We start from the raw sequence: 51587 nt of genomic DNA, 5'->3' as shown, positions 1-51587 counted from the left end.
GCCCCCTTAAGAAAATTTCTGGATCCGTCAATGGCACAATCTTTAGTTTTTATGTAATGTTAAGCCCAACGGGTTACTGGGAATTTCTGTACAGTATTTCATACCAAGGTTGTTTGGGTATCACAGTTTTAAAATGTTATCACCGTTGATCCAATAAACAAATCCTTGGTTGATCTATTCTTAAACAACTTCTTTCCAGTAGTACCCTCACAATGGTATTAATGACATTAATGCCTCCAACCTGGGACTATTATGGAGACTATTATACAATAGTCCCAGCTCCAACACTGATCATTGATATTTATGTTCCCCTTATAAATAGAATAGAGAAATTGAGGACATTTGTTCCACATTTTATGAACTTTGAAAAAACACAAGCACATGTAACTTTTGACACCACCTGCGGGCAAGTGCCTGCAGGACACTGATGTGGTGGCACGTGGGTGGTGGTAAGTCAGTGGCGGATCCAGAACTTTTCATAAGGGGGGCCCGCTGACTGACCTAAGGGGGGGCCGCTCCAGTCATGCTTCAGTGATTCCCTATATAATCAACCAAATTTTTCCCACGAAAGGGGGGCCCGGGCCCCCCAGGCCCCCCACCCTGGATCCGCCTATGTAAGTTTATAACCGCCGTTACAGTAAACCCCTCTCAACCCACCAAATGCTTGCTTGAAACACAAGTAAAATATAAGCAGGTAATTATATCCTTTGCTTTTATTCCACACCAAAGATGAAGAAATGTATGATAAGTTATAATGGTATATTATTCTGTACATTGTATAAGCCTAAAAATTAAAGGGACGAAAGTATGTAGTGACTATTGTTTGTCGTGATTTAAACACGATAATAGTGTTGCTTTCCCCTTTATCTTATGAGCCGCATTGAACAGGACAGACTACCCCAAACACTCTGAAGCTTTTCAAGTACTTTCCATATGCTCATGTGTATTATATTGTTAGCATAGTTTTGTACTTGGACAGATAATCAGAATGGTCAACAATCAAGCATTGACAATGTTAATTGGTCACGTTTGTTTGAACTACCAAACCAGGTAATTTTTAAATTTACACTTGTACAATCCAATGTCAATGTAACATACAATCAGTCATTTTTGTAACACAAGGGTTACAAATAAGAAAATACTAAATAAAATATGCAAATGTATAATTTAGTTCCAGAACTGTATGAAGCACCTAAGACTTAAATATATCTACTGGGTGTATCTGTCTGTCTTTTGTCCAAGATAGTTGGCAGATATATAGGAATAAAAAGAGATGTAAGGTTATTGTAACACACCTTTGAGAAAGTTATTCAAACAATAATAACAAAAACACAACACAACACATCTAGATATTCCAAGTTCTAAATCATTTTTTTTCAAAGTGGTGAAGATCAAAAGATCTGCAATTAACACCAAATTCTCCCAATATAAATACATACTTCATTTACCTGTGTATATGTATTAAAAGAAATACCAATGAAAATCTTAATTAAAATAAATGTTTAAAGATTAAACTTTTAATTGTTCAAATAAGAAGAACATTTTATGGGGGAAGGGGGATGATTCACAGAATCCCCTGGCCTACTCCCTTTAGGAATTATATATAGAGAGAGACTTTTTACAAGTCTAGTCTCACTTTTTTTTAAGGATCCTGGACCCATATCTGACAATTATTGCAATTTTATATACTTTGCCTTTTTTTACTGCGATTATTTTCCTAAGCTGATTGGATAAAATACCATTTATTATGGTGACAATTAAGGATAATCAGGGGCTGATCCAGCCATTTTTAAAAGGGGGAGGGTCCCAACACAGGATAAAAGGGGGGTTCCAATTATGTTTCCCCATTTAAATGCATTGATCATTCAAAAAAAGGGGGGTTTCATGTGAAAATAATTTTTTTAAAAGTAAAATAAGATTTTCAATGGAATATATGTCTTACAAGGTATTAGATGTTAATAAACAAGTTTTAATTTTGATGTTAATTTTTTTCAACTTGGACACAATTAACTTTTTTTTCATGTGAATTTCACATGAAAAATTTAATGTAAAATTCATGTGAAAAATTTAACTTAAATTCACATCAACAAAATTTTCCTGTGTAACACCTGCGTTACACATGCGTTACACATGCGTTTGACTATACATGTGTTACACATGCAAATATCGCATGTGTCACATGCGTTTTCCAACACATGCGTGACACAGGTATTTTTCTGACACATGCGATTCACATGCGTGTATTACTCATGTGAACGCATGATTCACATGCGTGGCAAGAAACATGTGTATTACGCATGTGACACACCTGTGACACATGCGTTTTTAGGTACATGCGTGACACATGCGTGGCATTTTTGCCCTAGTACAGACCTATGTTATTGTATACATATACAAACCTATTTTATTGTTTGCATATACAGACCTGTTTTATTGCATGCATAAACAGACCTTTTAAAATGTATGCATATACAGACTTATTTTATTGTATGCATACACAAACATATTTAGTATGCATATACAGACCTATTTTATTGCATGCATGAACAGACCTATTTTATTGCATGTATATACAGACCTATTTCATTGTATACATATACAGACCTATTTCATTGTGTACAAATACAGACCTATTTTATTGTATGCATACACAAACATATTTAGTATGCATATACAGACCTATTTTATTGCATGCATGAACAGACCTATTTTATTGTATGCATATACAGACCTTTTTAATTGTTTGCATATACAGACCTATTTAATTGTACATGCATATACAGACCTATGTTATTGTATGCATACACGGACATATTTCATTGAATGCATAAACAGACCCTTTTGTATTGTACGCATATACATACCTATTTTATTGTATGCATACACAGACCTATTTTACTGTATATGCGTATATAGACCTATTGCATTGTATGCATATACAGATCTATTTTAGTGTATGCATAAACATACCTATTTCATTGTATACATATAAGACTTATTTTATTATATGCATAAACATACCCTTTTCATTGTATGCATATGCAGACCTATTTAATTGTGTGCATATATAGACCTATTTCATCATATATGTAGATACAGACCTATTTCAGTATATGCATATACAGACCAATTTATTGTATGCATATACAGATCTATTTCATTGTATATGCATATACAGACCGATTTCCATCATAAGAAACGTACTTTGTTTAAGGAAGTGAACATCATATCATGTTGATGATGAATATACAGCAGGCCTGGGGTAATGGTAATTTGTAATTGTAATGCATTGTAATATTACATTTTTTTGATGTAATGCAAACTATATTATACAGACCTATTTTCTTTAATGCATATACAGACTTATATTATTGTATGCATATACAGACCTATGTTATTGTATGCACGTATATACCTATTTTATTTTATGCATATGCAAACCTATTTCATTGTATATGCATATGCAGAACTATTTCATTCATAAGAGACATACTTTGTTAAAGGAAGTGAACATGGTAGCATGTTGATGAAGCACATACAGACCTATTTCATTGTACGCATATACAGACCTATTTTATTGTATACATATACAGACTTATTTCATTGTGTACAAATACAGACCTATTTTATTTTGCATATACAGACCGATTTCCATCATAAGAAACGTACTTTGTTTAAGGAAGTGAACATCATATCATGTTCATGTTGAATATACAGACCTATTTTCTTTAATGCATATACAGACCAATTTTTGGTATGCATATACAGACCTATTACTGCATGCATGAACAGACCTATTTTATTGTATGCATATACAGACCAATTTTTGGTATGCATATACAGACCTATTACTGCATGCATGAACAGACCTATTTTATTGTATGCATATACAGACCTTTTCAATTGTATGCATATACAGACCTATTTAATTGTATTTGCATATACAGACCTATGTTATTGTATGCATACTCGGACATATTTCATTGAATGCATAAACAGACCCTTTTGTATTGTACGCATATACATACCTATTTTATTGTATGCATATACAGACCTATTTTATTGTATTCTACAGTTATAGCCTTTGTATGAGGTCGATACGAGGTTATATCGACCTAAGAGAAGCATATTGACTGAGGACGAAGTCCGAGGTCGATATGCTTCTCTGGGTCGATATAACATGGTATTGACCTCAACCAAAGGCTACAATTGTTATATTATTAATCAACAACTATTGCATGAACAATGTAAAATTGGTGATTTCTAAAATCTATTTTTAGTAACATGCTGTATGCCCTGTACAATATGCTGTTTTTACCTACGAAAAGCTAAACACAACAGTATTGGCGTGCAAACTGAGCAAATACAAATGTACATGTGATCAAGTTTTAACGAATCACAAATCCTTAAAAATATTCGATTAATAATATATGCATATATAGACCTATTGCATTGTATGCATATACAGATCTAATTTATTGTATGCATAAACAGACCTATTTGATAGTATGCATATACAGACCTATTTTATTTTATTTTATACATATACAGACCTATTTCATTGTATGTGTATACAGACTTATTTTATTGTTTGCATATACAGACCTTTTTCTGCATATACAGACCTACATGTATTTTATTGTATGCGGATATGTAGATTAACAACACTTTTCCGTTTTTGGTCGGAAGAGTTGCTTGTAAATCTAGCTTATAATAATGCTGTATTTGTTAAATTAACGTGTCTACAACAATTGCTATTTATCCAACTTTTTGTCTGGTAAGTTTTTTCATCATAAGTATACGTTAAAAATGACATTTAGCACACGTTTGTATTAAGATCTTTTAAGAAACAAACAGTAAATTTTATTTGAAGATCGATCTTTCATTTTAATTTTACAAGAGCCAAGATATTATTGTAGAATGGAATTTTATATACCAAAATCTCTTTTAAGTGGAAGATAAAGAACCAATCATAATTATTTATTCTTCTCGCGTGTAAAGAGCGTGCGTTCTTCTCAGTAAATATTTTATATTGGTATGATTGATATAAAAATTGGAAGTGTTGAAATCTCACATACTTATTTTTACTTCGCCTTTCTAATTACAGGAACCAGGTCAGCAGTTGCCTTTGTTTATATGTAACAATTTATTTATAATCATGAATTTTATCTTAATAGAAAGTTGTATTTCTGCTTCATTTATTTTCAACTTGTCTAGTCTCGGAACCGCATCCTATTTGATATAGATGTTTGCTTATTGTTTGTTGACCTCAATGTGTCATTTTTTAAAATTGTTTCTTTGGATGGCTACATTTCATTTACATAGGTCTCAGTATAAGTGGTACATGTAGTAAGCAATTATAGGCAATCGTACGGCCTTCGACAACGTGAAAACTAACGGCCTGATTTTTAACAAAATAATTTACAAAAATAACTACGACAACCAATGAACTACAGGCTCCTAAACTTGGGACAGGCACACACAGAATGTGGCGAGATTAAACATGTTTGTAAGCGGCAACCCCTCCTTCTAATCTGGGACAGTGGTGTAACAGCACAACATAAGAACAAACTGTGAAAATCAGTCGCAATTGGCTTGACTCAAAAGATCGGTGCAAGACACACAAAAAAAAACAACAAAAAAAAAAAGTAGACACAAAGCAACGCAATAAGAGTACTCGCAGTTACTGAGAGCTAGTTCAAAGCCAATTCCAGCAAATAAATACACCGCGTTCTTCAAACTAAATATCAATCTGTACACATCGAACGGATTTAGTGTAAAGGCAGTCTGAGAATCTCATGACCATGTGCAAGGCCAAAATATAAGTAACAGTATCGACAGGGTGAAGGATAATGAGTTCTCATAACTGTACACATATAGCAATATATATCTAGTTATGTTTTCATTTTTCAAAAACAAAGTCAATGTTAGTACCGATAAAACAATATTTAAAGCTTTTACAACTGTGTTAAATTGATAACCTTGAAGAACAAGTCTTTTCCAATGATCAAATCTTTGTATCTATGAAAAAAAATAGTAAAGGTTTTAATTAATTTGTGGGAACAAAATACCTGACTTAATAATTAATCAGTTAAACATTAACTACGTTTTATATTGCGTTTTCTTTCAATTGAATATATAACTTTATGGAATGGCCATATGTTTCCACTTAGAATTCGGTCGGTGATGGACATATATGTCCTAATTATGCTATGCAGTCAGGATTCTACTTCGTCAAAATCATCTCCCCATTACGCCACCTAATGTTTACAATCGTAAAAATGGAAGCCAATGTAGGGATGACACGCTGTCAATTTAGCTCTTGAAAACCGATAAATGTATCTACATATCATCATTACGGTCCTTATATGCCAGTTGTATTTTAAAAGACAAATGTATCTACTAGTTATTGAGCATCATTTAATGTACTTTTATGCATTTAGTCAACTAAAAACTATTGTCTGATCGGTTGTCATGCAGGGGGAATTTTCGAAAGTTCAAAAACATTTAAAAAAAATCTAATTAAATATTTCGTGGAAGGGCAGACTTTCAGAGGTTGAAGACTAATATTCCTAGAATACACACACAAAGAATGAAGTTTTTTTGAAGTAATGCATTTTAAAGATCCACTTGTAAAGTCTGTCGTCAGGCACTTTTAGAAAAAAATTTGTTATGCGAACACACCTAATCTGTTGTTATGACTCAATAGAAAGGTATTTCACTTGACCCATATTATTTTATTTTTTAGTACTGTGAATTTGTTATGTTATTATATCAACCTGTAGCCTAAATCTATAAAAATAATAGAATGTGAAGAGAGATGATGTATCAAATACTTTTTCTTAATACGTTTTCAAGACAGAATACTCAACTCAAATACGCCTGAACATAAAAAGGTGTACTCGACTTTCTCTTTTCGATGAAATTATCACCCATTTTAGATTTTTTTTCTCAAAAACTGTCGCCGGGGGCAGAGATGCAAATTAATGCTTTAAAAGGATCAATCTATTATCTTTCTGGGGAATTTATTTCGGCGGAATTTATGCTTATGCACAAAAAAGATCCCCATGTATTTGCACCTACCACAATCGACTGTTTTGTGAAAATGTGTCTATAATTTAAAAGTTTACAAATATCTCGAAGCTCCGTATTATAATTTTAAGATGCATAAAATCCTAAATTATGCACCTTCATTAAACTTTTAAAGCCCATAGACACAGATGTAAACAATTCAAATATACCAACTTGGCTTTTTTACCTTCTGTTGTATACATAATTTTCGTTATTAATTAAGGGTTGCTAGTTCACAGTCTGGTATCTGTATCATTCCGGAATTGGGACGGGTTATTCCGTATCCGGTTTTATAATAACTCTCTCTCTCTCTCTCTCTCTCTCTCTCTCTCTCTCTCTCTCATTTCTTGTCAATGCGGGTAGCAGACGTTATTTTTATTGAGAGCAAAATATTACAACAAAAACTATTTTATTCGTGTTTATTTGTGTCCTTAACATATAAAAGTCCCCCAAGGATACAGAACTTCTCCAATAAAGAGTTTCATGTATTTTGTTTAATTTCAACTGGATATCCGCCTGCGCATTAAAATTAAAATTTTATAAAAATAATTTAGAAAATTTCTAAATCATTCCTAAGACAAAGTCCGCTAACGAAGAGTCGGCAAGTAAGTTTTATTAGTTACAATACAAAAACCGGCGATCCGATCTGTTTTGTCCTTTCCGCAAGGTCCTTTGGTATAACCAGTTCTTTCCGCGTCAATGTCTAAATCTTCTGCACCGGTTTCACGTGCGTAGAAAATAAAGAAATTACTGTTGTCTACCATAGACGACAGTTTTCGGAGAAATATAATTTAATTTAATTGTTTCCGTGAATATAAATATACATATAACGTCATTACCTCAACATAACTTAAATGACCGATGGTCAAGATACAAGCTATATAGATTCAACTTTTTAGTATCAAGTTGCAATCTTTTGACGTTTTACTGTATATAATAAGTAGACTAATTTCAATTATTGTGACGCCATACATGTATGTTTCACATCTGGCATTAAACCCCTGCACGACATATATGTCGCCTGGCATTACCACTAAACGAAATATATTTAACCTTGGCATTGAGAGGGTTTATTTGTATTACGTTCAAGACTTTTATGAAAGTCAGCATAGATTAAAAGGCACCACTGAACATGATACTGATAAAAAATATATGTTATCCGGAATGTTTATTGTTATTTGTGTTTATTTACTTTTTTCCATTTTTTAAAAAATTTGATGTGTTTGAGATTTTGATTTTGCCATTTGATAAGGGACTTTCCGTTTTGAATTTTCCTTTGACTTCGGTATTTTTGTTATTTTACTTTTTATTGTACACTTTTTATACGTATATCTTATTTATTTATTGTGTATTTTATCGTTTTTCATAACAATCCGACGCCCTCGAAACAAAGATCATTTATCAATTAATATTAAGGATAACAGAATATTCGTCATTATTATGATGTAAATAAACTCAGGATTAAATTTTTGTACGCCAGACGCGCGTCTCATCTACAAAGGACACTCACAAGTGACGCTCGATTGTTAAAGTTAAAAAGGACAAATAAAGTTCAACGTTGAAGAGCAGTGATGACACAAAATTCCGAAAGGTTTTGCCAAATATAGCTACGGTAATGTATTCCTTGGGAAGAAAATTCTTAGTATTTGAAAAATTAAAAGTTTCCTCAAGAATCTAGAAAGTAAAACAAGCTAAAGACGAAAAACGCTAAAATCTGGGAGTCCATGCAAACCAAGTTCCCACTATAGAAGAGACCGCACATGTATTCATTCCAAACGAAACAACATGGCCTACAGACGTGGATAGCACTGAATTTTTTGAATCACACCTTTCTATCGTTCGCATCTGGTACAAACGTTTTTAATTTTCTTATCCAAAATCTTTCCCTGGTTATTCTCTCCTCCATACACCAAGCAGCGTCATGGTCAGTGGTAATAACAGATAGTCGATTGAGATCTGACTGGGTGTGGTCATAGGATTTAAAATGACGACTGAGAGGAAGATTCGGCTTACATTCATAGTCACTACGATATACGTGGAACTTCATACGTTTGTGAAATGGCTGTTCTGGCTCACTAACATGCTGTTTACCACATTTACATTGCAATAGATAGATGAAAGATATCTGGTGTCCGAAATATTTATTGATATTTGTATTTGTTTACCTTTTCAACATAAGGAAATGCCAGTTCCAAGTCAGGAATATGACAGTTGTTTTCCATTCGTTTGATGTGTTTGAGCTTTTGATTTTGCCATTTGATAAGGGACTTTCCAATTTGAGTTTTCCTTGGAGTTCGGTATTTTACTTTTTTCCTTCTTTTTAATTTTGGTGCTCTTGTATACTCTATATACGTATATTTATTTATTTATTGTGTAAAGTATCGTTTTTCATAACGTTCGAAGCCCCTGTAAAATGTGTAAAGAAGATAGTTTATCAATAAATATTTCGATAACAGATTTTCTTCATTAGTATGATGTAAATAAACTCATCATAGATACCAGGATTAAAAGGTTATATACCATACGCACGTTTCGTCTATATAAAGACTCATCAGTGACTCTCGAATCATAAAAGCCCTCGGATGAAAGATCGTTGACTTTTATCTCGACATTTTGTGGATGTGTGAGGTATTTGTATAAATGTGCTACTTGTCCCAAGTCAGGAGTCGGTAGTACAGTGGTTGGCGTTGGTTAAAATCTGTCATTTTTTTCGTACATTGTTTTGTTATAAATTAGGCCGTTCGATTTTTTCTTGTTTGAATTTAATTTTCCCTAGTTCCAAATCTTTGTCCATTTAATTTTTTAGTCACTGAGTTGGGACAAAACATATGACAAATTGACAATGTTGATCAATTTTAGGCATACTTGATATACTATACTATACAATCAGAAGACACAGCAAGCACATTCATGTTCATATATAGAATCAATTGGTTATACAATGTATGTCCCATTTTCTCTTATATATTTCAATAAACAAAATTACTTTTTCAGGTTTCTTTGCATGCTAAAAAAGTCAAATGGACAAATATGCTGCACTTCTCTAGACAAATTCAAATGAACAGGACCTAATGTAAAACAATTGGATAATCTGGAATCATGGTTTTTATCTCATTGCTATTTATGATAGAAACCGTTATTATCATTGAATTAAGATGTATTTATTCAAAACCAGTGTATAGAAATAATGATGAGAAATTTCGGAATATAGCTGTTACATCAGACTATGTATACATTGGAGGCAACAGTAAAATATTACAGTTAAATTCATCTTTGATTCAATCAGACCAGAAGTATGTTTCCGTTGATGGTGTAACTTCAATTTACTCTGAAAATTGGTTACTGGCTACTCATAACAATGACTCTTTAATTGTTTGTAACTTTAACTCGAATAACGATATATTGTGTTTGAAATTCGAAAAAGATCTTAGTGTTGTTACATATGATAGAAGTCTGAAAAGTAATAAACCAGCTCCTAAATATTTAACCACAACAGCAAAACAAACAAATATTTTGATCATAGGATCGTCAACGTGCTTATGGCATGACATAAAATATAGCAAATGCAATGCTATATCTAGTTATTCGTTAGATAATTTTCTCGTAAGATTTCAACCAGGACGTCGAGAGTATGATGTCGAGTATTTACAAAATGCGAAGCATGTTACTTTCAGGGCTATTTTGAAAATAGAAAAATTTATTTATTTTCTCTTCAATACAGAAGAACGACATTCAAAATTAGGGAAAATGTGTACAAGTAATACTGAAAGTGAATTCACAGTGAGTAACGTTAACTCATTTGAAGACACGCCCATCGTATGTTCACGTGATGGCAAAATCTACACTATGGCACAAGATGCGGTGCACTGGAAAGAATACTTGTTTGTTGTTTTTAGTGATGATTCATCAAATGTGATCTGTAAATATAAACTTCGAAATATTGCAAAAACCTTCATGGAATCCAGACAAAAACGATTAGAATGTCCATATTATAATACTGCAAATACATACTTCGTAAAGCAAGCCCTTACAGACTGGTGTTTTAATAGAACAACAGGACAATGTCAAGGAAATTCTTTAAATGTAAGAAAACCCAGTACAAAATAGATGCCCTCTTGACTTTGTTAATAATAAACCGTAACAAATGAATTGTATTTTACTATTGTCAAATTGTTAATATACTTGTATGTAAAAAAAATATGATCTATCATTTTAGATAAAAATGAAAAATAATTATGTTTCAGTTCAACAACATTATTACTTTATTACAAATATACATATTACATTTATGAATATACAATAAAACAGAAAGTTAGAAAATACAAATGCTGACCATTGGAATTTGGTTAACCGATGATAGTTATCATCAGCACAGTTTGTATCTTTCAGATTTCCTGCCCAGAAACGACTGACAAAACCGACGGATTCTGTAAAACACAATTCTTTGGATCAGTAGAAGGTGCATTACCTTCAACAGAAGACGAGATAGTTTATAGCGAAGAAATTTTACAAGTCGGTGCCATAGTTAAACTTGGTGTTTTAGGTTTTAATACCCACTCACTTATTTTTGCTGGGACGACAACAGGAAAAATTGGTAAAGTATGTACATATATTTCTCTAGTCGATTTATATATAACGTGAATGGTTGCTTATTTTTTGTAATCAGGATGTGGTTACTTGATTTTATTTCATCATTGGTCAAAATTGAGTAATGATGTCAACTTTTCTAGCTTTCTTCTGAGTTCACTATAGTTACGTTACTAAAAAGACGACCATGTTTTTTAACGTTACATAGAAAAAACATGATCTCTATGCAGATACCCAAAGTTTGCCTCCATAGAACGTATAAAAAAATCATTAGAGAGACCGATTCCTGCACCGTATCTCGTGTAATAAAGGTCTCCCGATTTGCTACGGTACCAACCGTAGTACGAAACGGGAGCCGTCATTTAAATTTGGAAAATAATTGATATATACACTTAATATCAACGTATGTGTAATGAATCATAATCAGAAGTATTTGGAGGATTTTTAACTGCAACTTGTTATTAATTTCACTTTGATATTTTTATTATATATAGCAAACAGTATTGTATGTACTCGATTATGCTTTCAAGCAACCGTTGCAAGTAACCGTTGCACGAACGGTTTATAACTTAGATTTATTTTCTTTAAATTAAAAAGGCAAAAAGAAGCTAAAACATACGACACATTTATTTTTTATTTGCTTTTTTATTGTTATATTGTTATAACAGTATAGAATGAATAGGTTCAAATTTTATGGGTAGGCTTTTATGAAGCATGAAAAAATTAGAGAAACTTTAACATATAATATTAACCTCCTTAATAAAGTATTAAATGATGAAATAAGTACAAAAGGATTCTCAATCGCATTGGGGCTAAAACCAAAATAAGAATATCATAAATATGAAAAACTAAAAACAAATAATCTTTTTATCAAATATACATCAACATTAGAACGAGTTCAGTGTCAATTCTTCGCATTCTTTAATTCAATTAAATATTGTCACTTATTTACGTATCTGAAATTTTAAAATATCTATGTTCTTTACCATTCTTATATTTTTCTGCGTTTTTACAAAAATCGTCTTACACATGTATGAGAAATATTACTAATGAAAAAAGTACGAAGAAAGTATCAAATGTGACCTACCGAATTAGACTTATTACCGGATTTGTTCTAACATGAGCAACCGACGGGTGCCACATGTGGAACAGGATCTGCTTACCCTTCCGGAGCATATGAGATCACCCCCAGTTTTTTGTGGGGTTCATGTTGCTCAGTCTTTAGTTTTCTATGTTGTGTTTTGTGTACTATATATTGTTCGTGGCGTTGTCAGTTTGTTTACGACTTGTGAGTTTGAGTGTCCCTCTGGTATCTTTCTCCTCTCTTTTACATGCAATTATATAAAATGTAGCATATTGAACATCATTTTAAAAACACATTAATTTAACTCATATATTTGTTTGACATATTTGGCTGACAGAGGTCAAATTTAGTTGTAATCTATATGCATTTATATAACGTGCAATAGTAGGAGAGCTAGAATGATAAGAACTTTTAAAATACACTTGTAAATATATATTACTCTAAATCTATCGGATTTTCTGTAAAATTGATATGGAAAAGGTGTTTAAATAAAAACGAGTCCTTAACCAATCCAAATATCTCAATACAATTCCTAAGACACAATTCTCTTTTTCTTGTAACAGCATAAATCTTCAGAAATGTTGAAATAAGAGCGAGTCCTTAAGCAATCCAAACATCTCACTATTATCTCTATGACAAAATCTTCTATTTTTGTAACAGTATATATCTTCAGAGAATCAATGTAAGATCTCATCCTGATTACAAGAAAAAAGTTTTTGGTATATGTTGCCGTCACGATGTTACTCTTTTCGATGTTTTTCTCACACTCAAAGGAAACAATTATTTACTAAAAACGACCGAGGTGACCATCTATTAAATGAAAATAACACTTTATCAATTTGATGTGTTTTAAGCGCTTTTCTAGATTTACCTTCATCACGGATACTCTCACCCAAACATCTCAAAGATACAGATCTATACGACCAAACGGGGATATAACAGAATACCCAAATCCATCTACGGTCAACTTTGCCTGAGGGAGTTAATTTTAAACTAAGTTTTTTTTACCAATTTGTAAATTTATCGACAGAACCAATATCATTTTTAAATGCAATCGGTAGGCATGGTTTCATCAAATGACACTTTAAATCTAGTCACCGAACATTTGTCAAGATATTTAATTTATCTTATACATTTCAGCTTCCCAATTGTGAACTTTTCATTTCTAAGTAGCAACAATTCAGCAGAACCTTTTTATAGTTAATTCAATATTTCAAAGCTTGTCTTTCCTATTATGATTTCTTTGCTAGGGAGTTGCTGTTTACAAGGAAGCTTTTTAACCAAGGGTTTCAAGTGGTGAAGTTGAAATTGTCAGTTCGAAAATTTTACGGACGCCATCACGAGTTGGTTGACCTTTATTAATTATCTGTTTTACAGTTGACGACGCATGTGTTCGAATTGATGTAACTACGATGCCATCCTCGTTTCCTTGAATTTTACATACCGAATTAGACTTATCACCGGGTTTGTACTTGCATGAGCAACACGACAGGTGTCACATGCAGAGAGGGTCTGCCTACCCTTCCTCAGATCACCCCCGATTTTTCGGTGGGGTTTCTGCTGCTCATTCTTTAGTGTATTTTGTGTGTTTGTGTTTTGTATACTGTTGTTTGTCTTTTTGTCGTTTTTCCTTTTTTGACATAGCATTGTCATTTCGATTTAGACCATTCGAGTTTGATTATCCCTTTGGTATCTGTTACCATTTCTTAGATATAATTGTAAAAAATGTTGAAAAGAAAATAAGTGTCGAATATTTTTATTTTTTTATTGTCAGATATATGTGGATGAAAGAAAGAATGAACAATTAGGAATATTTCAAATCGTTCAGCATTCGTTTCCAGTTTTAGATATAAAAGTCCACAACCAGAATGTCTATGTGATGACTGAAAATACTGTAAGTACAAAAATGTACTTTATACAACATGTACAATGTATGAACATCACATAGAAATATCATATGTGTTGAAGAATGTAACCTTAAATAAGCGTTCAATATTTCTTGAATTGCACAAGCTACAATATCGCTTATAAATGATGAAGTCTTCAAAAAAAGATAAAGCAAAGCAAACGAGAAAAGTAACTGAAATATACTAAGCACGATTATTTCGAATCACGTTCACGAAGCATTACAATGTCTTAGTTAATATTTTCAGAGTGAATGGTTTACGCAAAAGAAATCGACTCATTCTGATATTTTCTCTATTTTTGATACAATATTTCGTCACCCAACATATTTGAGGTGTCCTTCCATATAAAACATGACATGCAGTAAGGCAGAATAGCTTTGTGAAAAAATTATTATTTATTAATTTTTTTTTTATTTTATTTTTTGTACTTTATTTTTCAATTCTCTTTTCTTTTTTTGCTAATTGTGTTCATAAGATAGATCTACTGAACTGTGCATTCTCTGTAAAATTGTAACTGTTATATATAATGTAAAGGAGAAGACTTTAGAAGTTGGTTAAACTTGTAGCCGATCCTATTTGTCTCTTTGAGCTGATAAAATCGTTATAAACTAATTCTGTCAAAATTGTTAATAAGTTGTTAGATGCTGCAAATAGCATTCCCTTGAATATTGAGAGACTATGGGTGGCATTTAAGAGAGCAACGCTGTTTGAAAAATATACTTTAGACCATTTACCATAATTGCTCAAACAACCCCACTCTATATCTACTATTTCAGATCAACACAATACAATTTATGTAATTGGCGTTCAAATTTTGATTACTACTCTTTGAGAATACTACAGATTAAGGCACATTTACAAACTCGATGGATATCACAAGACAAAGAAGGTAGCATTATAAAGGAACTTCATTCAAGAGTACCGGACTGGCTTTAAGTCACTTTCAGAACACAGAGCGTATGCTGTGTGTGATAATTATACCACAATGTGAAAACGATGTCAACGCTATCTGTAATAAAAACGTTATGTGTATTTAATTACTTATACCATAGGCACTGGCTACGATTCCCCGCAAAAAGTAACAATTATTGTTACTTCCGAGACAAATTGGCAAAATTTATTTCCGGACAGGGAACCCAATTTCAAACGTAAATTGCAGGTAACAATAACATCATTTTTTATTGTAACCTAGCGGTCATTGTCAGTACCCACAAAAAATATTCAGACAGGCACTGATCTAAACAAAATTTGTTGCTATGTACAATAAATAATTTTCTATTCATATGAATTCGTGTAAATATGTACACGGGACAATGACACGGATACAGTCCAAAGTATCCCGATGCTACAAACAAAAAAGACATAATTTGCAAATGTAAAATTTTGCAGGTAACGATATAAAATGATATTATTGTTACCTGGAATTTCTGAATGAAATCGGGTCCATGTCCGGATATACATTTCGTAAATTAGTTTAGGAAGTAAAAATGATATTTGTTATTGTTACTTTTGCGGTTATCGTAGCCAGTGCTTATAACATGACATAACAATTGCAATGCATTCTGTTGAGACTTAACATGCGTTTATAATTTAAATGCTTAATATTTTACGATAGGTTGTAATCACTTTTAATGCCATCGTAAAAAAAGAGGAACTATACAAATTTAGCAAGATCTATGTATTTATTTACTTTTACGCCTAAGGTGACAGAAACCAGTTATATCTAAATTATGATTTTATTCAGTCATCATGAAGCAATGATATATTCCATTAGTTCATTTCATTATCTTAGCTGAAATTGTTCTGCTTGCTACACATGAACTTATACACCAAACTATAGACGCCTAAAAGAAATGGCAAATTAACTCATCATAGATACCAGGATTAACATTTTGTACGCCAGACACGGGTTTCGTCTACATAAGACTCATCAGTGACGCTCGAATCCAAAAAGTTAAGAAGGCCAAATAAAGTACGAAGATGAAGAGCATTGATGAGCCAAAATTCCGAAAGGGTTTGCCAGATACAGCTGAGGTTATCTATTCCTGGTGTAGAAAATCCTCAGTATTTTAAAAATTCTTAGTTTTGTAAACAGTTAATTTATAATTATGACCATATCAATATTCTTTCATGTCACCCTAAACATTTACTAAACTCTTTTATTCACTGGCGAATTACCTGATTGTGCTTCTAAGTTTGAGCACAATTTATTTCCCATCAAAATTATGTCACATGCCACTGTAAATACAATAGCAACAGCCAGGTGTTTGGAATTCATCTATTGCCAAGGAAGATTTTACAGGGCTACCAATATATATTTTTAAAAAGAGTTTTCAATTGTTTTACATAAAGGCCAAACAAAAAGGAAATACTTATTTCATTTTTATGTTACATTTTTTTCTCATTGGCTAAAACTTACCGTCAAATCAACAATTGCATGTGTTTAACTGCCATATTGAATTGTTGAAAACCACAAATGTTCAATTAGTTATAGAATAACTATTCGAAGAATTCAAGAATAGAAAAAAATAGTCAACGAGTGACCGAACAACAAATTACTTCACGAATGCGCTTAGCGCATGAGTTAATCATGTTAATTGTCTGTGTTGTTCGGTCACGAGTTGAATAGTTTTCGATATATGAATTCTTCGATTAGTTATTTTTTTTATCTTAAAATACTCAGAACTGTTTTGTTCTACGCATTCCCAACTTGCTTTTAATGCAACACTACGGCAATTTCTTTACAACACCAATTGTTGTATGACGTCAGTTTAGTGAAATTATCGGATGCATTTCACATGGAAATCACGGTATTTCATTGGAATTAATATAATAATTATAGAATAAATAATAAAAAAATTCTAATTTAGAAAAATATTCAACGAGTGACCGAAAAACCCATTCATTCACAAATGCTTGCAGCGCATGAGTTAATTATCAGTGTTGTTCGGTAACGAGTTGAATATTTTCGATATTTTAATTCTTGGATTAGTTATTCTATAATAATTACATTGATTGCAATGAAATGCCGTATTTTTTTTATTACATTGACAGTAGAATTTTTGAATGGAAATAGAGTAAAAAAATGAAAGAAACTATATTTTTTTCTCTTTTTACGTATTCTCTATTGTATTGATTCACCGTCATCGACAACGTCTTGACAACACCCATTTTTGTATGACATCAAAGGAGTGAAACTATCAGGTCTATTTATCGGTTTTTATTTCACTGGAAAATTACGGTAATTCATTGCAACTAGTGTAATAATGTTATTAAATCGATATTTTTCGATATCTGAATTATTCGATTAGTTATTATTTTTATTACATTGACCATGGGCTTTTTTTATGGAAATAAAGTATGAAATATAAGGAACTTTATATTTCTACGCATCCACAATTTGTTTTGATGCAACGTCATTGACAATTTTTTGACAACACCATAGTTGTATGACGTCAGAGGAGTGAAATTATCGGTTTTTATCTCACTTGGAAATCACGGTATTTCATTGCAATGGATGTAATAATAATATAAAATAATCAAAATAAAACAACATCTACCTCATAAACCCCGTTGAGATATTATCCAAAACTGAATCGTACAAGTAACGAAATAACGTTAGATTTGAGAGTTTTTATTTGTATGACGTCATGTTTTGCCATGACGTTCAAGGGCCAAAATCATTTACTAAGTTTCTCAGAATTTTTTTTCATCTTAAATTTATACATTTTTACTATTTATTTTGTGAGGCATTATTATAGGATAAGCAGTACTGCAGTTGAAGAGTTGTCGCCGTCTATTCCTATTGGACGGTCGCAAATATCCGTTTTTACAGTTTCCGCTACACGTCACCAGTAAAACTTCATTTGCGATCGCCAACTCGCCATTGACGACGACAACTCTTCAACCACACTTTTATTCCTTAAATAGAAGGACAATCCTATAAATGAACAAACATCAATTAAAAATGTCAGGAAGACTATCCTTAAAAAAATCTAAACTGAAATTTGTCAAAACAGAACAATTGACAAAAAGTAGAAGGCACTACTTTAAGACACATGTATGTCTATTTAGGCATGTTATTCTTTAACATACATCCTTAATAGTCCGAAGGGTACTTTTCAATTGTTTGTTTTGTATGATGAAACAATTGTTGTCCTTAGAAGCACTCTCAGGGAATAATCCTTTTAGATTGACAATTATGGATATCTACGTGCCATAATTGTTTAAAGTACAACAAAACACACATTTATATAAATGATCATCCAATGGACCTTATGTGTAAATTTTGTTTTTATAGGTTGCGCGCAGTTTCAGGGAATATGGTTAAAAAATTTAAAGGCAACGGAACAAAAGCCGTTGTGTTTCACATAGGTTTTGATATAAGTATTCTTGATTACTGCTAGGTATGCAGTTGAAATCTTTATTTTGTTATCTTTATGGAGATGCACAATTGAGAAAGGGCCAAATTAAGTTGTAAAAAGGGTGTTATTGAACACAATTTTGGATAATGGTTAAACTAACAATATTTATTTTTCGAGGAAAGAGTAAGAAGACTCAATTGCGGGTTTTGTATGGATTTATATTATCAAATTAAACATAAAAGCAACATTTTCTATACATGTATTCTAAACGGTTTTTAACATCACTAACCATATATGAAAGCTCTTCAACATTTGTAACAGATTGCGAATTTCCAATATATTGACATTTGACATCAATAAATAAACTCGTCATAGATACCAAGATTATAATGTTGTACGCTAGACGTTCATGTTGTCTACTAAAGACTCACCAGTGACGCTCGAATCAAAAAGGTAAAAGGACATTGTCTAAAGATGCAACTTGTGCAGAAAATAATGGCAACGCTTAATGGCATCATTCTCACTGGGTGGATTCCACCGCGGAATCTTAAACATTGTGTAGTCCTCGAGTTTATCACAAGCCCAAAGGCTAAGTACTTTGGTATTCGAAGAAAAATATAAATATTATAAAAGTACTAATTAGTATGAATTTAAAGAATGCATCTCTTTACTGCATAGCTTTAATTCATTGGCTTAGTTTCGTAATAGTTTTAGCCCTTTTCAAGTATATATGGTCTACAACGTCAATATTAGGTTTTAACTCGAAATATTTTGGCCTCGAGCATCACTAAGATTTATTAAAATGTGCAGCATAAGCAGGCAAATTTAAACTGTTAAATATCATACATTTAATTCAAGCTATAAACATTGTGCTTAAAAGACTGCATTTGTTGTAAAAAGAAAATGCGATCGTATTTCAGGTCATAAATATTGCTGATAATGAGCCATGTCCCTCCAATGTACTTTGCTTTGAATGTATGAAATCAGAAAATCCTACCTGTGGATGGGATATTGTATCAGCCAGGTAATTATCAACATTTTTCCTTTGGAGCGTTGCTTTTGACATACATTCTTAGGCAACATTTTATCAATAACATTTATATTTAATTGTGTACATGAATGTTTATCTTAACCTGCATCAGTATGATATCAACAGCGTCGAACATATTGTATGGTCATATACCTATTAGTACGATGATGGCAAGAAATATTTAACATTGTATCTACTTCAGTATTAACTACAAACGCAATCTATTTGAAAAAGAGAATTTTATTTTATTCTCTTTTTTCAATGTTTTCTATTTGTGTGAACAAAATATTCCAACAAACATTTAACTGGCATGATTGTAACACATATATTTGATAATGGTATCAAATAACACTACACAACAAAACTAGGAGAACAATCTCAAGAAATAAACACGTTTTACTTTACATATACAAGAAACGTAGAAATTATTTGTTAACAAGTATTGGGGAAATTTCCCAATAAAGTTGATAACCAATCAGATATCAATAATTTGGGAAATTTCCTCAAAAAGATGATGACCAACAACAAAACAATAGAATGGGGAAATTTCCCTGAAACGATGTTAACGAAAAAGAAATCAATAGAATGACAAAATCTCCCCATAATGATGAAACTAAAAAGAAATCAATAGAATGATAAAATTTCCCCAAAAAAGACGATAACCAACAAGAAGTCAATAGAATGGGGAAATCTCCCCAAAAAGATGATAACCAACAAGAAATCAATAGAATGGGGAAATTTCCCCAAAAAGACGATAACCAACAAGAAGTCAATAGAATGGGGAAATCTCCCCAAAAAGATGATAACCAACAAGAAATCAATAGAATGGGGAAATTTCCCCAAAAAGATGATAACCAACAAGAAGTCAATAGAATGGGGAAATCTCCCCAAAAAGATGAAAACCAACAAGAAGTCAATAGAATGGGGAAATTTCCCCAAAAAGATGACAACGAAAACGAAATCACTAAAATGGGGAAATTTCCCTACAAAGTTGATAACCAAAAAAAAATCAAAAGTCTAGGGAAATTTCCCAAAAAAGATGATAACGAAAACGAAATCATTAAAATTTCATAACCAAAAATAAATCAATAGACTGGGGAAATTTCCCAAAAAAGATGGGAACGATACCGAAATCAATAGAATGGGGAAATTTCCTTACACAGTTGATAACCAAAAAAAATATTTAGACTGGGGAAATTTCTTCACAAAGATTTTAACCAAATAGTTATCTATAGACTGGGGAATTATTCCCACAGAGATGATAACCAAAATAAGTTCACAGGCTTGAAGAAAAATACTCATGCATTGCACAATGATTGCACATTCCGTTGTATACAACAGCGAGAAGTATGTCGTCTAACAGATACTGTAAGAATAGAAAAGAGTCACTGCGGTGAAACATTTTCAGCAGCAGATAACACAATTGAAAGGAATCATTGGCTGGGGAAACATTCACACTGATAAATTAAACAACAAACATCAGAGATAGAGATGATACAGTATAGGAAATGGGCTAATTTCCTCACTAAATCTTGTTTAACTGTAATCATGTATATCGGGGCCTTTAATAGGCGACTATACAGTATGTTTTTTCTCATGTTGAAGGCCGTAAGGTTGCCATTAATTGTTAAAAACCACTTAAAATGATCTTTGAGGAATAGTTGTCTCATTGACAATCATACCCGATCCCCTTATCTATGAATAGCTATACATTAACTCGTATGTTTTATTCTGTCGGGGCCTCGGTGGCCAAGTGCTACAAGTAGTCCAACTACTGTATCACTAGCCAGTCAACGCTGAGATTATGAATTCGAATTCCGCTCGTGCAAGGTGCGCTCGACTCCAATCTTAATTGACTAGGCCCATGATTGTCAGTTTTCCTATCGAAGGTTCGTGCTTTTCTTCGGGCAATCCGGCTTCCCCCATCAATAAAAAATGACCGCCACGAAATAGCACAATGGTGTTGAAAGTGGCGTTAAACACCAACAAATCAATCAATCAATCAATTTAATCTGGTGAATTTCCCAGCCTGTTTGAAAAAATTACACCCTATGGGAGACCATGAAAAAAATTGACACATTTGAAGTGAGTTTATAATCTTGCAGAATGTGGTTTTAATTTCAACTGTTCAACATTTACAGCAAATATTATAATTCAAACCATACAGATTAAATAGAAAATAAGCTCTGTCCTTTATTTGGTGTCTTTATACAGCAGTAATAGATCATGCCTTAAGTTGAAGTCTTCTTTTCCTTTCCTGTAAATATATCATGCCTTAAGTAGAAGTCTTCTTTTCCTTTCCTGTAAATATATCATGCCTTGAGTAGAAGTCTTCTTTTCCTTTCCTGTAAATGTATCTTGCCTTGAGTAGAAGTCATCTTTTTCTTTCCTGTAAATATAATATGCCTTGGGTAGAAGTTCTTTTCCTTTCCTGTAAATAGATAAATCGTTGATCCAAAAGATTGCTACATGTACCAGACAGTGTGACGTTACGTTAATATTATAAGGAAGGTTCCATTTTATTTTTAGGGGAGGGGGCTGGGATGAAATTTGAAAAAAAAAACGTCAGGACCGAATAGAGGGAAAAACAAAAAGAAAAAGGCAGGACAGAGATTACAATTAAAAAAAAAATGCAGGACAACATTTTTCATCCTCCCCCCTTTTTCCCCCAATTAAAGTCAAATGGTAGCTCCCTTACGTATAAATAAGCCTGCTATATGTATATCGTTACAGGGTTAACTGCATTGAATGTCTCAATACTTTCTGTTATCGTCATTCTGACGTTGATATCTATAAAATGAGAAGATTGTACCTGCATAGGGCAATTTTGATATCATTTAGAAAGAGTACGAGCACCTTTACAGACATTCTGATATCTGAGTATACAACAAATTTTGAGGAGGTTTTCGCGAACTATAAGTTCAGTTTTAGAATATGTATCATGAGAATCATTCTGTCAACACTGTGCTAATCGGGACAATTTCAAACTCGATATTTGATTCATAAAAATTAGGACAATACAAATATTTAAAAATAGATGTGAAACCCTGTTTAATTTAGAAAAGATGGAGTTACAGTCTATACAGTAACTTTCTTTCACTTGCAGTATATTTACATATTTGCCAATGTGCGTTTTTGTATTGTCAGCAGAAATGTCCTTAAAAACTAGTAAGTCTATTTCCTCATCAATTGACTACGCTTGAGAATTGGCAATAGTTAGGCATAGTTCACGCTCACGATTTTTTTACGACACTGTATCGTATGATAGCGTTATAGAGTATAGAAGTTGTGGTGACGTTACAGTAGAAATTAAATAAGGTCACCGAATTTGTTTTTTTCCGCTAAAAATCAATCCTTAAAGAAATGCATTCTAAAAAAAAATAAACTAAATAAATGGGAATGGACACAGATGCTGACCTCGCTTGCATATAATGTTATAAAGGGACACAACTCAAGAACTGTAAAAGTGACGCTACCAAAATTAGTACTTGCTCTACATATGGCAAAATCAAAGGTACTTTATTCAAATGATTTGCACCACGTGACTTTGTCCCTTTTGATCAAATTACCTCCCTTAGCTTAAGATTGAAAATATAATTTATTTTAGATTTGCGGATAATCACGTCCTTTTCCGTCATGTATCTAAAACTAATGTATCTTTAAAAACTTCCTTTGGCGGATATTTACAAAAAATGCTGTGTAATTCTAAGGGAAAATGCTTAAAATTTGACTTTTAACGAAATGGGAAGGTTGAAATCATCATTTTTTTTAAAGAATTTGGCCGAAAACTTAAGAAAGCAGGTAAGTTAAAAGTTATTTAACTTTAAAATTCAACCTACAAGGTGTTTCCCTATATGCGAACAAATCATGAACAATATCTTCTTGCATATGTATTTCTGTTTTGAATCTTGCTATTTTACGATTTTCCGTCATTTAATATGATCTTATATAGCAATTATACTATGACTACGCTTCCGATTTTTAAACTAAAAAGGCCGAAAGATTTCAGAGTAGACAATGTCCATTTGTACACGGACAGAAGCATAAAAACATGTACAATTCACCTTTATGCGAACAAATTGTTCATTCGAGATACGGGTATTGGCATATTGGCATTTTTATTTAAGGGGCTTATATAATCCTATTGCAATGGCTGCCGTCATGATAAGGCAAAATGGCCGCTATGCAAATTAGCAAATTACCCCAAATTTTGCCATATGAAGTTTTGTGGTAATTAGCATTGTGTATACGTTTCATAACATTTAGTTGAGGCAAACTTAAGTTAGACAACCGAAACAAAAAATCCAGCAAGTTTTCCATTTGTAAAGGGGCATAACTCTAGAACGGTAAAAAATGACGCCACCAAAGTTAAAATTTGATCTGTGTTTTGTAGTAATAAGCATTGTGTATAATTTCATAACATTTGGTTAAGGAAAACTAAAGTTAGAGAACGGAAACAAAAAAATAAGCATTTTTTCCATTTGTAAAGGGGCATAACTCTAGAACGGCAAAAGTGACGCCACCAATATTCAAACTTGGTCTGTGTTTTGTGGTAATAAACATTGTGTATAAGTTTCATAAAGTTTGGTTGAGGCAAACTAAAATTAGAGAACGGAAACAAAACAATTAGCAATTTTTCCATTTGTAAAGGGGCATAACTCTAGAACGGTTAAAATGACGCCACCAAAATTCAACCTTGGTCTATGTTTTGCGGTAATAAGCATTGTGTTTAAGTTTCATAACATTTAAGTGAGGCAAACTAAAGTTAGAGAACGGAAACAAAAAAATCAGCAATTTTTCCATTTGTAAAGGGCCATAACTCAAGAATGGCAGAAGTGACGCCACCAAAATTCAAAATTGATCTGTGTTTTGTAGTAATAAGCATTGTGTATAAGTTTCATAACATTTGGTTGAGGGAAACTAATGTTAGAGAACGGAAACCAATTTTGGGACGTTCTTAAGGAAGTACAGACAGACAAGGATAAAAAAACTTATTGTCCCCTCCGCTACGGCGGGGGCATACAATTTAAAAATAAATCTTTAGAAGTCTGTTGCCGATGAAAAAAGCAATATCTAGAAGCAATGAATTATATTTAACAAGAATGTATCCGTAGTACACGGATGCCCCATTGCACTATCATTTTCTATATACAGTGGACCGTGAAATTGTGGTCAAAAATCTAATTTGGCATTTAAATTAAAAAGATCAAATCATAGGGAACATGTGTACGAAATTTCAAGTTGATTGGACTTCAACTTCATCAAAAACTACCTTGACCAACAACTTTAACCTGAAGCGGGACGGACGAACGGACGAACGAAACATAATGTCCCTCTACTATCGTAGGTGGGGCATAACAATAACAAGAACAACTTTCAGTGGTGTCGTGGTAGCATGTTTGCATCGAGTGCAGGAGGTCATGGGATCGAAACCCGGCTTGGTCAAAACAAAAACTTTAAAAGTGACATTTGCTGCGACTACGTTGAGCACGCAGCATTAAGGAGTAAGAGAAAAGACTGGTACGAGGGAGACAATTTACTCTATTCTATGGTAAATACTCTATTACCCTTCACGGAGACGCTTGATCAAGTGTCCGCTTTATTAAATATGACTCTATCCTATGGCAAATACTCTATTACCCTTCACGGAGACGCTTGATCAAGTGTGCGCTTTATTAAATACGGATGGTTGTTATATACAAGACGTCATAGTTTATTACTTTGAATTTGAAATTTAATCGACAGTAATAACAGAACATTCAGTATAATAAATTAAATAACACATATCAGAGAGGGTGATAGAGCAGATTGTTACCCCGGGAAAAGACATTGTCAACCTTGGCTTCGCCTCAGTTGACAATGTTTTCTCGGGGTAACAATCTGCTCTATCACCCTCTCAGCTATGTGTTATTTATATATTAATACCCGCTCGACCAAGATCGTTCAAATTCGAATTAAATGTATGTATGAACGACCAGCCACTCCGCTAGCAGCCATTTTTCAGATATGTCTATAAACCAAAAAAAAAATGGATAAGTTTCATTCTAACTTAATTTTTTTATTAATATACTAGTAACCCCTAAATCGTGTGTTTTATATATAAAATGAAGCAGTCAAAGACACTATTAAATGAATTGTCGTTAAATTAATGAACACGAACTGAAATTTTGAAATTCATTTAATCAGAGTGTCTTTGACTGCTTAATTGTATCCTTAAAACAGATAATTTAGTAGTCATATATTATAGGGACTCTGAGGGATTCTGACGTTACCGACGTTATATCTGCCACAGTGCAATTTTGGCAAACCCTTTTTTCCTGATATTAAAAACAAATAACTTTTCCTCCAAACCAACACATTAAAAATTATATATAGCGAAAACCAATATTCCACAGAGTACTCTTCTACTATAGTTTTACGATAAAAGAGCACACAAAGTCCGATTTTGATGATCCATTGTTACGTGTGCATTGTTAACGTTCTGAATTTGCGGTCGTATTCTAACAAGCACATCGCACTTAAGACCATTTCGCTTTTTTCTATGCAGAAATCCAAATATGAGAAAACATAAGATATTAAGTATTGTATACCCTAATTCGTTTAAAATAGGTATGAAATCAAAATAATGGTGCTAAGCAGCAAACAAATGCATTCATTTCAGATTTATTGAAAAATCTAGGGTTTTGTGGAACATTTCGCAGTTTATACCAGTCCCATTCAATTCTACAGATAAAAATAATTAAAGTTCGGACTGTCGTGTACAGAGATTATTCTTATACAAAAAGCGCGTTCCATTTGAGATTGGTATCACTAAAAATTCAAGTAGTATTTTACGTCTATTTTTATCACGATTACGTCATCTATTTTTACCTTTAAAAAACAAAAAAGAATCTAGAATTGATCATGTCAATTTCGAGCATTTCTGGAAAGCATGGTGCTAACATGGATAATAAGTACTATTTGATGTGAAATGACCAGCCTTGGCTTAATGTATTAACATGCTTTGAATGCATTTGTATTTAGTCTTTTTTTTACCAAAACATGTTACTCATATACATACGTTTGTGATCACCCCACTATGAAGTGAATAAAAAATGTTTGAGAAATAGTTATATTGACATTTACTTCTCATAAACTTTCATTTAAAAGCAAGACACTATAAAAACTATAAGACAAATAAAACGGTGTAATAGTATACACGTATTGACTGGTTATGGTGTAATATTATACATGTATTGACTGGTTATGAGGGCAATAGCAAGTTTGTTGTCCCTGAGATATCAACTATTGCTCGAGGCCGGGGAATTTGGATTTCTTTGAAAATTCTGTTTTTCAGTATAGTAAACACTTTATGGCTGATTATGGGGATTATGACAGTAAATAATAAACTGTTTGCTTTGAAAGATCAGAGAATTAATAAATAAAGATGCATGACTTAATCTCGTTTTTATGTAAGATGTAGAAAACGGACAAAAATTCTTAACGTGGGGCATAATCTTGTACAGATTTAAAATATATTTCTTTATTATGAAGATCGTTTAATTTTTTGACAAGCTCATATATCTTAGAATTGCCTTAAATGTACCGAGCGACACACGATAGTCAAAAGGGAGCTCTATACAATATACATGTAACAGACTTGTTAGTCTGAGATTGATAACTTGAATGATAAACTAGAACAAATGAGTACGTTTAAACGATATACCGACGAGACGGCAACCAAACGACACAAATAACTAGAAGACATCTAGAGTGCAACATTGCAAGATATGAAGCTCTACATCACACCGAATCAAACAACGTGAAACCAATAACAGGAATTTTCAACTAATGCGGAAATAATTGTTTACACTTTTTTTCATACAATTTTACAACAATTGCAGGAAATACTTGAACTTTGACGTTTGTTTGATTCAAACAAAGAAAACCACATGACAGAAAAACAATAGAAATCACGATATAGTACCTATAGACGGAAATATTAAATGCATGACAAAAATAGATACCAATAATAATACATAAAGGTCAAGTATTGAGTACAGATGTATTAACTTAAACTTTTAACAATAAAGAAACTGAAGCTTTAATTTCCTATCTGAAATAATGAAGAGCGTATTATGGTTGTAACATTCTTTTGTATGCCCACCTACGATAGAACAGGGTAGGGGGCTTATATTTTCTGTTCTGTTAGTCCGTCCCATATTTGGTTAAATTTTGGTTTAGATAGTTTATCATGAAGGGCTGGTCTCATCAACATTAAATTATATTAAGGACAATTGTTCGTTATAATGTGAACTTTTCATATTATATAGCAGATTACGGTTTTGACAACGATTACACGGTTTACAAATTGCGGGGCTTTTAAATAAAGGAAATATAAACCAGTAATAATTTAATTTTGGCAGCTAGTGTTAACATACATGCATACATAAATTAGTATAATATACACATAAAGATATTCATATAATACGATACAAAAGACTACACATATAAATATCAAACTAAATGAAGCGGGTCCAAATGGAATAATTGTAAAGTTTTTCGGTTTCCATCGGGCCGGGGTTCGAACTCACTACCCCTCTCTATTCTCGCAGAAAATAACAATCTTTAATTCTGAATTGACTGTTGGCGAATAAAAGCCATGAAAGTTATCTTTATGGTTCCTATACATGGATTCTGGGTTTTTATAAAGAAAACTATCGATATACTAGGTCCACGTTTTGTTTCGTCAATTTCTTGAAGTATATCAAACGATGATAATTGTAAACGACAACGATAAACATATAGTAATGTAAAAAAGAAAGATATTGCTTAATTCATGAAAAAAAAAGAAAAAAAAAAACAATTCAAAGTGCACGTGTTTTCTTCATACAAAATAAACATTAAGATAATCTTTTTTTAGTTTTCATTTTTTGACTTTTTTGAAATTCTATGTAGTTAGTAACCACTTTTTTTAAGAATCTGGTCGATTTAGAATTTCACATATTGGATAGAATTCTGTCTACTGTTGAAGACATTTTGTCGAACTCTGAATGTCTTTTGTGTCGTTGGACTGATGTCTCATTTACGCATACCACTATTCTTCTTTTATTCATATAAAAATATAAAAAATAAATAAAACACTTTCATAGTTTTCATTTAAGAAAACATCCACATAGAGTATAATATCATGTCACAGTTAAAACCAAGTAGCCTCACTAGGAGTAGCTTTGTTGATTTCATAGATTGCAATACAGTGATTTGATAGCAATGTCAGTAGAATGTAGTTCTTTAACGGTGCTATCATTTCTGTATTACAGAATCTGGAGCTTTAGACCTCACAGTTGTTTTTATACCCTCATTAATCATTTTCTTTATAATAGCATGAAAAGTAAAAATTTGTTCTCAGTCGGTCCTCCTGAATTACACGCTGTTCATATTATTACTACAATATGGATAAATTTCTTGCACGTAAGTTGTATACGTATAAAAATCCAATTCTGGACCTAAAAAAAGTTAACGTAATCTTGAAATGTCCGTAAAGGAATAATATACAGAATATTTTGACTGACATTGCTTAACTAGAGCTTGTTCAATGTAAAAACTAATTGGACCCAACTTTTATGCTTTTAAACAAGCAAGTCGAATTATGAATTTTTCGCCAAACATCTTCCATCTTATTAAAGCTGTCAGTAATTATCAGAGGACATGATTTTCCATTTCTAACAGATGTACAATGTAGTAAACTTTTTTGTTTGTTAGAGACTTATAAGACTTAAAATCAGTGTTTAAAGGATATTTGCCATTTTAAATCTACTTGTTTTCATGACAATGCTGCAAGTAAGTCATGTTCAAACAATTGCAGATAAACATTGTATTCCAACAAGGCGATAACTCATCCTTAACCATTCAAATCACATTTCTTCCCGCCAAAATATTTTTTTTCCGTTTTGCCTCAATTAATCTTCTAAAATGATGTATAGTTTAAGTATGATGCAATTGCGTCAAAAAATCCTGCAGAGTCCCTATGTATTAAAATAAAAACGGTTTCAAGTTAACTAAGTTTGAATCTGATGCAACTTTTGGGTTTATAGTCATATCTGAAAACTGGATGCAAGCGTAGTGGCTGCTAGCTTGATCCTGGTGTGCGAGGCATTAATACCTTAAAAATGAGATTACTAGCTTGTGTATGTTGAAATTGATCTTATTTTGTCATGTTATCTAAAATCCTACCCATAAAATTCCAACCTATTCATGTTATACTTTTTTCATAATATTTATAGCATGCAAAATCAGATATAATATAAAGTAATGTCTACTAAATCTGCTTATAAACCATTCGTGCAACAGTTACTTGAAAGCATAATCGAGTACACACACTATCGTTTGCTATAAATACGTATTATATCCAAGTGAAAATAATGCCATGATGCAGCTAAAAATACTTCCAATACTGTTGATTATGATTTATAAAACGTACGTTGATATTAAGCGTATATATCAATTATTTTCGTTCAATCTCGGCTTCCATGTCGTGCTACGGTTGGTACGGCATCAAATCGGGTATCTGCTATTAAAATTTCTCTTGTGCAAATGTAGAAGAAGAGATGAAGGAGTCTGCAGCTGTGATTTTTTGTGTTTAAGATAATTTCAGAATTGATGGTTGTTTGTTATTTCATTTTCACTAAGCGTTGGTCATTTGACTTTCCCACAAGTATTGATTACAGCACGGTGTTGTCTGTTCACTTTTAATTGTATGCATCATAAATATCTAGCAAATAACACATCTTGTTGTGATTAACAAAAGATATCGATTAAAAAGATGGTCTGAATTATTCGGGTTATTTATATATATTGTGCATAAAACAGTGAAAAATAGTAATTACATGCTTTATTTAAAAATTGACACACTTGCATTTTCACTGATCGATGAAATGAGCTCGAGGCCAATTGAAAACTGTCAGATGGGCATAAGGACCTTGCAAGGTACGCACCTATACCAATTAACTAGCTATTTGTTAGCGAAAAATACGTCATAATTGTGTCATTTGGACAGAGGATTCGTTCTGCATATGTCTGAAATATTTGTCACTGGAAGTTAAACAAGCAGTTTTATATTTGTATGATAATATAAATTTTAATTTCTGGTAAATGATACAATCAAACTATTTTTTTCAAATTGATATGGTACAATTAAAATGTTTCACTAGACGCAAAAAGGAACTGGTATCGCAGTAAGGTATTCTCGCAGTAACTACCGGTATGCTTTTTTGAGAACATGTAGTGGTATTCATGCTAGAAATAGGAATTTTGATGATCCATATTTCAAAAATGACAACATTGTTTCATAAGAGGGAAAAAGAATCGGCATGGCAGTAATTCCTCGTCTTTGAATATATATCATTATATTGACGAAAGCTATGAATATATGTCAATATACACTTTGTTTTATCAAAAATTACTCTGAACAAAAACACATTATCTATCCAAAATTTTCTAACATTACGAATGATAATTGCTATGAAGATGTTTCACAAGACGCAAAATGGATCGATATGGTGCTATGCTTTATTTTTATAATCCGTATTTCAGAAATGACAATATATTATACTTTGCTTTATCAAGTTTTATTCTGGACAAAAACAAATGATTTATAAATTTTCTTTCAGCACGAAAGGGGGGGGGGGGGGGGATGGCACTTAATGTAATAATGTAATGAGTGGTAAGGATGGGCCACTGAAATAGTTCACTATTTCATGCTCCATATGAGAAATTCAGATAACATATATCAATAGGTTGAATTTATCACTTGCTTGATTATATCATAAGTCACTGTAAGTATCTGAATCAGGTGTCAGTATCTATTTTTGATGCAGTTAAATCCGACCATTTTGACATTTGCATGATAACAATTATTTAAAGAAATTCCACAGTGTCAGCGTCTTTTAAGAGGGAACGGCAATGTAACTTTTTATCAGTTTTTCAATAATATAAATCTATCTCTGGCCATGGGGTGTCACTACATTTATCTGACCAAACTTGTTTATTGTATTTTGAAAGTGAAATTTCGTCATACTGAAAGATATGAAAGGGCAAATAGTGGAAAGTATTTAAGATGTGACGAATTTATCAGAAAAGCAAGGTGTGATTATGACGATTGCAGGGGCGATTTCAAAAAGGGGGAGGGGTTCCCAACCCAGGATAAAAGGGGCGGGGAGTTCCAACTCAAGGACCCCCCAGGATCCGCCACTGAATTGCGTTGCTTTTAAACATTAACGTGACGTAGTTGGAAAATAAGATTATATATTTTTATCCCCATATCGACACTCCTTTCAACCCTACGTAGCCAGCACATACAGTTAATCAGTAAATAATTTAGTCAAACGTTTGTGTATTTGTCTTCACAGCATGAACTTATCTGATGACCAGAATATTATAGATGATTATGACCAGCTGTGAACTATGGATTGTAGATACTATGTAACGCCAAGGAATTGTATACTCAAAGCATAAACATAATTTATAATTTGGAACCAATCGGTGGCACACTGTACGTCTACGTATGTAAGGAGATCACAATAGAATTTTCATAGAATATCATAAAAATTGAGACGAGGCTTTGTTATTAAATAGTTTATTCGTTTGTCCATATCATCATAATATTAGATATAAGAAGATGTGGTATGAGTGCCTATGAGACAACTCTCCATCCAAGTCATCATTTGTAAAAGTAAACTATTATAGGTCAAAGTACGGCCTTCAACACGGAGCCTTGGTTCACACCGAACAGCAAGCTATAAAGGGCCCCAAAAATGACTAGTGTTAAACCATTCAAACAGGAAAACTAACGGTCTAATCTATATATGTCATTATAAAAATAAGAAGATGTGGTACGATTGCTAATAAGACAAATCTTCTAAAGACACAAAATAACACAACTATAGGTCATCGTACGGCCTTCGACAATGAGTAAAACCCATACCGCATAGTTAGCTGTTAAAATCACTGAAATGATATGTACAAATGTAAAACAATTCAAAAAAGAAAACTGACAGCCTGATGTATGTGCAAAATAATGAACGAAAAACAAATATGATATACAGCAATAAACGACAACCACTGAATTACGGGCTCCTGAACAAGTACATATAGAATGTGGCGGGGTTAAACAAGTTTGAAGGCGCGCCAACCCTCCCCTAACCTGGGATAGTGGTGTAACTGTACAACATAAGAACGAACTATAAAAATCAGTTGAAAATGGCTAAACTCGATAGATCGATACAAAGCAAAAATACATCTTACAAAAACGCAGAGTTGTCGTGGCAGGGTACCTATACATCCCCACTACAAAAAGACACTAAGTACAGATCTGAGTGTACTCGCAGTTATTGACAAAACCAATAATAACTAATAAAATCATGCGTCTAAGACTATAATATCAAATAAGTTCACATCCAACATCTATATAATGGATTTAGTGTAAAGATTTATAATAATAATGAATGTGCCTATTTAAATTAATATTTAGTTTGATTTTAATTTACTGATAACCACTATACCAATGAAAACAGTACAAAAAGATCTAATTATAGCGTTGAATTGGTAACCTTTTTAGAATAAGTTTAATAAAAGGAACGGTAAGTTTACCCGGGACGTACATGTATCTTAATTTCCAGGCTCGGCAAACTACATGTACATCTCCGTAAAAACTAGGGTGTGCTTTCCGATTAAAATACAACCAAACTTCCAAACCAAATCTAAATATCTATGGAAGAGTTTAGTAAAGGTTTTAAATAATTTGGTAACGAAATCCCTGACTTAATAATTTACCAGTTATAAATAGATTACGTTCATTTAAATCCGAAACGTCACAACAGACACGTGCATAGCGAACGAGTTGTGATGCATAAATACCGTAAGATGGGGCAGAAGGAACACCACCGTCCCTTTTGTCGTGTATTTTTGTACTTTGGTTCAGCCGGGGGTCGATCTGGATGAAAGGCCTACATTTAAAAATTTAGTGGTTGCTTAATTATAAATCCCGCATGCATGCACTCTATACGTCAGTAAGGATTTTATTTTCGGCTTGTAGAAGTCTAGGTGACCAAGATATTTCTATTCTCTAATAAACACTATAGATGCACAATTCAAAGCCATTTAATTATTAATTTCAAGTCATACAACTTCAATTAATTTTCAAGTAAATCAAAGTAATGTAAGATTTATAGACATAATAATTTGAATCAGCATTACACACGACTCCACATATTGAGTAATTCATCGTGATATAAGTTTGACCGGAATTATGTACAAATGTTTTGATAAACCTGATAACCGGATGGTTACATATACCATATTTACCCCGTGTACGTCACAAAATCAACTAGTCAACGAGGGACTTATGGAATACTTTAAGGCAAAGCAGTTAGAATTATATCCCTTGGAGTTATTTGGAGGAGACTGTGAAAACGTATTCACACCTACGGTGGGGGAAGTGTTACAATTTAGGACAAACCCCGCCATGAACAAGGGAACAGCTGTATTTGTTAGTGGATACTGGAGAAGAGAAAGATGCATAAATATTATCAATACTATGTCAACATGGTCAAGAGGGAATTTATTTGTAATAGAAGATGACAACACAAAATACAAATTTGAACTCAACAGATATCAGCTCAGACCTTACAATTTTTTAAAACATATTCTCTGTGACAAATAAAATATATTTAAAAAATATGTTTTTTAAAATTAATGACCAACTATGTAATTAGATTGTGATACTAATTTCGGAATTTAAGAAATTATATAAAAAAATAAGATGATGTGGTATGATTTTCAATTAGACAAATATCCACCAGAGTTGAAACAAAGGCAACCGTACGGCCTTCAACAATGATAAAAAAAAACATACGGTAATGTTAATGATTCAAAGCCGCTACATGATTAAAAGCCATATGAAAAATGTAAAAATATTTGATCTAGAAAAGTAAAGGCCTTATTTAGTGTTAGTGCAGTAATTTATTATTTATTGATATTGGACATTGATTACAGAAGACCACAATAAATAGGTCGTTGTTTTGGTAATGCCTGGACGTCGACTAAAGGATCAAAATATTTGACGTCGATTTGAGAATATGACGTCAGAATTGGACGTCATTTGAGAATGTGACATCAGATTTGGACGTCGATTTGAGGATAAAAATATTGGACGTCGATTTGAGAATATGACGTTAGATTTTGACGTCGATTTGAGGAACGGACGTCGATTAGAGGCCGGACGTCGATCTGAGTCTAACATATATTGCCTATGTTTTTGTTAATCTACAAGTCTACAAATCTACAAATCGTCTCCTCTTAGCTGATGGCATCAAAAAGGAAACCAAAGGAGGCGATAATAAGTGCTACTGCTAATAGATTCATAACTAATAAATTGCCGATATATTTTGATGCATGATAAGCATCATTACTATAGTTGATAATTATATAAATAAGAAGATATATGGTATTATTGTCACTGAGAAAACTCTCCACAAGAGACCAAATGGAACAGAAATTAACAACTACAGGTCACCATACAGCCTTCAATAATAAGTAAAACCCATACCTTATAGTCATCTATAAAAGGCCCCGAAATTACAAATGTAAATCAAATCAAACGAGAAAACTAAATTATGAACTAAAAAATGAACCAACAACTAATATGATACACAGCATGAAATGCCAACCCCTGAATTACAGACTCCTGTCTTGGGACAGGCAAAGACAGAATGTGGCGGGGTTACACTAGTTTGAAGGTTACAATAGCGCAATTATTCGTAATGCATATTCCGAATGGTACCAGCGATGTTTCGTATTTTATTTCTCGAAGACTACACAAACTAGGAAAAAAAAACGAATGCCTCTTCTTCGTTCTAATTGATATAAAGTAGGATTTGAAATGATGTTCTGTGCAAAACATTTCTTTATATTTTGATATATCTTGCCTGTAATACTATTTTGTCATTGGAGAGTGTACATGTAGGTCTTGATGTCAGATCTTGGAAAGGTTGTATTAGATTTATGCAATGCGTCTAGACTCTGCATGGCCTGTATACCAGTGCATGATATATAGACACATGTCTTTGTTTTTTGTCGACTATTTTGTTATGAAGTAGGTCGTTTGTTTTCTAATTGAATTGTTACATGATTTTGAGGTCGGAACATTTTATATTGCCGACTATGTCTCCACCGGGACTCGAACCCGGGACCTCTGTGTTACAAGGCAGCGCGTATACCGACTGAGCTAAAGAAGTACTTCCCTAGATCAACCGCTTACGGCTGACTAAGTATCTACTAATGAAGGGAAGCAATCCCGTCACAATTGTTTACATCCTCTTCTTTTAAGCTTTGGTCGATTGTTGTCTCATTGGCAATCATACCACGTACATCTACTTATATTTATATAGTTCCAAAAAAACCGGTATAATCATAATAATAGAAAATGCGAGAATACCAATTTTATTCGTATAACAAAGAAAACCATAAAGTCCTACAAATCTCTCTGAAAATAAAACAAAAACCGAAACAAACATACGTATTCTGATGATACATAAATTACAAAAGTTTAAGTTAAAGAAATATTTTAAAATAAATCTTATATATGTACCTGAACGTATCACTCCTTATGCTCCTGGTAGGTTTGTTGTCTTTACTTTTCTCACTACTTGAGTTTACTACACAATATCCAAACACAATTTATGATTATCGTTCACAAATGTAAAATTAAGTGTCTAAATTATTCATAACGAACAACAGTACGGTTTACTGTGTGCCTGTATAATCTTGATAATTCCCCACAACACTAAATGCTTGTCAATCACAGCATGATTTTACTACAGATCTCGGAAATAGTCGTCATCATCTCGTCTGCACATCTAACTTATGTACGCGTAAAATTTCACATTTACAATGCTGCCATATGTTGTTGTGTATTTTAATGAATGTTGATGCCATCTACGACAAAAGAAGTGAAAGTGAAAAAAAGAACAAAATTGGCGACAGGTATGTTTTATACATGATTAACAAATATTTATAACTGTGGCTGTACAATGAATTTACGCTTGTTGAAATAAACGATGAAAAAACTAAGAATTAATTCAATGATCTTTAATCGTGTTCAAACATGCATCGATCTTAAAAGACATCGAAAAATTAGAAAAATTCAAATCCTTAAACGCTGTACGAGTATAAGACATGAAATTTTATCTTTTGTGATTTAGAACAAGTTAAAATGTATAGTCAATAATCATGATAATGGGTTAAGTGTACTAAATACATGTTTTTAAGTGAACACGTGATCTATTTTCACTGCTCTTTGGTCGGGTCTAAGGGTCGGGTTGTTGTTGATACATTCCCCATTCCCACCCTCAATTTTAACAAAACTTATACATATAGTGTTAATATACTGTAACAGCAACCTAATAATACACCATTATTCTTCTTTTTATGATACTAGTCATGCTAGTAATCAGGCATTCAGTAAGAATCAATTTTAATGCATATTTTCTCCGAGGAAAGGGGGGGAAATATTCTTGTTTACGTACTGATCACTGCAGTGGCGGATTTACTTGGAGTCAGAGGGGGCCACGTGCCCCTCCCCATCGCAAGGTCAAGGTCACCAGCAAACTTTGTATTGCTATTGAATCTACTTATCCACATCTAAGATATTATTTACAGCTTGATTTGACTTATACACTTGTCGTTAATCAAACCCAGGCTCCAGTCGCGGATCCAGAACTTTTTCCAAAGGGGAAAGGGAAGGGGGGGGGGGGGGGGGAACCGCTGACTGACCTTCATTGAATCCCTATTTAATCAACCAAATTTTTCCCATGAAAGAGGGGGCCGGACCACCCAGAGCCCCGTGGATCCGCCTATGGCAGCTTCAACATGCGTTATTTATGACAGCTTATCGTTGGGTGTGTAAATATTGACACCTGTCTGAAATGTCTCCTTGCAAAAGCTTTTATGTAAACTACATGTACATGTAATTTGAACAGCACGAATATTTCTATTGGTTTTTAAAACAATATTACAGATAAAGGATGTACTTGGGTGAAAATGAAAAAATCTAGAGTTTAAAAAGGTGATACTATTAGTCAGAAAGGAATTAGTAAAGGAACAAAATAAGCTAAAAATATTGATAGGTTAGAGAGCTCCTTTTCGAGATATCTAATCTTTAAAAAATGGCGGGAAAAGGCTGACTCTTACCTTATATTTAGTATTGGCATCATTTGGGTCTCAAATCGAAAGAAAAGAAATCTGGAGTCTGCTTAATGTTTGGTTAATGACGTTTTATGAGCTTTTGAAGTCTTAAATGAAAAGAAAAATGGGTGTTATGGGGCAAAATATTTTACCCTGTATCGTATAAAAAAAAAACGAAGGAGTCAGAACATTTGACAAGAATTCCTCATTAAGATCATTTAACAGGTGAAATCTTCTTTCAGGAAAGAAATTATATATGCCAGTTGTTTTAGTGTTTATTGGAACACCCTTCAATAAAATGTAAAAGCGGTTTCCTAAACCCCGGCTAATTACCCACCAGGTCTGGGGGCATGCACCCAATATTAGTATCCTCATGGAAGTATTATCATTTATATTGACAGGAACTCCAACAAGTGGACTTCAATCGTTTATAGTGCGATGCAGCATTAACTATCTGTTAATTAACTCGACATGTCATATGGATGCATTGGATCGATTTTTTGGAACCTCGTGACATTGTAATAACGGAACATACCGAAATAACCGGATGTGTACTTCATTGTTAAGGAAATGACATTTACCGACCATGTCATTAATGACATATATGTCAGTTTTTACGCAATGTTTGCCTTAAAATAAATAAAAAGGAAGAAAAGAAATCCCCGCAACTATTTTCATAATAAAAAAAAAAAAAAAAAAAAATTACCCTCAAGCCATAAACATTTCAGTTTAAGTTACAATCAGTTTACAAGTTTTGTTTTATTCATGAAAGGGCCGTTGGCTTAACACGCATAACGGTTATATATACAGGCTTGAAAATCATAAAATTCTTATAAAAAGTATTAATCAGCAATTATCATCGCGCTTTGACAATGTTTTTTAATTTAAGTGTTTATTGAAATAATTTCCCCCCCCCAAAAAAAAATTCAAAAGTTTATTCCAGTAGCGGCGGGAGCCGGGGGAGGTTAAAGGGTTTTGATCAGAAAAACATCAAATATTTACTATTATTTTAATTGTAGCATATCAGTTTGAAAAAATAGTTTGATTGCATCATTTACCAGAAATTAAAATTTATATTATCATACAAATATAAAACTGCATGTTTGTTTAACTTCCAGTGACAAATATTTCAGACATATGCAGAACGAATCCTCTGTCCAAATGACACAATTATGACGTATTTTTCGCTAACAAATAGCTAGTTAATTGGTATATGTGCGTACCTTGCAAGGTCCTTATGCCCGTCTGACAGTTTTCAATTGACCTCGAGCTCATTTCATGGATCAGTGAAAATGCAAGTGTGTCAATTTTTAAATAAAGCATGTAATTACTATTTTTCACTGTTTTATGCACAATATATATAAATAACCCGAATAATTCAGACCATCTTTTTAATCGATATCTTTTGTTAATCACAACAAGATGTGTTATTTGCTAGATATTTATGATGCATACAATTAAAAGTGAACAGACAACACCGTGCTGTAATCAATACTTGTGGGAAAGTCAAATGACCAACGCTTAGTGAAAATGAAATAACAAACAACCATCAATTCTGAAATTATCTTGAACACAAAAATTCACAGCTGCAGACTCCTTCATCTCTTCTTCTACATTTGCACAAGAGAAATTTTAATAGCAGATACCCGATTTGATGCCGTACCAACCGTAGCACGACATGGGAGCCGAGATTAAACGAAAATAATTGATATATACGCCTAATATCAACGTACGTTTTATGAATCATAATCAACAGTATTGGAAGTATTTTTAGCTGCATCATGGCATTATTTTCACTTGGATATAATACTTATTTATAGCAAACGATAGTGTGTGTACTCGATTATGCTTTCAAGTAACTGTTGCACGAATGGTTCATAAGCAGATTTAGTAGACATTACTTTATATTATATCTGATTTTGCATGCTATAAATATTATGAAAAAAGTATAACATGAATAGGTTGGAATTTTATGGGTAGGATTTTAGAAAACATGACAAAATAAGATCAATTTCAATATACACAAGCTAGTAATCTCATTTTTAAGGTATTAATGCCTCGCAGGCCAGGATCAAGCTAGCAGCCACTACGCTTGCAGCCAGTTTTCAGATATGGCTTTAAACAAAAAGTTGCATCAGATTCAAACTTAGTTAACTTGAAACCGTTTTTATTAATTTATGACTACTAAATTATCTGTTTTAAGGATACAATTAAGCAGTCAAAGACACTCTGATTAAATGAATTTCAAAATTTCAGTTCGTGTTCATTAATTTAACGACAATTCATTTAATAGTGTCTTTGACTGCTTCATTGTATATATAAAACACACGATTTAGGGGTTACTAGTATATTAATAAAAAAAAATTAAGTTAGAATGAATCTTATGCATTTTTTTTTGGTTTATAGACATATCTGAAAAATGGCTGCCAGCGGAGTGGCTGGTCGTTCATACGTACATTTAATTCGAATTTGAACGATCTTGGTCGAGCGGGTATTACTATATAATAGGGGCAATAAGTTTTTTTTATCCTTGTCTGTACTTCCTTAAGAACGTCCCAAAATTGGTTTCCATTCTCTAACATTAGTTTCCCTCAACCAAATGTTATGAAACTTATACACAATGCTAATTACCACAAAACACAGATCAAGTTTGAATTTTGGTGGCGTCACTTTTGCCATTCTTGAGTTATTCCCCTTTACAAATGGAAAAATTGCTGAATTTTTTGTTTCCGTTCTCTAACTTTAGTTTGCCACACTTAAATGTTATGAAACTTATACACAATGCTAATTACCGCAAAACATAGACCAAGGTTGAATTTTGGTGGCGTCATTTTAACTGTTCTAGAGTTATGCCCCTTTACAAATGGAAAAATTGCTAATTGTTTTGTTTCCGTTCTCTAACTTTAGTTTGCCTCAACCAAACTTTATGGAACTTATAAACAATGTTTATTACCACAAAACACAGACCAAGTTTGAATATTGGTGGCGTCACTTTTGCCGTTCTAGAGTAATGCCCCTTTCAAATGGAAAAAATGTTTATTTTTTTGTTTCCGTTCTCTGACTTTAGTTTTCCTCAACCAAATGTTATGAAACTTATACACAATGCTTATTACTACAAAACACAGATCAAGTTTGAACTTTGGTGGCGTCATTTTTTACCGTTCTAGAGTTATGCCCTTTACAAATGGAAAAATTGCTGGATTTTTTGTTTCGGTTGTCTAACTTAAGTTTGCCTCAACTAAATGTTATGAAACGTATACACAATGCTAATTACCACAAAACTTAGAGCAAGTACAAATTTGGGTAGCGTCACTTTTACAGTTCTTGAGTTGTGTCCCTTTATAACATGATATGCAAGCGGGGGCAGCATCTGTGTCCATTCCCATTTATTTAGTTTATTTTTTTAGAATGCATTTCTTTAAGGTTTGATTTTTAGCGGGAAAAAAACAAATTCGGTGACCTTATTTAATTTCTACTGTAACGTCACCACAACTTCTACACTCTATAACGCTATTATACCATACAGTGTCGTAAAAAAAATCGTGAGCGTGAACTATTCCTAACTATTGCCAATTCTCAAGCGTAGTCAATTGATGAGGAAATAGACTTACTAGTTTTTAAGGACATTTCTGCTGCCAATACAAACACGCACATTGGCAAATATGTAAATATACTGCAAGTGAAAGAAAGTTACTGTATAGACAGTAACTCCATCTTTTCTAAATTAGACAGGTTTCACATCTATTTTTAAATGTTTGTATTGTCCTAATATTATGAATCAAATATCGAGTTTGAAATTGTCCCGATTAACACAGTGTTGACAGAATGTTTCTCATGATACATATTCTAAAACTGAACTTATAGTTCGCGAAAACCTCCTCAAAATTTGTTGTATACTCAGATATCAGAATGTCTGTAAAGGTGCTCGTACTCTTTCTAAATTGATATCAAAATTGCCCTATGCAGGTACAATCTTCTCATTTTATAGATATCAACGTCAGAATGACGATAACAGAAAGTATTGAGACATTCAATGCAGTTAACCCTGTAACGATATACATATAGCAGGCTTATTTATACGTAAGAGAGCTACCATTTGACTTTAATTGGGGGAAAAAGGGGGGAAGATGAAAAATGTTGTCCTGCTTTTTTTTTTTAATTGTAATCTCTGTTCTGCCTTTTTCTTTTTGTTTTCCCCTGTATTCGGTCCTGACGTTTTTTTTTCTTCAAATTTCATCCCAGCCGCCTCCCCCCCCTCCCCTAAAAATGAAATGGAAGCTTCCTTATAATATTAACGTAACGTCACACTGTCTGGTACATGTAGCAATCTTTTTTCTCTAATTCTTCGTCAATTTATCCCTTTCTGTACCCATTGTATAAAAAAAAAATTAATCAACGTGTGGTTCGTTTGATCTCAGTTCTTCATTGGTTAAAATCCGATTATGACGTCGAGTTTTCTTGCTTTCCTCTGAATTTCCTATTGCGACGGCATGAAAAAAGGCGACCATGCCTGATGACGTCACATACAAAGAACACATCTTTTTGCAGATCATTCGAAAAGAAGGAATAAATTTGCCTGCGTGTTTGTTTGAAAATCATTAGAGAAACAGATTCCACCACCAAATCTCGTGTAATACGATATTTATCCACTCTCGACAGTTAAATTTTAAATATTTAAAACGCTCGGCGAGCCTCGCGTTTTAAATTTGAAAATTTAACTGTCTCGAGTGGATAAATATTGTATCACACTCGATGCAGTGGTAGAATCTATATGTATCAACGATTTATCTATTTACAGGAAAGGAAAAGAACTTCTACCCAAGACATGATACATTTACAGGAAAGGAAAAGAAGACTTCTACTCAAGGCATGATATATTTACAGGAAAGGAAAAGAAGACTTCAACTTAAGGCATGATCTATTACTGCTGTATAAAGACACCAAATAAAGGACAGAGCTTATTTTCTATTTAATCTGTATGGTTTGAATTATAATATTTGCTGTAAATGTTAAACAGTTGAAATTAAAACCACATTCTGCAAGATTATAAACTCACTTCAAATGTGTAAATTTTTTCATGGTCTCCCATAGGGTGTAATTTTTTCCAAACAGGCTGGGAAATTCACCAGATTATATTGATTGATTGATTGATTTGTTGGTGTTTAACGCCACTTTCAACACTATTTATTGTGCTATTTCGTTGCGGTCATTTTTTATTGATGGGGGAAGCCGGATTGCCCGAAGAAAACCACGAACCTTCGATAGGAAAACTGACAATCATGGGCCTAGTCAATTAAGATTGGAGTCGAGCGCACCTTGCACGAGCGGAATTCGAATTCATAATCTCAGCGTTGACTGGCTAGCGATACAGTAGTTGGACTACTTGTAGCACTTGGCCATCGAGGCCCCGACAGATTAAAACATACGAGTCAATTTATAGCTATTCATAAATAAGGGGATCGGGTATGATTGTCAATGAGACATCTATTCCTCAAAGATCATTTTAAGTGGTTTTTATACGACCGCAAAAAAATTTTTGTGGTCGTATATTGGTATGACGTTGGCGTCGTCGTCGTCGTTGTCGTTGTCGTCGTCGTCCGGCGTCGTCCTGCGTCGTCCGAAGACACATTGGTTTTCGCACTCTAACTTTAGTTTAAGTGAATGGATCTCTATGAAATTTTACCACAAGGTTCAATACCACAAAAGGAAGGTTGGGATTGATTTTGGGGGTTATGGTACTAACAGTAAAGGAATAAGGGGCCAAAAAGGGGCCAAAATAAGCATTTTTGTAACTTCCAGACATAACTTGTGTGTTAGTGTATGGATCTCTCTGACATTGTACCACAAGGTTCCATATCACAAAAGGAATGCTGGGATTGACTTTGGGGGTAATTGCCTCAAAATTTTAGGAATTAGGGGCCAAAATGGGGCAAAAAACAAGCATTTTTCTAGTTTCAGGACAATAACTTGTGTGTAAGTGTATGGATCTTTCTGAAATTGTACTACAAGGTTCCATATCACAAAGGGAAAGCTAGGTTTGAGTTTTGGGGTAATTGCCCTAAATGTTTAGGAATTTGGGGCCAAAAAGGGGCCAAAAAACACATTTTTCTAGTTTCCAGACAATAACTTGTGTTCAAGTGTATGGATCTCTCTAAAATTGTACTGCAAGGTACCATACCACAAAGGGAAGGCTGGGATTGAGTTTGGGGGTGATTAATCATAAGGGGGTTCAAAAAAATTGGGGGGGGGGGGGGGGGGATTTTTTTTTTTTTCCTTTTTTTTTCTTTTAAAATTTTTCATTTTAAGTTGGTTATTTCTGATTTATATTTAAAAGCAAATAATAATGCTATGGTAGGAGATACACACCAAACAGGATGTGTAAATTATTATATTATAAGTATTGTGCAATAGCAAGAAATTTTCAATTGCACAGTATTGCACAATAGCAAGAAATCTTCAATTGCACAGTATTGCGCAATAGCAAGAAATCTTCAATTGCACAGTATTGCGCAATAGCAAGGAATGTCCAATAGCACAATATTGCGCAATAGCAAGATATTGTCAATTGTACAGTATTGCGCAATAGCAAGAAATATTTAATTGCACAGTATTGTGCAAAAGAAGATACTTCATATAAATTGCTTATTTCTTGACCAATTTCAGTGGGGTTTTATTCTTGAGTTCTTGGGGTTCTTTAATATGCTGAATCTAACCTTGTATTTAGTTTTTGGATTTTGGGCCCCGTTTTTAAATTGGTCCACATTGAGGTCCAAAGGGTCCAAAATTAAACTTTGTTTGATTTCATCAAGAATTGAATTATTGGGATTCTTTGATATGCCGAATCTAACCGTGTATTTAGATTCTTAATTTTTGGTTCCGTTTTCAAATTGGTCTACATTAAGGTCCAAAGGGTCCAAAATTAACCTTAGTTTGATTTTAACAAAAATTTAATTCTTAGGGTTCTTTGATATGCTGAATCTAACCATGTATTTAGATTTTTGATTATGGGCCCAGTTTTCAAGTTGGTCCAAATCGGGGTCCAAAATTAAACTTTGTTTGATTTCAACAAAAATTGAATATATGGGGTTCTTTGATATGCTGAATCTAACCATGTATTTAGATTTTTGACTTTTGGGCCCCGTTATCAACTTTGTCCACATTGAGGTCAAAAGGGTCCAAAATTAAACTTTGTTTGATTTCATCAAAAATTGAATTCTTGGGGTTCTTTGATATGCTGAATCTAACCATGTATTTAGATTTTGGATATTGGACCATAATAGCTATAGGTGAATGTCCAATTTAAAATTTTTAAGTTCTTAGACCACATTCATTCTGTGTCAGAAACCTATGCTGTGTCAAATATTTAATCACAATCCAAATGCAAAGCTGTATCAAGCTTGAATGTTGTGTCCATACTTGCCCCAACTGTTCAAGGTTCAACCTCTGCGGTCGTATCAAGCTGCGCCCTGCGGAGCATTTTATTAACAATTAATGGCAACCTTACGGCCTTCAACATGAGAAAAACCATACTGTTTAGTCGCCTATCAAAGGCCCCCATATACATGATTACAGTTACACAAGAGTTTGTGAGGAAATTAGCCCATTTCCTATACTGTATCATCTCTATCTCTGATGTTTGTTGTTTAATTTATCAGTGTGAATGTTTCCCCAGCCAATGATTTCTTTCAATAGTGTTATCTGCTGCTGAAAATGTTTCGCATTCACAACAGTGACTCTTTTCTATTCTTACAGTATCTGTTAGACGACATATTTCTCGCTGTTGTATACAACAGAATGTGCAATCATTGTGCAATGCATGAGTATTTTCTTCAAGCCTGTGAACTTATTTTGGTTATCATCTCTGTGGGAATAATTCCCCAGTCTATAGAAAACTATTTGGTTTAAATCTTTGTGAAGAAATTTCCCCAGTCTAAATATTTGTTTTGGTTATCAACTGTGTAAGGAAATTTCCCCATTCTATTGATTTCGGTATCATTCCCATCTTTTTTGGGAAATTTCCCCAGTCTATTGATTTATTTTTGATTATGAAATTTTAGTGATTTCGTTTTCGTTATCATCTTTTTTGGGAAATTTCCCCAGACTTTTGATTTCTTTTTGGTTATCAACTTTGTAGGGAAATTTCCCCATTTTAGTGATTTCGTTTTCGTTATCATCTTTTTAGGGAAATTTCCCCATTCTATTGATTTCTTGTTGGTTATCATCTTTTTGGGGAGATTTCCCCATTCTATTGACTTCTTGTTGGTTATCGTCTTTTTGGGGAAATTTCCCCATTCTATTGATTTCTTGTTGGTTATCATCTTTTTGGGGAGATTTCCCCATTCTATTGACTTCTTGTTGGTTATCGTCTTTTTTGGGGAAATTTTACCATTCTATTGATTTCTTTTTAGTTTTCATCATTTTGGGGAGATTTTATCATTCTATTGATTTCTTTTTCGTAAACATCGTTTTAGGGAAACTTCCCCATTCTATTGATTTGTTGTTGGTCATCATCTTTTTGGGGAAATTTCCCAAATTATTGATATCTGATTGGTTATCAACTTTATGGGGAAATTTCCCCAATACTTGTTAACAAATAATTTCTGCGTTTCTTGTATATGTAAAGTAATACGTGTTTATTTCTTGAGATTGTTCTCCAAGTTTTGTTGTGTAGTGTTATTTGATACCATCATCAAATATATGTGTTACAATCATGCCAGTTAAATGTTTGTTGGAATATTTTGTTCACACAAATAGAAAACATTGAAAAAAGAGAATAAAATAGAAATTCTCTTTTCAAATAGATTGCGTTTACAGCTGTTGTCTAAATAATATCCAACCGGTTCATCAAGCCGCCAAGTTTTACAAATATGCAAGTGGCAACAGTAGTTTTTCAATAATCTAAACAAAAATGCATGAACTCCAAACGGCTATGCGACATTGAATCCTCCGACATAGTAAACATCTCCTGGTTAGGTTGCAAACAATATCATGAACATAAGTAACTTGATTGAGGGTAATAAAAATTTGAGAGAATTGCGCAACGTTATATTGCTGGGGTTGCATTTAACTGGCATGTACCAGTAGTCTATCAACAGTTTTATCTTTGCTTCAGGTTGACCGTAATAATGTTTATTGTAGGGGAAATTAAAAGTACACGTATATACCACATATCATTTAAAGATAGAATAAAATAATTCATCCGAACATTTCTTGTTTTGTAAAAAGAAATCGGGGAAAATTTAAGACGGTTTAAATCTAGGGATTTATAATCGCCTTTTACGTTATGGATTGTTCCACTGGCAGAAATAAATACTAGTATGCATATTTAGAGGAAGAACATTTAGCACGAACTTTAAAAGGTAGGTACTACAAAACGGTCGATCGGTATGAAAGACAGGTATTTAGACTACTTCTGCAATAAAAGGACTACTTGGACAGGAGAGAAATTTTACCTGTGAGCGGACCTCTCAATGACTTTATTGTTGCAAAGCTTCTTTAACGTAAAGTGGGCATGGCACTCTCTGTACAGCATTTGTTGATTATGTGTTGCTTGCCTAACGTCCAGTTGCATATACCTCATTCATATTCAGGTCGGGAACAGAATAAGTAGGTTTTGCAAGGAAGGTCAAACAGATGGAAGCCGAGACAAATTTTCCCTTGTAACATGCTACCTACGGACCCGCCTGGTATTTGTTACAAAAGGTCTCTGACATACAGGGAGCAACACACTATACCTTCACGAAACATTGGATAAGACGTCCGCATTCTGACCTGTCCGGTCTTGACTGCGAATTTACACGTATAACAGAGTCAAATGAACGCCAAACCTTGACCAGTGTTTAACTGATGGACAAGAGAAGTCCATAGATGAAAATATTTCCATACTTAAGTCAACCATTTGAGTCTCCATTCATAATAAACCGAGTTTAACGTTCCAATTCCGACCGGGCTTTCCGGCATTCGACACAGCCAAACGAATGCTACTCCCAAGTATTGTCAACCCTTAGGCATTGGCCAACTACAACATTTACATATACTTCACAACAGAATTAATATGCATTTTGAAAAATCCAGCATGCTCTTAATTTTAGATGCATGGTTAATGCTGATCATACAACTTGGTGGCTGCCATCTGTCGGTCGACAATGTCTTCAGGTCAAGGCAAAGAAACTCGTGATAAATGAAACTACAGATAATGTCAGTATTTTGTTTTTTTCTGTGTATTGCTTTTCTTTTTGAATTAATCAAATTTTGAATGTATACATGTTATCGGCAATCGTTTACAAAGATTTGAAATGGTAAAGTTGAAGTCATTTGTATGAAAGGTTTACGGATGTCATTTTGACATGACCGAAGTTATCTTCATGTTTTTGTGTAAAGGACTGTCATTTGTTTACACGACTTCGTTATTGATTTGGCCTTCCAACTATTTTGACTCGAGCTGATTAGTCTTATGTAGACGAATCGTGTACGCGTGTTGAGCGTACTAAACTTTTCTACTTTCTACAATTGTGGTGTCTGTCTTTCTTAAAAAAAAAAGTTTTCGAAATACCTTGGAGTCTTGTCTTCTCTTTGAAACTAGTCGTAGCTAAATTGCGTCGCCTTTTTTCTAATTGTTACACTAATGAACACTCATCATTACCGGATACTTCGGGTAAGACAACGAGTGTCAACAGTGGAGTAGGAACTTCCTCCTTGTGAGAACCTGTGGGTACTGTTGTTTTGGGTTTTGTTTCCATTTATTATGATAGTTAGTTTCATGTGTGGTGTTTTGGTTTCATTTAACCGTCCATGGGGTTGTTTACCGTTTTTTTTGTAGTCGTCGTGTCATTGCTTGATTATTTCTTTAATTATATTTTTAAGTTTATTTGTCATGAAAGAAATTCTGTTTTCATTGCATCGTTGGCATGCCTATTGAATTTTAGCACCACATTAACTAGACTCGGTACGAAAAAAGTAAATAAAAAAAATACCGAACTCAAAGGAAAATTTAAAATGGAAAGTCACCTATCAAATGGCAAAATCAAAAATCCAAACACATCAAACGAATGGAAATCAACTGTCTTATTCCTAACATGGTACAGGCATATCCTTATGTAGAAAATGGTGGGTTAAACATGGTTTTATAGCTGGCTAAACCAAAATAGACCTGGTCTATTGTGTAGTAAATTTGCCTTAGTTTCTGCTTCATTTGATTGCTCTCAGATTGACGTAAATCCCACATATCCTTCAATTCATATCATCAATGTCAAAAAAGGGACAGCCACTTCTTGGATAGATGTTCAGTTGAAAGATTTTATTGGAATATTAAGTTTTCAAAAATTATATGATATTATGAATTTAATCATAAACATTTATTCAAATGTGTACATCAAATGAAATTGAATACAAAGAAATTTACAAAATGCAGTATATCTTTCATTGCTTTTGATGATTGTTATATGATATTTACCAGTGATAGAAGAATGTTTTCATTTAGCTCAATTGATATAGAATGTTGGAAACAAATTTAAAACCGAGATCAACTTTAAAATGTCATCGATTTGTAAATCTCAAACACACGTGAGATTAAGGAAATTAAATATATCTGAACTAAATTAATGAGCTCTCTCATATTCATTCATTTATTATAGATTTATTTTGGTTGATAAACAATATTTCCATATTCTGTATTCTTCAAAATATTACATGTATGCATATCAAAACCGATTCGGTATTGATCCAAGACTCGAGATGGACATGGCAGCTTACTATTTCGAAACCTTTTAGTGATATTTCGAAGAAATTGATATCTGAACAAGATGATATGTTTTTGTGTCAAAAATGGCAGTTTAGAAATTTCATAAGAAAATCCTTTTGTCTTTTGGACAATACAAATATAATGGTTAAAACATGAATGTGGAACCCTGGAAATGGCTTAAAAGACAAAGTCATTACCCGCGATGTTCAACCAAGCTCAAAGTTAGAAATAAATTGTTAGTAGACTGTTCAAATACCATCGACATTAACATATAATTTCTCTGGCAAACTGTTCAAAAACAATAAATACTGCAGTCTGCCTACAAATTAAGTTTGAGTCATCTGCTATTTTTTTTTCAGGGACATCTTGAAAGGATTCTCGTACAATTCAAGTTTGATCCAGAGATTGAGTTTAATCGAGTATTTTGTCGGAATGAATTTAGTAATAGTCGGGCAATGAACATAGGGACTGAATATTATGAATGCCTTTTGCAAGTTGGTGATGGTAATATATAGATGTAACCACCTAGTATAAAGCAGCATTCGCAAGTGTATATATGCATCCCTGAGCTAACGAAAACTATTGTTCATGTAGCTAAGCTGACTGAGAGGCAAAGATGCTGCGTTATACACATTGTCTTGATAACACATAGGAATTGATTAAAATTTTGTTAAGGGTAGAACACAATTTTGCTATTGCAAATTGACAGATCTAAGATTATGTTAAAAGATTAAAAGTATATTATATAGAGTATAATATTACCAAATAAAAATGAAACAGAAACTTCTTGTTCAGAATGCAGAATAATGTATTTGAAATAAAATAAAAAAACAACATCAAATTTTATTGTTAACTAACTGAAAATATCTGAATTGATAATAATGAAGAACATGAACATCTTTTCTTCTCTTATGAATTATATAAAACTTAAGTTGTAAACTGATTCAATGGACACATATCTGTGGGATTTGAAACTATCGTATTAACAAAATACATAACACAACACAAATGGAACCAATTGCAAGATTCAAAATACAGAAAATAACATTGCCAAAAAAAAAAGAAACGATTAACAACAATTTAGAAAGCAAATCTTTCAGATTACACTCGATTATTGACTCTTGTTGAAACCCAACAGTTATCATTATTATGATTAAGTTCAATTTCAAAGTGCTGTAGATTTTGTCATACTTTTTACTTATGTGTTCAAACCATGATTACATTACTTTGCTTTCAGAACAATTACAGTTGAATTTGACCTTTACAGCAGTGCAGATGGAATTTTTCATCGCCTCCACAATTGTTAATGTAGTGAAATGCTCTGCGTTTAACAGGTAAATATGTTCATGCACAAAAAAGATCGAAATTGCAAAAACGAGTCATTCAAGTTGCCAAAAAAGCTTTTTTAATATTCATTGCTGCTGCAGAAAAAGTATTCTTACCAAATTCTTATGAAAGCTGACTTGTTAAAATTTGTATTTTAGGTTTGAAATATTTTGTTTGGTGTTTCTAAAGGGTCTATATATTTCGCTGAAGCAATCGTATGTTAAAATTATAAGCGAAATTAAAGTTAATGACATTTATT

General features: G+C 33.0%; 1 protein-coding gene across 1 annotated transcript; it reads left to right on the top strand.

Moving 5' to 3' along the window:
* Window positions 1–10070: 10070 nt before the first annotated feature.
* On the top strand, window positions 10071–50372 carry LOC127713138 (plexin-B2-like). The gene is made up of 6 exons (XM_052219801.1): window positions 10071–11154; window positions 11461–11670; window positions 14517–14636; window positions 19934–20037; window positions 48354–48463; window positions 50362–50372. The coding sequence occupies exons 1-6, from the start codon at window positions 10171–10173 to the stop codon at window positions 50370–50372; spliced, it is 1539 nt and encodes a 512-aa protein (XP_052075761.1). The 5' UTR covers window positions 10071–10170.
* Window positions 50373–51587: the final 1215 nt, after the last annotated feature.

The sequence above is a fragment of the Mytilus californianus genome, unplaced genomic scaffold, assembly GCF_021869535.1.
Source record: "Mytilus californianus isolate M0D057914Y unplaced genomic scaffold, xbMytCali1.0.p SCAF_1, whole genome shotgun sequence".
Classification (NCBI taxonomy): Eukaryota; Metazoa; Mollusca; class Bivalvia; order Mytilida; family Mytilidae; genus Mytilus; species Mytilus californianus.
The sequence above is the reverse complement of the archived record's forward strand: the minus strand, read 5'-3'. Positions and strand labels throughout refer to the sequence as shown.

Bases quoted from the DNA above. Each gene is read 5' to 3' on its own strand.
- LOC127713138 (XM_052219801.1), top strand. From the start codon at position 10,171: ATGGTTTTTATCTCATTGCTATTTATGATAGAAACCGTTATTATCATT. The intron at 11,155-11,460 runs GTAAGAAAACCC...TGTATCTTTCAG, and splicing joins GTCAAGGAAATTCTTTAAAT to ATTTCCTGCCCAGAAACGAC. The intron at 14,637-19,933 runs GTAAGTACAAAA...ATCGTATTTCAG, and splicing joins ATGTGATGACTGAAAATACT to GTCATAAATATTGCTGATAA.